The sequence below is a fragment of the Jaculus jaculus genome, chromosome 8, assembly GCF_020740685.1.
Source record: "Jaculus jaculus isolate mJacJac1 chromosome 8, mJacJac1.mat.Y.cur, whole genome shotgun sequence".
NCBI classification, from domain to species: domain Eukaryota; kingdom Metazoa; phylum Chordata; class Mammalia; order Rodentia; family Dipodidae; genus Jaculus; species Jaculus jaculus.
This window is the reverse complement of record NC_059109.1, coordinates 77,465,108-77,537,196: the sequence shown is the minus strand read 5'-3', so window position 1 is coordinate 77,537,196 and position 72,089 is coordinate 77,465,108. Positions and strand designations below refer to the sequence as shown.

The 72,089-nt window shown below is 44.6% G+C and overlaps 1 protein-coding gene across 1 annotated transcript; it reads right to left on the bottom strand.

The window, feature by feature from the left end:
* Window positions 1-40,375: 40,375 nt before the first annotated feature.
* On the bottom strand, window positions 40,376-69,991 carry Slc15a4 (solute carrier family 15 member 4). Its single transcript, XM_045157021.1, has 8 exons — window positions 69,434-69,991; window positions 60,242-60,534; window positions 56,411-56,579; window positions 55,838-55,915; window positions 55,312-55,480; window positions 47,117-47,272; window positions 45,938-46,096; window positions 40,376-41,544 (listed from the first exon to the last, which is right to left on the bottom strand). Exons 1-8 carry the CDS (start codon window positions 69,989-69,991, stop codon window positions 41,396-41,398), a joined length of 1,731 nt encoding a protein of 576 aa, XP_045012956.1. The 3' UTR covers window positions 40,376-41,395.
* Window positions 69,992-72,089: the final 2,098 nt, after the last annotated feature.

Below are 72,089 nucleotides of genomic sequence, written 5' to 3'. Positions count from 1 at the left end.
GTCATAATACAGGATCCATCTGTCTTCTGAACAGGCCAAATAGGTGAGTTAACGGGAGATATGGTGGGAACCACCACCCTTGCACCTTTCAAGTCCTTTATAGTGGCATTGATTTCTGAAATTCCTCCAGAGATGTGATAGTGGTTTTTTTGTTTTGTTTGTTTGTTTTTCGAGGTACGGTCTCACTCTAGCTCAAGCTGACCTGGAATTCACCGTGTAGTCTCACGGTGGCCTCAAACTCATGGCGATCCTCCTATCTCTGTTTCCTGAGTGCTGGGATTAAAGGCATGCACCACCACACCCACTGCAGTAGTGTTTTTGATTCACTATTTTCCCCAGTGGTGGGAGCCTCAGTGGCTTCCATTTGGCCTTTCCAACCATAATAGCTCTCACTCGACAAGTCAGGAGACCAATGTGGGGGTTCTGTCAACTCTTAAATATATCCATCCCGGTTATGCATTCTGGGACTGGAGAAATAACCACAGGGTGAGTTTGGGGACCCACTGTCTAACATTTTCCAAAACTCCATTGTCACCTGATCTCCATTAGCACCTACTTTAACTGGAGGGCCATGGTGCTGTTTGGGGTCTCCTGGAATCAATGTCAATTCAGAGCTAGTGTCTAGTAAGCCCTGAAAGGTCTGATTATTTCTTTTTCCACAGTGTACAGTTACCCTAGCAAAAGGCCACACGCCCCTCTGATGAAGGATAGGTATAAGCTTAATATTAAAACTTTTGGGGATTGTGGCAGGGTCCTTCCTCAAAGGGACCTGACCACCCCTTCAATCAAGGGGCTCAGGATCTGGAAACTGGCTCAAGTCTGGAAAGTGGTTAAGAGGCCTTGGTTCCCTGTTGCTATAATTCAAAGTGGCCTTTTGTTCCTTTGCTCTAGAACTTTACTGCTTATACAGACCAAGCAGGAACTTAGTAGGCTTTTTATCTTTTTCACTTCTGGGAACACCATGATTAAATCAGCCAGTATCAAAGGTCTACATGAGTTATGCTGTTATGAGCAGTTTTTCCTTCACTGTCAGTTAATGTAAACATGTTCACCTTGCCTTTGGTGATTCAGTGTTGATACTTGGCCCTTGTTACTCTGAGATCCATTTAGAGCCATTGCATCTAAGTCACCTAATGAAGCAACTGCGGCTCCCACTGTGATGTCTTCTTTACATAAAAGACCAATGATTGGGCACTTTAAGTATGCTGGGGCTCCTCTCACAAATATCTTTCTTAAAGTCTTAGTGAAGGGTGCATCTTCTGGACACTCCATTGTGGGGACAAAGATGCATTCACATAGTGAATCCACTCCAGCATTCCAAGTTCTCTGAGCCTTTTAATCCCTTCATCAACATTAAGCCAAGGGATATCAGGCAACTCAAGCTCATTCACAGTAGGTCATCTTTGGATCCATATTTCAGCCAACCAATCAAATAAACTCTTGACACCTCTCCCAACTGCATGAGCTGCATTGTTAAATCAAAAATCTCTGCTCAATTGGCCCATTTCAGTAAATTCAGCCTGAACTAATCTTATATTCCTTCCTCTATCATCCCACCCCCTCAAAATCCATCCGCACACATATCCCCCATGCTTCTGCCTGTACAAGTTATAAAGCTCCTGAAGATCTTTAGGAGTGTACCTCACCTCCTCTTGAGTCACACTTTCTATCTCACCTTTAGCGACCTGCTTACCTACCCTTCAGCCTTGTTATAAGCCTAGAGACAAAGATGGGTGGGTACTAAGGAGCATCAGCACCTTCTGCTGGTTCCTCAGACAAAGAAAGAGTATTCTCAGGCAAGGGTGGAGAGGGCAGTACTTCAGGGTGTGGGGGTGGGGATGTAATGTCCCCTAATGAAGGGGAGGCCACATTCTCATGCAAAACAACTTCTTTAGAATCTGAGAGTTAAATGTCCCCAGATTCTTCAGAGTCTTTCCACACATCACCATCCCAAGTCACAAGCTTCCACTCTTTTCCAATCAGTGCCCTCATCTTAACTTCTGATAGCATGTGAGGCAGAGAGTTGAGCTTATGTTGCAAATTAGCCAATGTTGCAAGCTAGCCAATCTTACAATGAGAGCTTGGGTTTGGTTTTCTCCAATTTGAGCCCTGTTCTGGCTAGAGAGGAGATTCTCCTTCATGGCTTCCTTAGAAAACTTCAGATCATGTATGTGGTTCTTGAGCTTGGAAATTTCCTTTCTGAGCTTCTGGTTTTCTCCCATCATTTTATCCAGAGATGCTAGAAGTAACCACCCAGCATCATCATTCATCTTACTTTTCCACAAATCTTCCAAAGTTCTAGATATAGAGTTACTAAATTCCTTGCTCTTCACAAGATATGACTCAGAATCACCAAATACATCTATCTCAGAGTTCTTTAAGTAGTTCACACCATGGATTATTAGTGCTCTCCTTATTACCAGTAAAAGCATTCTCCTTATTACCAGTAGAACCTGTAGTGGCACTGAACTTGTAGAACCAACTCCAGAGAGCACCAAGCCCACTAGGGAAAGCCATCCTTACAATTCTGTTTCTCTAGAATCACTCCTGGTACCAAAATCTGTGTTAGTCAGGGTTCTCTGGAGGAACAGAACCAATAGAATGATTGTATTATAAAGGAATTTGGGGCTGGAGAGATGGCTTAGCATTTAAGGTGCTTGTCTCCAATGCCAAAAGGACCTCAGTTCAATTCCCCAGGACCCACATAAGCCAGATGTACAAGGTGATGCATACATCCAGAGTTTGTTTGCAGTAGGTGGAAACCCTGGTGTGCCTTTTTTTTTTCTCTCTCTCTCTCTCTCTGTCTCTTTCCTCTCTCAAATAAATATATAAAAACAAAATAAAACAAAAAGGCAATTTATTGGATTAGTTTATGGCAGTTCAACAATAACAGATTGCAGGCCTGAGAATCAGTCCATGAGGCTGGATGCCTCAACAGTCCCAATTCAGCACTGAAGGCCTGGAGGTGTCCTGGAGAGATGCTGCTCTTCAGTCCACATTGGTCTTCAGTCCACATTGGGAAGCAGCAAGCAGGGAACAGCAAGTAGCACTGGCAGCCAGGTGGGAAGAATACTTTCCTTCCCGGAGCTTCTTTAGATAAAGCCCCCCTCTGAGAGGGGCCCAACCACTCTGGAGGAAGGGCTCATCCTGGGGGAAGAATTCCTCTTTAGTTAATCCTTCCTGGAAGCAACCTCAGAGACCCTCTTATGAGGAATATCTGTGGATTCCTACATAGGTCAAGTTGACACAAGCTTAACCATCACACTGCCCTCTAAAAAGAGAAGCTTATTTAACCAGCAATTACAGTAGCATTAATATATGGGCATAAACATAAATATTTAGAGTGAAACTTGGTGGGCATATGTATGTAGCCAGACAACAGTAGTAGTTTCCCTCCTATGGCTTATGACTTCCCCAGACATAGGGTTTTGATTATCTTTTCAGTACTATGGTGAATTACCTCCTATAGAGTGGGTCTAAGAGCCAATCAGTTGGTTTCTCCCATAACAGACATGCCACCTGTGCACCAATTGCACTAAAGTGGCCAAACATATAGCTTCCAGGGTCTACTGCTGGTTAAGACCGTTTTCTTCCTCAACAGGCTGCATAGCACTTTCTAGCACCATAGTAGCTAGTCAAAAGGAAGGAGGCTTCACCTCAGCTCCAGCCTGATTTCCCAGTGACCTGTAGCACAAGCAAGTGGAGTCTAGCAGTAGATTGTTACCACCTAGCTCCACGAGAGCATTAGAAATACCCTGTAATGTTTTGTGGGCACCAGGAGCCTCCCTGGCCAACAACTCATTAAAAGGTGTTCCACCTCTAGCACTGCAATTTTCTTGTACCAATCTGTGGCATCTGAGTGCAGCAGTACCTACCCCTTGGGTACTTCTTCCCAAATTCTGCTTTTTTTTTTAACATATATATTTTAGCTAGCAAAGAAGTAGGTTTCCATATGGCTTATTCATAACATCCCTAATTTTGGTTAACTGTTCTCCCACTCCCTCTTCTTTTCCATCCCTCCCCTGACCCACTTAGACTATTTCACCCCAAGTATTTTACCCTTCTATTTACATGTCAACCAAACATTCCCCTTAAGCTGTCCTCTCTCCAACCTCCTTTGTGGCCCCTTTCTGGCTCCCTGGTGTCTACTATTGATTTTTTGCTCCAACTCACATGCCAATCTGAAAATTTGAATCTAGGAGCTCCGTATGAAGGACAAAATGTTGTGTTTGACCTTCTGAGCCTGGGTTACCACACTTAGTATGATCTTTTCCAGATCCTGCAAATCTCAATATTTAGTTTTCTTTAGAGCTGAATAAAACTCCATTGTGTATATGTAACACATTATCATTATCCATTGATAGGCATATAGGCCAGTTTCATTTCCTAGCTATTATAAATAGAGCAGCAATAAACATGGAGGAGCAAGTATCTCTATAGTAATGTGTAGAGTCTATAGTGTATATTCTATGCTAATGAATGGTACATCCAGATCATATGCTAGATCTCTTTTTAGCTATCTCAGGAAATTCCACACTGATTTCCACACTGGCTGCACCAGATTACATTCCCACCAATGATGGAGAAGTGTTCCTCTTTCCCCTCATTCTTGCCAGCACTTATGGTCATTTGCTTTCTTGATGATAGCCATTCTGATAGGAATGAAATAGAATCTCTAAGTAGTTTTCATTTGCATTTCTTTTGATGGATACAGGTGTAGAACATTTTTTTTAAAAAAATTTTGTTGTTCATTTTTATTTATTTATTTGAGAATGACAGTCAGAGAAAGAGTCAGATAGGGAGAGAGAGAGAGGGAAAGAATAGGCACGCCAGGGCCTCTAGCCACTGCAAACGAACCCCAGATGCATATGCTCCCTTGTGCAACTGGCTAACGTGGGTCCTGGGGAATCAAGCCTCGAACCGGGGTCCTTAGGCTTCACAGGCAAGTGCTTAACCGCTAAGCCATCTCTCCAGCCCCAGGTGTAGAACATTTTAAAAAATATTTATGTTTCTTCTTTTGCGAACTTTCTATCCAGTTCTGTGACCTGTTTTTGATTAGGTTGTTTCATTTTTTTATTAGTCAGTTTTTTGAGTTCTTTGTATATCCTAGATATTAATCCTCCGTTAGATGTATAGCTGGTAAAGATTTTTTCCCATTTTGTAGACTGCCTTCTTTCTTTGTTCACAGTATCTGTCCTTTACTAAGCAAAAGCTTTTCACTGGGTCCCATTAATTGATTAGTGGTCTTGTTTGTTGAGCAATTGGGGTTCTATTCAGAAAGTCCTTGCCTATGCCTATATGTGGAAGTGTTTCCCCTACTTCTTCTTCCAGCAGTTTCAGAGTTTCAAGTCTGGTGTTAAGGTTTTTGATACATATGGAGTTGATGCTTATACATGGAGAGAGATAAAAACCTAGCTTCATTCTTTTACATATAGATATACAGTTTTCCTAGCATCATCAGTTAAAAAGAAGAGATTCTCAATTAAGTATTTTTTTTGGTATTTGCCCTTTTGGGGGGCACAACCCTGAAATTATTGCAACTAACACTTAGAGTTTTATCTAAGAGTGAGCAAACTGCTTCTAGGAGCAGAGCCTGAAAATAGGAGAACTAACCTTTAAGTTACTCAAGAGTGGGCTAGCTGCCTCTAGCATAAGCCTGGGGAACAAAAAACTGACCCTTAAAGTTTAAGCCAAGAGGTGAACCCACTGAATCTACAGTCATCACTACTCAGATCTTGTTGAGGTTGTAGCTTCCACTCACAGGCACTCATTGGTATTTTTGTTGAATAGCCAAAAAACAGTAATGCTTAAAAAGTAGAACATTGCATGAGCAAAGGGTAGGAAACTTTTGACTTTGAAAAATCCTTAAACATTTGTTAAAGGAAGGGAGTTAGAGTTATGATGTTGTACTCTGCTGGTCCTGGACACACATACACTCTGTTCACAAATGTAATCAAATTAAGCCCACCTGTTATCCTAAACGTATCTGAGGCAACTCTGTGGGCACTTTGTTACTAACCTCATTGTCTTATGCATGTGTGTTTGTTCTGGGTCAAGAGTCCAACTAGGCCACAGGGGAAATTGGGCAAAGAGCATAGCTTAAGATCAGTCAGCATCTCTGCACTGTTTGTCAATATTGGTCCTCTCTGCTGTTCAGGCCACAGGTACACCAAGGCAGAAGAAACCTCATTACATTGCTTTAAATTGGTGGATTATGTGGTTGTAACAGTAATTTCAGGGCAAGTTACAAGTCAGGAAGTTAGTAGAAAAGAATCTCACAACACTATTCTCAGAAAAGTTATTTGTAAAGGTCATAAGAAATATCCTTATATGAATGTTCCCATGCTTAATTCTTATAGTTCATTTCCACCATTTATTCTTATAGGTCATTCCGACAAGCATTTTTGTCAAAACTCAGATAGTTAGCTGGGTGTGGTGATGCACACCTTTAATCCCAGCACTCTGGAGGCAGAGGTAAAAGGATTGTGGTGTGTTCAAGGTCACCCTGAGACTACAGAGTGAATTCCAGATCAGTCTGAGCTAGACTGAGACCCTACCTCGAAAAGCAAGACAAAACAAAACAAAACAAAAAAGGAATAAAGAAACAGAGGGAAAAAGATCAGCTAGCTAAAGCTGCCCAGTCCTCTATTTTGTTACCTTGATCAACATGTCTGTGTTTGTGCCAGTACCATGCTGTTGTTACTATGGCTTTGTAGTACACTTTTAAAATCAGGTTTGCTGAACCTCCAGCCTTATTTTTTCTGCTCAAAATTATTTTGTCTATCTAAAGATTTTCTGCTTCCAAATGATTTTTAGGATTGATATTTTTTTTTTCCATTTTAGGGAAGAATGATGCCATTGGAATTTTGATGGATTGCTTTTGGTAAGATATCCATTTTCACAATATTGATTCTTACAATCCATTAACATGGGATGGTATATTTCCTAATGCCTTCATCAATTTCTCTCTTGAGCATTCTAAAGTTTTCATTGTAGAGGTCTTTTGCATCTTTGGTTAGGTTTATTCCAAGTTATGCTGTTTATTGAAGCAGTCGTGAAGGGATTGTTTCCCTGATTTCATCCTCATCACATCTGTTATTGATATATAGGCAGGTTACTGATTCCTGTGTGTTAACTTTGTATCCTGCTACTTTGGTGAAAGTATTTATCAGATCTCACAGTTTTCTGCTATTCTTTAGGATCCCTTAGATATAGAATCATATAATCTGTAAATAACAATTATGTGACTTCTTTATTTCATATCTGTATCCCTTTTATTTGTGACTCTTGTTTGATTGCTGTTGCTAAGACTTATAACTATTAAACAAAAGTACAGAAAGTGGATACTCTTGTTCCTCAGTTTAGGAGAAATGTTTTCCCCCATTTAATATCATGTTGGCTATAAATTTGTTGCATATAGCCTTTGTTGTGTTGAGATATGTTCCTTCTATTCCCAGTTTATTCAGAACATTTTTTTCTGCATTGGTTTTTTGAGGTAGGGATCACTCTAGCTCAGGTTGACCTGGAATTTACTGTGTAGTCTCAGAGAGGCCTCGAACTCACAGTGATCCTCCTACCTCTGAATCCCAAGTGCTGGGATTAAATGCGTATGCCACCACACCCAGCTATTCAGAACTTTTATTATGAAGGGATGTTGTATTTTGTCCATTGCATTTTCTACATCTATTGAGAATATGTGATTTTTTTCCTAGAGTCCATTTACATTGTGTATTAAATTTACAGATTTGTTGAACCATCCCTATATCTCTAGACTAAAATCATCTGTATCAGAGAGGATGATTTTTTTATATGTTCCTGTATTCTTTTTGCAAGCATTTTGTTGAGAATTTTTGCATGTGTTCATGAAGGAGATTGATCTATAATTTTATTCTTTGTTGTATCATTATCTGGTTTTGTTATTAGGGTAATACTGGCTTCATTAAAAAAGACTTTGGTAGTGTTCCTTCCTTTCCTATTTTATGGAATACTTTTAGAAGTGCTGGTGTTTGATTTGCAAAATCAAAACACAAGTTATATACTTGTAACATACAATGGCACAGTGTAAACATTCCCATTCCATAAAGGAGGAATGGGGACATAGCAAAGAAAGCAACAGGGAAACAACAAATCCTGAAACTGTATATACACTATCTTGTGCTCATGACTTATCTGAGCTCCAAAAAGCTTGAGTAGCCCTCCTCCCCCATCCCTCAGTGAGCTCTGGTGTCCGTAGCCCTCTTGTGGGCCAGATCCTGCCTAAGCTGGCAGCTTTCTTTGTTGTTCATCCTATGCTTCTGGTACCTTCAACATTCTGGGGTCTCCTTTGCAACTTGAGGTTCATCTTCATAAGTTCACACTTCTCTGGACCTCCTTGTAGGGACTTCAAATCAGTCTCACACTGCTTAGCTTCAGTGGCTCTGCAGAACTGCAATTTATATTCTATCATGAATCTTTCATTTCTCCACATGGATGGCACTGCCAACCCCTATGGCCAGATCAGGATTAAGCCTGACCTTAGAGTTCAGTTGTAGCAGCCTCTGTATGCTGACCTTGCATAACCTCTGTCTGCTGACCTGTATGAACTCTGTATGTTGACCCTGAAGAACAGAAATCTCTTTCAGCATTCTTCTTTCATGCCATTTCCTTTCAAAGGAATTTGCATCCTTCCTATGTTGAGCCTCCAGTGGGTTGGGTCTTGTCCTCAGAGTATCTTTCCTGGTGTCCCAGAACAAAGCAGTCAGCTTATCCTTGTGGTGATAATCTCTTTTATATCTTCCATTGAGATGGCTGTAGTCTCTAGGCCTAGGACTTTAAATTTGCTTACATTCCTTTCCATGCCAAACTCTACATTTTTTATATCTTTCTTCTCTGTATTTCTTTTACTGTATATCTGAATAAGAGCACCAAAGTGAAGCCAAACCACAGGCTCAAGGTTTTTCTGTCTTGAAATTTCTTCCACCAAACACATTAATCAATTACTTGTAAATTCAATTTTGTTCAAGTTCTCAGGACATAGGCAGAAGGCACCCAGATTCTTTGCCAGAATATCCCATGAGTTGTCTCTTCCCACTTCTCTATGGAGCCATTGTTCCCCCAACCCTCATAAGTCAAGCCTCCACAGTCCAAACTTCTCTTAGCTTTCTGGTCTTTCAAACTTTTTCCACCAGAATGACCCAGAAAGCTCTCATTGAAGCATTGTAAAGCTTATCTAGACCAAATCTCAAAATTCCTTCACATTCTTCCTGCAAGCAAGTTCTAAAAGACCACCAAACACATGGTCAGACATCTTGCAACAACAACCTCACTCTGGGTACTAATTTTCTGGACCATTTATTTCTCATTGTTGGGACAAAATTACTCAACAAGCAGCAGCTTAAGAAAGGAACAGGTTTATTTTGGCTTGCAGTTTCAAGGGGAAGTTTCATCATGATGGGGAAACATGGTAAGAGCAGGAGTATGATGTCACATAGTCTCAATTGCAGGAGGAAATAGAGAGAGCAGCAAGCAGGTCTGGGCTGTAACACCCCAGTGACATACTTCCTCCAGCAAGACTCCACTTCCTAAAGGTTCTACAATCTTCTCAAACTGTGTCACCACCTGAGATTAAGGGCTAAAACAATTGAGAGCAAAGGGGTCCCTTTATATCCAAGCCACCACAGGAAGTCTTTGTGCCTGGCTTCTTTTGCTTAGCAGTATTTTTCAATATCATAATTGCGTCTTCAATGTAGCATGAATGAATATTCATCCTTTTTGCCACTACAGGTATCCCATGACATAATGTCTTACATTTAAGAAGAACTTAACTGTTAAGATGAAGGCTACTACCTTATGGAGGGGCCTAAAATCCATCATGTTAAGAGTACAGATACAAAAGGACTAAGGCTAATTTTGCAAACCAGATACCAGGCAGTGCACACTAATTTATCTCTTTCTGCTTATATTGATCCTATACAGGTGACAACATGCCCAGCCCAGGGAGTGAACCAAAAGTTCAAACCAGGCCCAGCAATCCTCTTACTGGTACCCACAACTGTCTTTGGGTGAGGTGGGTGACAGTTCTGGCATAACATGATGGCATAACATGAAAGGGTCTACTGACTGGTGTGTCTGAGTTTCTCTCTTCTTAACAGACTTGCTCATAGAGGTCTGTTGCCTCTTCCAAAAGTCACATTCACTATGCATGGTTTTTGCTTCCTGCATTGTCTATGACTATGTAGGCTGATATTCATATTCAACTGGAATCCCAGAACACAAACTGAGAAGAGGCTCTTTCCAGATATTCTCACACCAGATGAGTTCATACTTGACTAGGTGAACCCTATCTAACCTGTGGCTGATGTCCTGAGAACAGAGACATACAGACTCAGAGAGATGCAGCAGAACACAAAAGCAGAAGCAGAGACTTGAGTTATATGTCCACAAGCCAGAGACATGGGCTGAATCTTGACTTCCAACTTGCAGCCTCCAGAATATGAGAGTGTGGTTCTATTTTACACCATGACTCTTTCTTACACCATATTTCATTGTTCAAAACATAGATCCTTATAAAGGGAAGACAAAGGAAGGGAGGAGGGTACTTAATAGGTTGGTATTGTACATATGTAAGTACAACGATTGTGATGGGGAGGTAATATGATGGAGAATGGAATTTCAAAGGGGAGAGTGTGGGGGGGAGAGAGGGTATTACCATGGGATTTTTTTTTATAATCATGGAAAATGTTAATAAAAATTAAAAAAAAATTAATTTAAACAAAAAAACCCACATAGATCCTTTACATCAAACACATTGCCAGTCTCTAGGGAAGAAAACAGCTCCTTGGCCTACCTGGGGACCAAAGTGGAAAGAAACAAAGATTGTGGGGAGAAAGGGGACAGTTGTGAAAGACAATGCAGTGATCCAGGCTACACTACAAAGTGGAACTAGGAGATTTCCACTTATTTTAGCCCAGAAGGTCCCTATGGACTTGAGTGAATACCTGAAGTCAGCATTTTCCAGCTGGAGCACCCTAACCAACTAGCCAATCAAAATGAGTTGGTAATTCATGTAAAATATTTCTCCTGCACCTGCCTTCAGGGACACCATCAGGACCACCTAGGGCCAGAGTGCAGTTCTTAGATCCCCAAATAGTCTTTTTCCTCTCACTCCTGGATTCCATATTATTTGGATTAACACAGGTAAAAGATGAAAGGCCACATACAGGCTTTGGAAAAGTTTCTGGTCTAACACCCCAATTTTTCTGACCCTTCTTGTTCCCAGGTTCTGCCTATCCCCAGCTCCCCTCTTTCTATAGGGCCATATGCCCTTTCACAAGTGGGAAAGTGACCTTCACTGTGATGACTAAAGGAAACTAGCCAGCTCAGTCTTTTCACAGAACTGAGCCTTTTTATCATGGGAAGGAAAATATATGATTTCTCATTTTAAGGGACTATGGGCCATTGATGCCTGCTTTCCATACATTAAGAGCACATAAAATTTTTTGAAGGATGGAAGTGAATAACTTGCAGTCGGCATACAATAAAGTAATTTTCTTTTTTATTATGAAGCAATTTGGTCTGAGATGACAAAAAGATGTTGTTAATATCGGGGGAGGGATTATCCTTTTGGTCAAGGACAATGTAGTCTTTGATTGCAGGGCAATCACTCACCACAGCTATGGCTTTCAGGGGCTCTTTAAGGAGGTGTATTAGATAGAAAGTAATGACTGTGCCCTCAGATTTTGTCCCCACAAATGCTACTTAGTCAATTCAGGCACACATACAATACCCAGCTCTGGCCTGGCTCTTTTTACATAATGCGTGTTCTGGGGAAAGATAATCATGGTATAAGGAAACCCAGAGTGGAGACAGCCCATGCAGAGAATACAGAAAGATCGATCTTCATGGAGAGTGGTCATGAGGGTAGACCACACAGAAATCTACATGGAGAGGTCATATGTGGGGACCCCATAGAGAGATCACACAGGAAGACTACACATGGAGACCACTAGTGGATACTCGATAGAGAAAGCCCACGGAAGGACCACACAAGGAGACCACAGAGGTCCACATGTAGAGATCATATAAGGAGATCACATGGAGACAGAGCCCATGATGAAACCATGCAGAGAAACCACATAGAGTTTAAGACAGCAATGGAGGGACCACATGTGGAGGCTCCACGGAGAGGTCACACCACATAGAAACCTACGTGGTAGCACTCACAGAGAGACCACATGTAGGGGCCCCACATGTGGCTCTGAGGCCCATAGCCACCAGTTACCTCTAGCCTTCAGATATGTAAGCAAGGAAGCTACAGAGCCCTTTAGTCCCCAGATCCGAATTATCCCCTTAAGACTTCATCACTGCACCCACTTTGTTTTGTGTAAGTTTCTGACTTACAAAGCTGTGAACATAACTGCTGGTTGTTTGGTGCCACTTTTGATGGCAGACTGTTAACAGCCACAGTGACTTCTTCACCAAACTGCCCAGTAAGCACTTCTCTTAATGTTCATACCCATATATTAATGCTACTCTCACTTTTGGTTAGAGAAGCTTCTCTTTTCAGATGGCAGTGGCCTTGGAATGACTCAGAAGGCACCATAGTGTTGAGAAGTGACAGAGGATTGCTCTGAAATATCTCTATCATACCTTCCAAGGCTTAAGGTCCATTGCAGAAGAGTTGGCAGAAAGAATGTAAGAACCAAAGGAAGGGTAGGACTCCTTACAACATATTCCTCCAGACACAAAATGGCCTTGATATCCATGACCTCACAGTGACTGGCACTACCTACACAAGACCACCATGATAGGAGTAAAAGATGATGACATCAAAATAAAAGAGAGTCTGAGAGGCGGAAGGGGTATGATGGAGAGCGGAGTTGCAAAGGGGAGAGGAGGGGGAGGGAGGGAATCACCATGGATTGTCTATAATTATGGAGTTGTCTAAAAAAATTAAAACAAACAGACAAAAAATACCTGAGCAAAACAACTTAAGGGCTGTGTATGGTAGCACACAGCTTTAATCCCAGCACTTGGAGGCAGGGATAAGAGGATCCCTGTGAGTTTGAGGCCAGCCTGTGACTACCTAGTGAATTCCAGGACTGGCTGGGCTAGAGTGAAACCCTACCTTGAAAACAAACAAAACAACTTCAGGGAGAGAAGACTTAGGTTGGCTCATGGTTTCAGCCTATGGTTGGCTAGATCTTGTTGCTATGGTCTTGTGGTGAGGCAGAGCAACCTGGTAGCATGAATATGCAACAGAGGAAATTGCTCATCTCATGGTATACAGGAGGCAAAGATCCAGAGACAAGGCAAGAAAGTGGCCTACTTTCTCCAACAAGTACTATTTTCTAATAGCCCATTGGACTATGAACTCATTCTTTTTGTTTGTTTGTTTTTTTGAGGTAGGCTCTCACTATAGCTCAGGCTATCCCAGAATTGACTATGTGGTCTCAGGGTGGCCTCAAACTCATGGTGATTCTCCTACCTCTGCCTCCTGAGTGCTGGGATTATAGGTGTGCACCACCACACCCAGTGGACTTTCTTGATGAGGTAGCTTGGTATTCTCATGATGCAATAATCACCTCTCAACAGCTCCATATGTAGGGAGCCAAACCTTCAGCACTTGAGTTTCTAGGTACCACTCCAGAGTTGAACCTTAATGCCCAGAGAGGAGTCTAGAGTGGGCATTTTACTATGTTTCTGAGGCAGTCCTGCTAGTCCTGAGAGGTAAGTGTGTGCAGGGCAGGTGACACCATCTCAGGGGGTTAAGACTCTCACAAAGTAAACCCAGGAGAGCTAGGTGATGGTCAGCTCTGCTTAGGTTTCTTAAAGCTACACCTCCTAATCCTTCCTTTCCAACTCATGACTCCAATTGCTTTTCCTGACATCTAAAAATATTTGGCTATCATCAGCATTTTGTCACTTTATTCAGATGTCTATAGGCTTCATCATTGCTTAGCTTATATATCCAAATGGTGACACTTTATGTATTTGAGTCCCTAGCGGGAATGGGGAGGATGTGAAGCAGATGGAATTTTCCATCAGCTGCAACCAGCTCCCAGGGAGAGAAATCAATGGAAAGATAATTAAGAATCATGTAGTATTAGGGGAAATAATTAGGATGGGGAGGAGGACCTCAAACAATAGTTCCCAGCAGTGGGGATGGCCAGGTAATTTATCAGCCAATGAAAGCCTGGAGATTCCTTCACAGGAAGGAGAAAGAGAGATATTGATATGGTGATCAGTAAGATTGATATTAGAAAGGAGCTGTGATTATCACAGGGAAGAGATTGAGCTTCATGCCCAAGCAAGAACCGACATCTCGGGGCTGCCTTGCTGTAAGTAGGGCAAAATAAGGGAAGTAGGAAGGTTATAGTTAGACATAACTACTTGTACCAACCATGCAATCCAGAAACAGCTATGTCCTTCAGTACTTTGGACAGTAGATTCAATCTGAGCTTACTCTTCTTTTCTAGCTGCAGTTGTTAAAAAAATTTTTTTTTTTATCTATTTGAGAGAGAGAGAGAGAGGCAGATAGAGAATGGGCATGTCAGGACCTCTAGCCACTGCAAAAGAACTCCAGATGTATACACTACCTTGTGTACTCAGTTTTACGTGGGTACTGGGGAATCAAACCTGTGTCCTTTAGCTTTGCTGGCAAGTGCCTTAACCACTAACCATCTTTCCAGCCCCTAACTGCAATTTTTTTGTAGTTATTTCTCTATTATACACACACACACACACACACACACACACACACACACACACACTCACTCACATGTACATGGGTTTATGGAGGTCAGAGGACAATCCTGGGATGCTGGTACTTTCCCTCCACCTTAAGACAGAGTATTCTTGTTTTTTGTTTCTGCACAGGACAGACTAACTGGTCTGAGAGCTCTGGGAATCTCCTGATACTGCCTCCATTGCCATTGGCATGCTGGCATTACAGAATCATGCAACACTGCACATCTGACTTGACAAAGATGTTGCTGGTCCAAACTCTGGTTGGCAGGCTTGCTCACCAAACACTTTACTGAGATATCTCCAGGGCCCTAACTTTTATCCATTAGTTTATGCAAAGTTTGTGTCTTTACAAATACCCTTAGACATTTGTGACTCTGTACTCCAAGTGAGCCTCTTGGTCTTAATAAATGTCACTCAGCATAAAAGATCACTTCTAGAGCACAGCATGAAATACTGCTGTGGGCAATCCCTCAAATCTTGGTGGCTAAGTACAGCCTAGATGAGTTTCCCACTCACATCCTTACTCAGTGTGGGGCAAGCAGTGTCCCTCACAGCTGGATTATATGAACCATGTGACATAGTTGATCATCACTGCACAACATACAGGTGGTCTTCTCAGTAACAGCCCTTTAAGACTATCAGCTGAAGCTCAGGATCTATATCTACAGCACCACCCATGGTGAAAGGGGCTTTTGCTCTGCCCATGCTACCCTAGGGGTCTCTGTCTTCCCTAAAACATCCCAGTAGAAGTTGTGTGTTTACATACTATGTGTGTTGTGATATGATAGGTGTTGTGGTTTGATTTAAGTGTCCCCCATAAACTTAGGTATTCTGTGCTCATGCCATTGTTTTCCCTGCTATCATGGAGCTTCCCCTTGAATGTATAAGCCAAGATAAACCCCTTTTTCCCCACAAGTTATTCTTAGTTAGATGACTTCTGCCAGCAATGAGAACCTTACTGCAACAGTATAATTGGTATTAAAGGAGTAGGTAGGATTGCTGCTAGAAACCTGACTGTGTGGTATAACTTGATGGACTATTCTAGTCAGAGTTGAAAGACTTGAATGCAGTAAGAATAACAGACTGTGAGGTTTGGCTTATGATGATGAGAAAGAGCTTTGCCTGGTTTGGGCTATTAGCAGTTTGTGTGATAGGCTTACCATTATGTTTGTAACCTGAGAAGTTGTGCAGTGTTGCATTGTGTGGAATGGACTGGTGTGAGCAGAGGGATATGGCACAGGAAAAAAATGAAATCTTTGGGCCAAAACTTCTGCCATCCAACTACAATTGTATGAGAGGGTAAAATCATTGAGATTTAAATGAAATGTTTCCAATACACTCACATGACTTGCATATGTGGCCCCCGGCTTGTGGCAATTTGGCAGTTGTGGGGCCTTTGAGAGGTAGAGCCTTGCTTGACGAGGAAGGGAGCTGGAATGGGCTTTAGGGTAATACAGCCTGGCTCCAAGCCCAGTGCTCAGACTGCTCAGACGACTTCCTTCTTGCTGCTGTGAAGATGTGATGCTGAAGAACCCACTCTTTCTGCTTTCTCCCAGTGATGTGAAGATGTCATGCCAGCTGTCTGCTCTGCCATGCTTTCCGCATCACAATAAAATTTCCCTTTGAAACTATAAACCAAAATTAACTTTTTCCTCCCATAACCTACTTCTGTTCAGGTGTTTTCTCCAGGCAATGAGAAGGTATTTTGATCACATATACTCCATATTACCCTCCCATAGCTCCTTAAGTCTCATTATTCTCCTTATCACTTATTATTGGCTGTGCCACAGAAAAGAGGAGACTATCATTTGCTCATCAGAGAGGAGAGTGGCCTCCCAAGGCCCTCCCTTCTCTAAGACAGAATGTTGGCTGGCCTCATCATGTGCAGGTCTTGGCAAGTGACCACACCTGCAGGAGTCCATGAGTGCTGTGGCTTCTCCTGAGTAGATGCCAGAGTTCCAAGTGCTCCTCCCCATCCTCCAGCTCTCACATGCCATCCCACTTTACACAACTTTCCTTGAGTAGATGATGTGTGTGTCTCATTGAGGGCTGAGCATTTATCACTCACTTATTTTCAGCACTTGGCCAGTTAAGATTTTCTGTACTGACTACCTCCCACTGCTCTCCTCACACAAAATAGTAGCTTTTCTATAGGAAGCAGAATTGATCTGTGGACATAAACATTTAGGACATATTTTAACAACATATCCCCTTAGTAGTACACAACAGTAGGTTCTTTCCTAGGGCCTACATTCTCTTCCTAAGTCATGGGCATGTATTACCACCTATGAAATAGGCTGAAAATCTAATCATAGAGCCATTGGCCTATTGCATGGGAAGGTACATCTTGCTTGGTGGGTCAATATTTTAGAAAGCAGGATTCATTTCTGTATTGTAATGTTGATGAGTTTTCTCTGTCAGCAGCCTGCATAGCACCTTCTGAAACTGAACCTCAGCTCCAACTTAATTGCTCTATGTTCTATACCCATCAGGTGTCCATTTTTCAAAAAGAAGGTACATTTTGGAAATGGATACAGGAAGTCACTGGAGTTGCCCACTGAATAAATGTGATTGTACAAAGCTAACCTAAGGGCTATCATCACAAAATACCAGGAAAGACACACAGAGCCAAAGCCTACCTCATCTTGACATTTTTGCCACATTGGTCTGCAAGCTATAGTCCATAAGCCAAGTGGACAGACTGCTTGTCTTTATAAATAAAGTTTTATTGGGACCTAGACCACTCATTAATTGGCACATTGTTGCTCTTTTATGCTGTCATGATGATGCTGAGCTTATGACACAGAGAACATGTGGCTCACAAACCCTCTTTATTTCCCATTGTGTACACCATCCCATCCCCAACCCACCCCTGGCACAGTGCATGCAGCAGAAATAATTTGCTAATCCTTGACCTAATTGCACAGTAATCCCAGGAGGGCAGATGTTTTCTGCATTCATTTCACTGACTGAAATCTCAGACTCAGAGCTGTTCAGAATCCAACCTTTTAGGCCCTCTGCTTGAGACACACTTTCCTGCTAATGTTGGCAAGAGGCCAAAAGAACTAAAAACCCAGGAGCACGTCTGGGAGGATGGTGCAGCCTGGCTGGTCCCATTCCTTCCACTGACCCGCAAGGCTGCCCTTCCCCACTCTAGCACCTCTTGTCAAGGCAACTTATTCCAGAGTGACTTCAGCTAACAGCTTTCAGAAAGTACATAATTTGGCCAACTATCTGGTATTTGAAAAGCCTTTAGGATTATTAAATCTGATATGTGGGATATTCTGGGAGATTTTTCTTGTTGTGGGAACTCCTGGATCATTTTCTTCATCACCACTTTCCAAAGTCTCTGAATAGAGAATCTAGACACAGGCTCCGATACCCAGCCCAGCCCAGCTCAGTTGCTGGACATGGCCCATCTGCCTCCTAAAATGGGCAGATGTTCAGACAGAGCTGTATGTGGGAGAAATCTCTCTGAATGAAATGTGTCGCTTAACCTCAGGAGATGGTGAGGGCTGAGTTGGTCCTTGGTGCCTCAATATATCCTGATGGAAAATGTGTATAACAGGACTTACCTCTCAGGCTGCATTCAGTATGTTAACACATAGCAAAGAGCTCAGATGGATTCCAGTGCCCAAAGAACACACCAGCAGTGAGAGCCATTTCCAGGTGGTCCATCATCCATAGCACCTGTGCCCACTGCTGAGGTAGATATGGGGTGGGAGGAACAGATGAGGGTGGAACACAGATTCTCATTCACTCAGGTAGGAAGAGCATCTCCAGTACATGACACATATGACTCGCTTGGTCTGAGGCCAATAGTGCTCACACATGGACGATTCTGTAGAAACATAAGCCCCACCCGAGGGAAGCAAATGGGTGGTTCCCAGGCCAGGCTAAGGCTCCACTTAAAGCCTGAGTGATTGCTTCAGTCATTTCTTGCTTTAGCTAAGCTCATTTTTCCAGTCTTGGGTGTGCAGCTCAGCTGCAGTAGACAATTTGAAAAGCATCTCCATCTCAGAGACTTTGGGATTCTCTCTCCAAGCCCATGAGGCACAGGATGGACTGACTGAGTATGCCAAGAGACCACATGGTGACTGATCACTGAGCTGCAAGAGATAGAGGTAAGGAAGACAGGGCACAGGTGACCTACCAGCATGCCTAACTGCAGAGTCCACATCTGCTTTTCCCACTAATATTGTACTTGTATACAAGCTACTTAAACCCCAGAGAATCCATTTCCCTTTCTGTGGAGTGGGTCAGCTGGCTGGGCTACTCCACACAGCTGCATGGAGTGTACTCTACTCTACAGAGCAGCACAGGCATCCAAGGAAGGGCCCAGGGAGTGATTCAGAAGCAGACACAAGCCTATGTACCCAGTGGGAGAAGTGATTGGAGTGATAGTGGGACCACATAATGTGAAGCCCAGTATCATGGGATTCCTTGATCTAGGTAAACTAAGGGGCCTCTGATGAACTTGTTACGAGTCTCCCTCTTCATTCTGAGCCACAGATAAGGCCCCTTGGCCAAGAAACCTCCTTATCTTGGGGGCCAAGCACAATGTTTGCATGTCCCTGGGCACTAGCCCACCATATTCTCTATGGGAATCAAGACCATGTGACCTGTCTCTCCAAAGCCTGCTATTAACAGCCTTGCTGGCTCACTTTCTCCCCAGGGTAGTTTCTGCATGGTCTTGGGTAGTACACAGAATCCCTGAGCTGTGAGTGTCCATCTCATCTGACAGTGTCAGGGGTTGGCATGTCCCATCTTCACAGAGGGACTCTCTTGGGAGCAGAGGAGCAAGTGATTTAAGAGACATGAGTGGGTGGTAGCTTCAGACAAACCTTGTTTCAGTCTCAGCTCTGCTTTTAGTTAAGCATCCTTGAGCCTTGGCTTCTGACTGCTCAAAACCACAGGCTTCCATTGTGTGTGATGTGGTTATATGAGGAAAACAACTACTGCTGTCTTTATTAGAAGCAGCTATGACCATGCATGAGAGACTTCCAAGACTGGGCCTGTTGATGTTCCCCCACAGAAAGTGAGGGTAAGGGAAGTCATGAGAGCCTCACCTGAGATTTCAGACACCTCCTTCATCTGCTATATGTAATGACACAAGAGGTCTTATAGTTCAGAGAGGTACAGTATATGGAGGGTGGAAGATCCAGGGACAGAGAACACCATTTAAACAGCTATGGAGAAGTCATCATTAATGCTGGGAAGACACCATTTAATTCCATGGCTGCTTTAAGGTCATTCACATTCCTGTGAGTAAACTCTTGCCCACATTCTGTAAAGAAATCTTATAAACTCATTGGTTTGACAGTTGAACTAAGGTGGAATCTTAATTAGTCTTGCATTGGTGCCTTGCTTGGGACAAGGAACACACAATTGTTGGTGTCTTCAGGAAAGAGATCAAGATACAATATATTGACCAGGCTTATGACTGAACATTTTCATTGTTCCACACACAACTGTAGAGAAGTGCTGGCAGGTGTATGTGTGTACACAATTATTTCACTGGTATACATGTGTGCATGATTGCCACACTAGTGAATGAGTACACGATCCTCAGAATGGTGTGTGTATACATGAACCTTACACTGGTGAGTGCGCACAATCCCCATACTGTTGAATGTGTACATGATCTTCACACTGGTATGTGTATATGATCCCCATATTGGTGTGTGTACATGATCATCACACTGGAATATGTACATAGTCCTCACACTGGTGATTGTGTACACAATCCTGACACCTGTGAGTATGTGACCCCAACACTGTGTGTATGTACATGATCTTCACACTGCTATATGCACACAATCCTCACAATAGTGCATGTGCACATGATCCCCACACTGGTGAATATACACAGACACCATACTAGTATGTGTACATGAACCCAACACTGGTATATATACAGTCAGCACATTGGTGTGTATACATGATACCCACACTAGTGAAGATACACAGTCACCTCAGTGGTGTGTATACATCATTGCACAATGGGGTATATACACAGTCACCACACTGGTGTGTGTACATGACCCCCACACTGGTGAATATACACAGTCACCACACTGGTGTGTGTACAAGATCTCCACACTGAAGTGTGTATGTGATCCTCATACTGGTGCCTGTGTACACAATCCTGACATTGGTACATATGTGTACCTTACATTGGACAAAGAGGTGCATATCACGTCTCAGGAGGAACTGATACCATCTCACAGAGATGAGGGATAATATCAGTTGGCTGCTGTTTGTTAATTTGTTGATTTCAAAGTCATCTGGTTTCTGTTGGTGTTCATTTGTTGACTTAGCAGTCATGTTCCAGATTCCTTCTCAATGCATGTGCGAAGAAGACAGGAAAGAGTGATTCATAGAGACAAGCACTGGCCAAGCCCTGTCAGCAAGGCAGCAGGGAGGGCCAGGCAGAAGTTAAACATGGGGATGTAAGAGAGAGGAAGGAAGGAGGAAAGGGACAAGGGGGTAAAGGAAGAAAGACAAGGAAGGGAGGGAGGGAGGGAGGGAGGGAGGGAGGGAGGGAGGGAGGGAAGGAAAGGAAGAAGATGCAAAGAACAAGGAGGAGTAAGAGGAAGGGAACAGATGACTTTATAACAGAGCCACAGTCTTCCATGAAGTTTGGAGTGAGGTTCAGGAGAGCATGCAGATAGCACACACTCACAGGGGAGCCAGGTTGTAAGCCTCAATTCCTCCTCCAAGGAGACTCCCTTGTCTCCAGGCGGAAGCCATGGAAACTGTAGTCATCATAGCTGGCATGTGCAAACCTGTCCATGCCATCCCAGAGCAGGGGCTCTGCCCATGTTGGTTGTCCCTGTGAACCATAGCAGACGTAAGCCTGTGAGGGACCCTTGCAGTCTCCTCCACGTCACTGACTCTCCATCCTTAGGCCTCAGCAGCATCTCAAGTAACTCAAAGCCCACATCCCTCCAGCTGTCTCATCAAGGCATAGCTAACACCTGTGCTCCCCACACAGCTCCCTCAAGTGGAAAACAAAGCTGACTACAAAGCTGCTTACCTGCAGCAAGAGCGTCAAGAAGCAACCTGGCCAGGAATGCACCAGAAACCGACTGAGAAAGGTAAGGCTGTGCAGGGACCATGAAGTACGAGTCTGAACACAAAAGAAATAACACTTCTTGCTGTTTGTTTAATATTTCTTCCAATCTGTCAAATACATATATCCCAGCTTTTGAAAGGCAGGCTGTTTGCTTCATCTTTCTGAGCTTCTCCTGGGCTTCTAGAGCAGGAATATTTATCTCTGAGGCATCAAGCAAGGAAGGAATTCACCATTGTGCCCTCTCCTTCCTTGGATTACCTCAGGACCACATGGGTCAGTGGATCTGTGTTGCAGAACTGAATCCTTCCCAAAAAGGCTTTTTCCCCCTGGGAAACAGACTTGAAAGGAAGGCCCTCTGGCCATGGATCACATTCCCAAGTTCAAGCATCCATGGCCAACAGTGGAAGGAGAGCACTGACAAAGTAGAAAACTGCTTAACGTGTATAAGGTAGTATGTTCAAAATGCTACAGGGAAAATGTCCACAAAAGGAGAGCCACTCCACACTTGGACAAGTGTAATAACTTGACATATAATCTTAGGGAAAGCCACCCTGGGAAGATGACTCCAGCAATGCCTGGAAGAATGTGAGCAAGGCATGAAGACCTCTGAGATGGAAGCATGCAGCCCAGAAGAAATAGCAATAAATGCAAAGGTCCCAAGGCAGGTCCATACCTGATGTGGTCTAGGGATCTCCAAAGCCAGTATGATGGGAGCAGAGTAAGTGAGGGAGGATGAAGTCTAAAAAGTGACAGGGTGTATCATATGGGCCTCTAGGAGGATTGCATCTATAGCTCACAGACATGGAGGGCTCTGAGCAGAGTTCTCCTTCTGTGACACTTCCTGCCATGTGCCAGAGGTGTCCCTCAGAAACTAAGAGTTCCTCACTTCAACAGTGACCATGTCAATATGTGTGTGTTGCCAACTGTGGAACACAACACACTTTCTGTTCTGGGGGCCTTGTAACTCAAAGAGGAGGGTAGTTCCAGAGATGACTACCATCCATACATGTGTTCTCCACTCCATACTGGTAGCTTAATGTCAGCTAAGGTGGGAGTGTTTACACTACAGACACTGGCAATGGCCATACATGGGGCTTCCCACCACTCAGGAGCTGCTGATTAAACTGCCAAGAGAGTATTGTCACAGGGATTCCTGCATTCTTGTCCTATCCATGGTACAGGGAGAGTGGGGGGTCAAGCAGAGCCCAACGACCTCCACTGCTACTGATGCTCCCTTCTCCCTTGAGTCAGCTGATGCTGCATAACAAATCACCCCAAATGACAGGGCCTCAAACCACCACTTACTATCACTATGCCTCATGTCTGTGGTGTTTCCAATAAAGCAGAGCTGAGCTGGCTGAGGTAGTGAGCTGAGCATGTCTCTCTCCCTCAGCTTCCTTATCACATGGTGACTCCAAAGCAGTGGGACTCTTTCTTGACAGTTAAGGGCACTGACAAGACCTTGGTGGAAACTGCCCTTCCAGTCCCATGCTGAACAGTGTAGCGACTTGCTCCACAGAGGACCTTTGGTTAAATAAATATAGAGAAGCCAAGATTCCAGGTGACAGATTGATCCTTGAAGGTAAGTGTCAAAATATTCTCCACCATCTTCAACCCAAAACATGGACACAGGAACTGCATATGTGGATCCCTAGCACTGAAGTGTGGTCATGAGATTCAGTTTCTCACTAAAGTAATGTGGGACATAAAGACTGCAGAATTCTGGTAGCTGGAAAGGAACTGTGAGAACCCAAGGAATGGAGGCATGGGGCAGAAGCATCTGGGTCCCCAGTACTGCAAAGACCTCATGTGCAACAGCCCACAGGGGATGGTGGCATGAGCACTGGGCTTTATTGGATATAGCCACTGACAGTCTAAGGTTTATTGGTATCTGCTGGGATGGTTTCAGATCATGTGCACAAACACTTAAACACCTCCCCCATCAAAAGGTGAAATCTACTTTCTGTTCCTCTCCATCTCCAGTGTGGGCCAGTGTTACTCACTTCTGTTAAGCATGCTAAGTCAGAAGGACACTGCCTGGGTTCTAAACAAGGCTAGAGAAGGCAATGCAGCTTCTGAATGGCTCTCTCCTGATGCCCTGACACCCATCACCAAGCGGGGATAAAGGGAACCTGAGCTCTGTGGGAGCAACAGTTGGGGATTAGGCCCCATCCCAGCAGAGGTTGTACCCTCAGCCAGCATCATTCAGAATGGAGTGAGCGAGCCTCCCAGGCAAACACCCTCAGGCTTGTCTCTCCAGAACTGCCCAGGTTACACATTTAGGAATCCAGTAGACACTGCTCTTCCCAATATCCTAGGTGTGCTATGAGTCACTAGTCCAGCCAGGAGCCCCTCTGCCTGGTGCTACCTCACCTCTTCACCTGGAAGGATGGCTCTCAAATAGGGTGATATAAAGGGCAGTGTGGGATCATTGCAGTGGGCACTCTACAACATGTGGGCAAGTATAAAGAGAGAAGTTACCCAGCCCCAAGCTGTCAAGGCTGCCCCATCAAAAGAACCTAGTTTTTTGATGGAGTTTCATAGCTTCCTGCACCCCCACCCGCTTAAGGGCTTCCTTTCCCTGCAGCCTCACCAGAATTTATTGTGTTTTCTCGATGATGGCTGGTCTGACTAGGGTGAGGTGGAATTTCAATATGGTTTGAACTTGCATTTCCATCAGTTGATGGTTGGTTAGAATTAGAAGAGACCTCAAAAAGCACATCTGGTAGCTGTAGCAGTCCCTTTGCTACCTGCCCTCCTCTCTGTCCATACCACTGCCTTATCCCTTTTCTCTCTGAGCTCCATTCACTTGCTATCTTTCAAACTCTTCCCATAAGAAAGGTAACTAGCCAACATTCTGTGGGTCCTACTCAATCCTCAGGCCTTAGCTCACATGTTCCTTTTTACCTAAAGCTGGCCCATTAACCTCACCATCTTGTCTACTTGAGTTTTCAATTTCCCAGGTGGCACTAACCACCCTGACATTGACCTTGGTTTTTTATTTTTTTTTTTTTGCAGGACCACTAACCCCTCCCTAAGCCCTTGACTATATTTTACTATATTTTTAATCAAGTAATTTATTTATTTGAGAAAGAGAGAGAGAATGGGTGCACCAGGGCCTCTAGCCACTGCAAATGAACTCCAGATGCATGCACCACTTTGTGCATCTGGCTTATGTGGGTACTGGGGAATGGAACATGGGTCCTTAAGCTTCCCAGGCAAGTGTTTTAACCACTAAGCAATCTCTCCAGCCTCCTTGCCTATATTTTAAGGTCCATGACAACAGGTTTGGGGCTGCATTCTCTCCTATACACCCCATGGCAGCTGCCACATGTTAAGACCTGAATAAGTATTAAACCAATAAAAGGCATGTGTATAATTAGCTTTCCTCACCACTGTCAACAAATCCCTGAAGAAATAACTTAGGGGAGTAAAGATTTGTTTTGGTTCATGGTTCAAGAGATAGTCTAAATCTATGCAGCCTTTCTGTCTCAGCCTTGGGGTTCCCTGGGAGCAGCCAGGCAAATATTCACTCATGCTCAACAGAATACTGCTTTCCTTCTGGGGCTTCCTTAGGCTGAAGTGATTGTAAAACAAATAAACAAACCACTGAAGGCTATTCAAGAGTCTTCTACTTCCAGAGTCAATATTTAAATAGCACAGACAAGAAACACAAACATGCCAAGACAGGCATCCTCTGTGGTTCCTGGTCACCCTGGGCCCAGGGGCACTGAGGCAACTGCAGAACAAGGTCTTGAGCAGCCATGAGTGCAAGAGGAAGAAACTCCTGGGAGACTATGCCAGAGGACAGCTCTTTTATTTGTTGGGGGGGGGTGGGCTTACAAGCATTCATGTACTGGTGGGAAAAAATATGGGGTACAGGTCACAAGGGGATTGGCTGTGTGAAGGCTGCTGGCTGATACCTCATTAACATATAGGAACCTTCCAGATGAGTGGTAAAAGGTCACATGGCCATGGGGAAACTGAAACCTAAGTCTAGGTACCCCCAGGGGTCGGAGGTAGAGGACCCACTCCTGCCAGTCTCAAGGCCAGATTATCCGGGTCCAGGCCTGCTGCAACCTCCTGCGGCTTGGGACCCTTAGCCATACCTAACAGCTCAGGCTTACTTTAGCCTCCAGTGGCCTGGAGCCTGTAACTGTGCCCAACAATCCTCTACAGGGATGGGCAGCGAAGCTGGTCTTGCTGGCCTGGAGAAGGCTGGCTGGAGACACCAGTCCTTGGTAGGACCTTCAAGCTCAGAGATAGCACAGAATCCTGCCAAAAAGTGTGAGTGGCAAAACTTGCCCTCAGAGGACAGTGGCAGCACACAGAAAATAATGGGATTCTATGTCTTGCTTTCCCATCATCTTGTTCCCATAAAAGATACTTTAAAAAAAAAAAAAAGAAACTATTAGAAAGAGAATGGGTGTGCTATAGCCACTGCAAATGAACTCCAGACACATGCGCCAACTTGTGTATCTGATTTATGTGGGTACTGGGGAATCAAATCTGGGTCCTTTGGCTTTGCAGTTAAGTGCCTTAACCACTAAGCCATCTCTCCAGCTCAAAAGATATTTTTGTTTGCAGACCTCAGCCTAGGTGGGCACCTCCCTTTCCAGGATGGATCATGGGGTTCCACTGGCTCAAGCCAGGCAGCACAGGTGATGCCCTCACTGGGTTTGGCTGAAGGAAGCAGGTGATGTGTGGCTCTTTCCCAAACTTTTCTTGTGGGGTAAATGTAAATGTTCACACAGTTATGTACTTGAACATGGTCCCTAGTTGGTGGCACTGTTAGAAAGGTTGTGAGACCTTTATGAGGTTGAGCCTTGCTGGAGGAAATGGGTCATTGGGTATGGGCCTTGAAGTTTTTTTTAGCCCAGCTCCACTTCCTGATTATGAACACAGTGTGACCAGCTATGCTTCACACTCCTGCCACCTTTCCTTCCCTGCCATGATACAAACTTCCCCTCGAATAAGCCCTTTCCTTTAAGTTGCTGCTGGTCAAGAATTTTGTTACAGCAACAAGAAAGTAACTAGTACAGGGATTTATCAGGAGCTTCTCAAAGAAATACATTTCTCCTTTTCTGCTTAACATGGGGCAAGAGAATGTAAGAAACTAAGAGTGTTGGCCAGTTTTCTGCCCCTGTGACAAGTACCTGGGAAAATCAGGAAAAATGGTTTATTTGGGCTCAAGGTTTGAATCCATGGTCACTTGGTTCTGTTCCTTTGGGCCAATACTGAGGCAGAACATGGTGGAAGGAGTGTGTGGCAGAGGAAAGTGCTCACCTCATGGCTTCTGAGAAGCAAAGACAGAGAAAGGCACTCAGGATTACAATATCCTCTTCAAAGGCAGACCCCAGTGACCTAACTTTTTCCTGCTGGCCCCACCTCCAAAAGTTTTCATTGCCTCTCCAGAACACTGTAGGGAACATCTGAGCCTTTTGATATGCATCTTTAGGAAACAGTCTAGATCCAAACCATAGCACCAAGGAGTCATCCTGCCAACTCTTAGAGCCTGAAAAAGACTCCCTTAGAGTACACTGGCTACAGGGTGACAAAAGTAAGGAAGTGAAAACGTCACCAAAGAAGTATTGAGTCGGCCAGTGACAGCAGGTGAACAGTGCTTGTGGGACAAGAACTATGCAGCCACAGAGGACAAACTGAGATTAACTGAGAGGTACATATTACACAGTCACAATATGGGGCTTGTCTGGATTGTGACTCAAACAAGCACATGCAGAAATTATATATATATTACACACACACACATATATATAATTTCTCTCTATATAAATATATATGTAATATATATATATAATTTCTGCATGTGTATATGTTATATATATATATATTCTATCACACTGTCTCACTATTTCTATTTATCCAACTCTCTCTTTCATGACAAATAAAATATATTAGTATGTATATTTTTTCTAAAAATAAAGAAACAAAAAAAACCCTTTTAACAATTGTCTGCATACTTGGGTGAGAATTTCATACCTAGATCTATGCCAGGTGCTTTTTTTTTTTTATGTGAGAGTGAGAGAGAGAGGTATGCCAGAGCCTCTAACCACTGAAGTCAAACTCCAGACACATGGCTACCTTGTGTGCATAGGTAATGTTGTGAGCATGCATTGCCTTGTGGATCTGGCTTATGTGGGTTCTGGGGAGTCAAACCTGGATCCTTAGGCTTTACAAGCAAGCACGTTAATTGTTAAGCCATCTGTCCAGCCTCAAAGTAGGTCACTCCCCATGGAAAATAGACATGGTGGCCAGTTCCCAACAACAGCTGGCTAGATCACCAGATAAACTCTCTATGATCTCTAGCATCTTCCACATCTGCTGGGGCAGAACCACACACAGCTGCAGGGAGGTGCAAGCGTCACACGAGGGACCAATTAAAATCTCATGAGAAGTCATGTGATTCTCTTCACCTACCTTTGATGAGGGAGCATCAACAGGTCTAACCTCAAGGGGCTTTTGCGAGAAGTTGCAGCTGCTTTGATGGTAATGACTGTTATGCCTAGGCTCTCTACAAAGGGCAGCAGGAGTCATCAATACAGACAAAACGATATCTGAAGGATGGGAAGAGTGACTTCTGGTAACATACCAGAAATCCACATATGGGCTTTCCACTGATTTAAACCAGTTTTGTATTGTGCTGAAGCCACTGGGCTGGATTTCTGTTGCTCACAGCCAGTGACTACAGACATTCCTCCAGGGCACTTAATCATAGGAAATAGGACTCACAGCCCTTGTTACTGCAGGCAAGAGAAGATGACAGAAAACCTGTCACTTGGATGAAGGCCCCTCCATGAAGTAAGAGCCACTGGGGCTAACAGGTATAGGATAATTGATCTGCTTAATTGGAATGATATAAATTGCTGCAATGTGAATTGTCTGCATATGACAGAGAAATTCATAGAGCTGCTATGCTCTAACTAACCTATGACCTCCCATCATGCAAGCTCTGAAGAAAGGCAGGTGAAGTTCTTGCCCTGCTACTGGGTTTTTCAGTCAGACAACTTCACATTCTGAATACCTACCTGTAAGGAAGCAGCTGCTGACTCAGCACTCTGCCAACCACCGGCACCAGCAGGTAATGAGGGCACGAACCAGCCAGGCAGACAAGCATGTCCCCTCTACAGTGTTGGAACCATGAAAACTCAGAAAAGATGCTCCTCTTCAAGGAGGGGGGTCACTATCTAACTGGCTCACTTTTGTACCCAGGGGCTGGAATAAATATTAACCAATTTCCTAAGGTCTCCAGAAGTCTGGAATTTTAAATACGTATATGTATGTGTGTATGTATGTGTATAGGTATATATGTGTGTGTGTGTCTATAAACATACACACACTCTCCTGACTTCACTATGTTGGGTATGGTAGCTCTAAGTGTTCCTTCAAAAGTTCAAGTTCACATTGAACTTGTGAATGAGTAGACCTGGAAATACAGAATTTGCATAGTCGTAAGGTAGGAAGGAGTTTTGGTTATCCAGGAGTAGGTGGGTTCTAAATTCAGCAAGGGTGTCCCAAGAAGAAATGGAAAAGGGAACATGCACACACACACATGCAGAGGGCCACGGGAAGATGAAGGTGGAAGACCGGTGGGAAGCTGCCAGAGCTGGAGACAGAGGGGAATGTTCTGAGAGCCCTGGAGGGCACCCGACCCACCCTAATTTCAGAATTCTGGCCAGTGAGGGATAAATCCTGGCTGATTCTAGCAACCAAGTGTGGGAATTCGAAGACTTAGCAGAACGTGCAGAATGACACCTGAAGTCAGCTGAAAAAATACTGCCTGTGTTGGACATGTTCTTGCAGCCAGATAAAGCTAGCAGGTGGCTGGTAGTGACATTAGCCTGCTGTTTGCAGGCCAGGCTCTCCACCCACTGCAATGGCCCAATGCTCAGGAGGACAATCCCTGACCTTGATAAGCCAGCTCACAGAAGGGGAAATGGCAGCTGGATTCCTGAGCCCAAAGGGGAAATGTTGACGCCTGAAGAGCAGCATCCTGGGAGTGACCTGGAGCTGGGAGAGGGGTTATCCATGTAGTGCTCAGGGACATGCAGCTGTGGTTACTGTTCCTCCTTGGCCATATGCAGGCATACATGCAAGTACCTCTGCAATGGCAGGTGCTCTGCAAGGTTCCTCCCTCTTGGGGATGACTGTGGTCCTGGGAGATGTTTCTCTGAGACTCGGGTCAGTTAGTGTAGCTCTGTAGCTCATTGGGGCACTCCGCTGGGAAGGGACACCTGAGGACCTAGGGGTGGTCAATTAATGCTCCAGGCACCAAGCATGCTGCACAAACAAGGGGCTGGGAGTGATGGTAAATTCTCCCTTCTGTTCCCAGATGATTCTGAGGTATGCTCTTCAATGCTCAGGATCCAGAACCCTAGACCCACCTGTGAATGCCACCTGCTGTTCTGTATGCTTGCCTTATCTCTGCTCTTGCATCACACCTCAGGCTGTCATCCAGTGGGGTGCAAGCTCAGCACTACTATGCTGTAAGAACCAGACTTGACATCCAGGGGCCTGGCATCACATCCTAGGTCTATAAGGTCATCTGCAATGAGGTATATCTATCATCTCATAAACGATGTGCAAAAAAAAACTAAGCACAGTTTAAGTGCAACATATTGGTTTGGTTCTAGCAAATATTAAGTAATTTTCTATTAAGTAATATTCACCAATCATTGATTCTGAATCTAAGATTTGACAAAATGACTTGAGTGATCAGGTTCTGCACAAATTTTTGGTGGGATCTATTTTTCTTTCCTACACAACTTTCCTATTAGAGATATTGTGAGAAATTCTTTAGCAGTTTGTAAGTAGGCCACTAGAAGTCACTGCAAAGACAACTGAATTTCTCACATGCTGCTTGGCCAAAGGTAAGGAGGCCTGTGCTTGGTGCTCTGCTCTGCAATCCGGCTGGGCATCCAGTCACCCCAACATGCACTCTGGGCCTTCTTGATGCCCTTTCAGGTGCAGAGCTTGTCTCTGACTTCTGGCTTTTATTGTAGCTCTTCTTGCCCAGGCCTCTACCCTTCAAAACACCTATAAGCTATCCCTGGTGTGTCTGGGTGTCAGCTCAATGACCATCATCTCAAGTGTTCCTGGACAACACTTTTCCACTGCAATGCATCTCCTGTCCCTAACCTCACACTTACCATGCATGACAGTGCCAATGTGTTTACTGTCTATCACCCTCATAAACTGGGAGCTCCAGGAAACTGCTTGTTCCTACTGTCCATATTCCTGTCTAGCACCTACACAGCAGCTAAGGGTACTTGTTGAATGAATGAATGAATGAATGAATGAATGCATGCATGCATAACAAGCAGGCTGAATCTCCACCTCTAACTTTTCTTGTTTCCAATAGCATGAGCACTCCTTGTGAATGAGTTGAGCTCAGCATGGTGTCCAAGGCATTAGAAAAATGCTGAACTATAGTATTTGGTTTATATTTGTGAAATATCAGCCCTAAAGAGCTATAAGCAAGAAGTCCCCTGTGTCCACTGAGTGTGGTGGCATGAACTTAAAATTTAAAATGCAGACTGTAAAACTCAGAGAGGCTTCTGGGATCATTTCTGAAGTACACCTTTTCCTTTACACTCAGAAAAGACAAATGACTTTAGACAGACATGCAGCTGTAAATCCCACTCACTGAGGCAAGTCAGTGAAGGTAAGTCAATTGTCAGCAATTACTCAAGTGCTTATGCAACATGCTGGGCAGGAGGGGTGGGTCTGGGTTGTCACACATTAGAAAGCACACTTGAAAGTGAGGTGCACCTGTCAGGTTGGGGTGAGACAGACTCTGCCGCTTCTTAAATTTGCCTATTTCATCCATCGTTTCTTTGCATTAATGTTACTCCTGTAAAGTACATTAAAATAGCACTTTTCTTGACAGCTGTAATTTTTTGCACTTTCCTAAGTTTTGTATCCACCCTTCCCCTGGTGATACAACAGCATTGCTGAAATGCCCATGGGGGGAGAGGGAGTAGGGAAAAGTCCATTTCCCCAATGTCAAGGCTTGAGGAAGGGATGCCAGGCCACGTGGAGTAGCAAAATATCCTTCACTCCTATAGTTCTGAAAATACTACAAGGCATGAGTGTGGCCTGGTAGTCTTACCACACTCAAATAAATAACCTCACTTACTTGGCTACAGTTGCTACAGTAAATGATCAAAATCTCTCTGATTTAAACACAATGTTCCCTTGTACTTCTGGAGGTGGTAAGTCTGAAGTGGTACTCCTAGTGCTATAGTCAGTGTGGTGTCTCACCCATCTACATCATCTGTATGTGGACGCTGTAAACCCCAGTGGAAGGGGGTTTGGAGGGGATTAGGTTGAGGGTGGAGATCCTGTGGTGGAATTACAGAAACAGCTCTTTTGGCCATGTGAGCACACAGCAGGAAGAGAATTGGTTGACTCCTTGTCCATAACATTCTGGGCCTCTGGAACTGCAAATAACAATAGCTCCTGCCTGGCTGTTCTGTCATGACAGGCCACACAGACCAAGACACTAAGCTAAAGTCAAGTAGACAGGGCAGATTCCTTCTGGAAGCTCCAGGGTACCATGCTCTCTACCTCACTGAGCTTCTAGAGGTGTGTGGGCCTTCCCCAATCTTCAGCAGTCACCTCTCAGGGCCCCACTCCCCCATCATATTTTTTCTTTTTTCTTTTTTTGAGGTAAGGTCGTACTCTGGCCCAGGCTGACCTGGCATTAGTCTCAGGGTGGCCTCAAACTCACAGCAATCCTCCTACCTCTGCCTCCTGAGTGCTGGGATTAAAGGCCTGTGCCACCATGCCCAGTCCCCTTCACATTTTCTTTCTTGGGCCTCTCTACATTGGAAAATCTAGGAAAATATCTTCATTTCAGTGGCATTAATTTAACTGCTTGTCACATAAAGCACTCCATACAGGTTCCAGAGATTAAGATGTGAACATTTAATGAGTGGAAGAGCCATTAGTTAACCTACCACAATAATAGTGGCAAAGCTAACACAGTGAATACAAAATGGACTCAGTTCAAAAGACATGTTCAGCATGGCGATTACACCAGATAATCACGTGATATTCTTGAAAACTACTTAGACTTTAAGTGTTTCCACCACAAAAATTTCGTATGTGAAATAATGCACTAGCTTAAATTCAGCCATTGTGCCATGTACATATTTCAAAATGTAGTATTTTTATTAGCTAATAAAAATTTTAGGGGCTGGAGAGATGGCTTAGTGGTTAAGACACTTGCCTGCAAAGCAAAAGGACCTTGGTTCAATTCCCCAGGACCCATGTAAGCCAGATGCACAAGGTAGTGCATGCACCTGGAGTTTGTTTGCAGTGGTTGGAAGCCCTGGTACACCCTTTCTCTCTCTCCCCCCCCCTTCCCTCTGCCAAGTAAATAAAAATAGAATATTTTTAAAAAAATTAATTAATAGGGCTGGAGAGATAGATGGCTTAGCGGTTAAATGCTTGCCTGTGAAGCCTAAGGACCCCGGTTCAAGGCTCAGTTCCCCAGGTCCCACGTTAGCCAGATGCACAAGGGGGCGCACGCGTCTGGAGTTCATTTGCAGAGGCTGGAAGCCCTGGCGCACCCATTCTCTCTCTCTCCCTCTATCTGTCTTTCTCTCGGTGTCTGTCGCTCTCAAATAAATAAAAAATTTAAAAAATTAATTAATAGCCAGGTGTGGTGGTGCACATGTTTAATCCCAGCATTCAGGAGGCAGAAGTAGGAGGATCACTGTGAGTTTGTGAGTTCGAGGCCAACCTGAGCCTACGTAATGAATTCCAGGTCATCCTGAGCTAGAGCAAGAACCTACCTCAAAAAAAGAAAAAAAAATTATTAATATAATACTGAAATACTAATTACTAAGTATTAATAAACTAAGAAACAATCTGTTACCAGCTGCATCGTGGGTGCTGGAATAGGAACATTCCAAATGGGCCCTAAGCTCAACCATCCCTCAGGATACTGGCTAGTTGCCCTGGTACCCTTCATTACTAAAAAGGAGGGGCTCCCAGTGAGTGACAAGTTCTTTGCAGGTGTACATCAACTTTATCAGGGCATCAGGGAGTTGCTGACCAGATACCAATGAGGTGAACCTGCCTTTTCAGAGCTGGCGGGCTCAGAGGCTTGAGATAAGAGCTGCTCCCACAGCGACTATTTGCAAAGGGAGACTCAAAGACATAAGTGGGCTGGAGAACTGGCTCTATGGGTAGTTTGCTCTGTGAGGACCTGAGTTCAGATCCACAGAATATATGGAAAGCTGGATGTGGTAGTACATGTCTGTAATTTCAGCGTGTTCCTACAACTGATGACAGGTAGACAGGAGGTGGTCATCGGCCACAGTACACAGAGGAACAAGAGATCTTGTCTCAAACCAGGTGGCAGCAACAAACAACCCGAGGTTGTTCACTGACCTCCATGAATGCACTTTGGCATTTGCACACCCACACTCACACCACACATACACACACAAAAACTTAAATAGTTAAAAAGGAAGTGAGTGCCACTGGACTTCCTGCCATGTAAGGTTGAAGATTTTGGTGGCTAGAAGTCCAAGGAGGCCAGGCCTGAGTGCAGCTGTGTGCATGTTTTGGGCCAGGAGCACCCAGAATCTACTGTGACAGGACTTTCACAACCCACTTCTTTGTTCTCTCATTGCCTCTCTAGCTGGCTCTGCTCAGCTTTCCAGAGAGACACTGCCACACGGAGGTGCTGACTGCAGCACTGCAGTGTGAAGGGGAATGTAGCCTGGCCGGATGGGACCTTAGTGCAATGAGGTTATAAGATGCCTTGATACACAAAGTGAATGTTTAAATTCCAGTAGGCATGAATGGCTATTACCACTTTCCTGACTTTGGGAACATATTGCTTCCGTGTTGAAGAGGTAGGAAAATTAAAAGTTCTGAAGTGAAAATGAAAAGGAAATAGGGTGACATGACGACACTTGTCTTCTAGCCAAGTTGCTGTGGCTGAGCTTGTGGATGACTTAATAGTAAGTGTTTGTGGGAGGACTCTGCATTCTTCATAATCCAGTTTCCTCCAACTAAATCTTATTTATGGCTACATCTGTGCTGGGACAAGTGAATTTATGCTGGTCATTAGCACTGCTGGTTGAAGAAGAACACTTAGTATTAACTTTGTAAGAAAGACAGTTCTTTTTGTTATGGACTTGTCAAGACCTCACACAAGTGATGACAACGACCCAAGACTGCTGCTAACTGGAAAGGCTGGCCCCTGTGCTAGTGTGGGAGACAGAATGGCAACCCCCAAGACACCAACACACAAAGCTGGGGGCAGAAGGCATGTCATCTATGATCACAAGGTCTCTTAAGGTAGGAGAGGGAAAAAGGGCAGGTCAAAAACTGGGGTGAGGGGGGTTGAAGGCTCAGCAGTTAAAGTACTGGCTTGTAAAGATTTACGGCCTGAGTTCAGTTTCCCAGTATACTCATGTAAAGCCAGATGCACAAAGTGGTCCATAAATCTGAGGTTCATATGCAGTGGTAGGAGGCCCTGATGTACCCATTCTCTTTCTCCCTCCCTCTCTCTCTCCCCTTACAAATAAATAAAAATTACATTTACATGAAAAAAGATTGGGTGTGGGGAAGACCCAGCCTCGGCTCTTAAAAGAGGAATGCAAGGGCCTCGGAAACTGCCAAAGGTCTGCTCAAGGCCTCCAGAGGCAACCCTGCCAACTCTGGGAGTGTAGTCCCCATCTTGGATTTCCCACAGAACTGAGTGAGATTTCTATTAAATCTTCATTTATGATAATTCAAATCAATCTGTATCCTCTAAATTACTTCACAAGGTATAAAATTGTTTTTCAGATTGTGCTTTGCTCTGACAGATTCCACATAAAAGCAGCTTTTAATGCTGGAGGGTAACTCTGCACCTAGGTGTACATGTGGATGGCACCATCTGTCCAGCAGGCTGATAAGTGACATTCCTAGGAGCAGAAAAGGTACCAGTCTATAAATTTATTGGGGTGAGTTGAGACTGGAAGGGCACATTAAAAATAAGGGTATATTAAAATCTTACCAGGAAAACCAGGCCTGAGAACTTACCAACACACCAGATCAAGAAAAGGGTGCAACTCCTCCCTGGACTCTGTAAAGCTCTGGACACCAACAATACTGGGTTCAATTCCACCTGTATCCAGCATGCTCCCGTTTTACCTCAACTCTAAACTACAAAACTTCTGTTTCCAAGTAAGATCAGTTGATGGAAATTTGGCAAGTGCTATGCAACCCAGTACAGTAGCAACCTCTCTGCTCTGTGTCTGCTTTAGCCATGCACTCTAAAGGTGAGTGTGTGGCTCTTCCACGGCCTTTGTTCCTTCAGGTATATGTCCCTACAACTCCCAAGCTTTTAGCACATTTAAAGACCTACAGAAGTGTCTCCCAAATGGTGACCCTTGCCAGTTAGGAGCCAATGTACAAGGTCTGCACAAACACCTGCACCCGGCAGGGCTCTCTTGGCTCAGAGGTTGAAAGCTAACCCCAGACAGCGAGAAAGCACACGAGGAATCCGACCCAGAGCCATGCTGTCTCCCACATGCACTTTACACGGAGCTGGAATTCTTTGTTTACTTTTCATTTTTCTACCTTACAAAGTGGAGATACCCTCCCAGGAGGCAACCATTTGTGATTCCCCCAGGAGCAGGGCATCTCTCCTCAGGCTGCCGCAGCCTTTGTTTAGGGTCTCGTAAGACTTGGCCTGCCAGAAGCAGAATGTGCTGGGAAGTGGTTGGAGCCATGCAGGAGTGCCACATGGATTCCTCTCTCCTGAATTCATGGAGGCCCAGGACTGGAGAATGAGTTCCCACAGTTGACTCCAGATTCACACCCACAAATGGTTATGATCACACTGGCAGAAATCTCTCTGGGCATCTCTCTGGAGACTTACTTAAGGTGTGGGCTACAGAGGGGAAACAGATAACCAATCAACAGCACCAGGGGAGAAAAGTTAATCATAGGAATGACAGTTTCTGCAAAACCAATAAATGTGAAGGTGAAGCTGGGGTCAGGTATGCAGACTTCTGTCATCAACTGCCAACCTCTACCCTGTCAGTTTTGGAGAGCCAGGGGATGCTCCTGCAGGCTGTTTGCCACTCATTATCAAACAGTATGCACAGGGAAGGGGAAGGCCTGGGTTCCCCTGGCAGTTAGTCCTGAAAGCCATAGGTTGTGCTGGTTTAGAGGGACTGGGTTACACAGACAGGTGATGATGTCCCTGGCACCAGGTTGCCTACCTTTCCAGGTGGCAAAAGTTAAGCATTGGAATAGGTGGCTAATGTGTAAACCAGCCATGCAGAGCCCCCTCCCCCCGCCAAGTTATAAAGACCATATTGTGTGTCACTTGGCCTCATCTCCCCTTCACTTTAGTTTTGTTTTTCACTTTCATGTACTTCATATACTGTTATCCAACAAACCACATTTCATGTATTATTCCCTTTACATGACCCTATTTCCAGAGGAATAAGGTGTTAAAACATTTTAAAACAGCTACTCAAGGGGCTTTGTTCTACTTGAAACTTCCCCTCAAACACTTGAGCATTCTAAGTAACTACATCACCTGCTCCACAGCGATTTCAATTACCACAGGTCCTCATTAAGGGGCCTGCATTTTCAAGTGATGGATGGGAGCACTTAACTCCAAGTGGAGCATTCTGGTAATGCGGAAGACCACCATCTTTTGCTACCTAGCAGTGATCAGAGTTTTGGGAAGACCCATGCAATTCTGAAATGAGCAGCTGTCTTGAAACTCTGCAACATGATGTGGCATTATGCCTTCCCCACCCCACCAGAAGCAGCAGCCACTGAGACGTATGGGGATGAAGCTGGCAAGAGGCTCTGCAAGTTAAAAGCAGGACACAGGACTGGCTTGTTCTATCCACCAACTTCAGACCAGGCCAACCATTTGAACCCAGAGGATGGCAAGCATCTGAGAGAGGAGATGAGTCTTTTCAAACTCCTTTTTCCTTCTGCCCTATTACCCCAAAGACACACACACACACACAAAACAAAAACAACTGCCACCTACCAATTCATATAAGAGGAAGTTGGTGTGTCTTCACAGGCTGTTTGAGTCCATCAATAGTAAGCAAACAACCAAGACTTCAGGAAACATGCAGTTTTTAACACCTCCCAAACAGCACACTAGGTTTGTACTTACTTATTCAACTGACTGTTAGGGCTGACCGCCCATTAGCTATACTCAGCTGTAAAGACTTGGGTAAAGGAAACCTCCCCCTTTCTTCCACACCAGATGTGAGGGATTCTACAAGAAGCTGGATCCCCAGCAGACACCAACCAAGAACACTGTGAGCATCTATCCCTGCAGACACAAGGACAAGCGGCAGGCTGCTAGCACTTCCAGCCAATGGTGAGACATCCAGTGCTTCTCATTGTTTGGGCCTCTCCCAGCACTCAGGGAACTATTAGACCTGTGCAAGATGGAGGGCATGTAAGAACAGCCTGGAAATCCTGGAACCAGGAAGCTCTCTGAGCTCATTCTATGGGTCTTAAGGAGACTTCTTTATAATAACGACAACTCACCACTGGCTGTTGTGATGGGTCCCACTTCCAGCTACAAAGCACCATCTACTAAGAGCATGTTTGCCACCCAGGTGGCCTCACTAGGAGGGAGGAAAGAGGTTCCTACCACCCTGGAGAGGGCTCTGGTCCAAGATAAAGCTCTGAAAGCCTGGCAGGCAGGAGCTCTGTGCGATAAACTTGGATGGAGACTATGTGTGTATTCAATGACCCCTGGACCATCTCTCAGCAACCACTCTGGCTCTAGGGACAGGGAGCTGTCACTGTGCCAAGGGTACACCACCTGGGTTGTGACTGGCACAGGTGGAAGGCACGTGAGTTTGCGGAGGCCAAGGCACCCACCACCAGGCACCCATAGCACACACAGGTGGGGTCCAGAGCTCTCACCATGACCTCTTTCACCCATACAAGGTAAATGCCCAGTAAAGAAAATCTACTTTGATGAACAGAGTACTAGGGGTGGAATGGGAGGGTTAATCAAAATCTAAGAGGGTATGAATAAGTCATATGGAAACCCATTTTTTTGGACAATGGAGCATCCAGAAGCCATAGACTGTTAATAGAAAAATTTCAGTGCCAGGAATGCGATATCTTCCAGTGAGTTGTTGGCCAGGGAGGTCCTTGATGCCTCCAAAACATTATAGGCCACTGCCAAGGCTCTTGGTTTCCATGAAGAATAGATGGTATGACCCTATTGTTGAAGACTCCATGTGCTTGGGCTGCAAGGTAACTGAGGAATCTTGCTGGAGCTGACCTGAATGAAAACCTCCTCCCTGTTGACCAGCTGACAGAAAGCTAGAAAAAAAAGCTATGCTACATGCAGCTCTAGGGGAGAGACAGAAGTCACCAGTGGAGATAAACAACAGTGGACACTGCAAGCCTTAAGTTTAGCCAGCCAGGCCAAATGAGCCAGTGGGTACAATAGTGGCATGTCTGTTATGGAGGAGACCAACTGTTCTCTAACTAAACTGGAGGCCCACTTCACAGGAGGGAATATATGCCTGATGCTGAAAACCTGTATCTGGGGAGGTCATGAGCCCAAGGGGTGTAACACCTGCTATGTCTGGCTAAATGCATGTATTATGCTCAAAACTGCCTGGTAAGCACTTCTCTTAATGTTCCTATTCATGTATCAATGCTACTCTGTCTTTTGGTTAGAGAAAGCTTCTCTTTACAGGTGGCAGTCACCTCTGGGATGACTCAAAAGTCACTACATTGTGAAGAAGTGACAGAGAAGTGTTCAACAGTGAAACATCTCTAACACACCTTCCAAGGTTCTGAGTCAATTATGGAAGAGGTGGCGCAAAGAATTTAAGAGCCAAAGGAAGGGTAGGACTGCTTACAATGCACTCTTCCACACACGAAAATGGTCCTGATATCCATGACTTCACAGTGCCTGGCACTACCTACAGAAGACTCTCATAGTAGAAGGAAAAGATGATGACATCAAAATAAAAGAGAGACTTACTGAGGGGGAGGGGTATGATGGAGAGTAGACTTGCAAAGGGGAAAGTGAGGGGGGAGGGTATTATCATGGTTTATTGTCTATAATTATGGAAGTTGTCAATAAAAAAATAAAAAGAAAATCTACTTTCTAATAGCAGGTTAATAACAGGTTAATGATCCTTGGAGACAGCAGCTTGTCCTGAAGACAAATATCTGGAGACACGTCATCCAAAGAACAGAGAGCTGCCTATGTAAAATCAAATTCACATGACCCCTGATTACAGGAGCCCCTTTTATCCTGCAGTTTTTCACACATTGTATGAAAGACAGACACAGGCAGACAGGCAGTGTGGGGTTTTGGTCCTAATATAAAAGCATATAACAGAGTAGCTTTGGCTTCATAGCCTGCAGAAAGAATGGACAGATGGCTGTGCCAGCAGCAGCCTCCACCACAGCCTCCACCACCATTTCTCAGCAGTTTCAAACCTTGAAACGTTCCCCCAGGAAATCCATGTGTAGATGCTGAATGGTCAATGAACGTGGACAAAGGACTCAAAGAACCAGTTCTCAACTCACACCGGAGAAGCTTTTATAATAAAATTATACCAAAAATACAGCAACAAACACACAGCAGTTTTGTTAACATGCTTAGAACCCCAACTACATCAGTAATAATACAAGGTCAGTGACATTGATAGTGCTCAAGGCCACATCTTCCATTTCACTGATCCTATCAGGTGATTCCTCACCAGCTTTCAGCTTGGGTTGTATGCAGAATAAAATTATAAATAAGGACTGACTAGGCACATTTAAAATCTCCTAGTTGCTATGTGGTTCTGGAGGGGCATGTGGTCTTGAGTGATTACTGATGCATTTTCCTACTTAAGAGACAGTTATGTCAGTATTTCAAGAATTGTTTTACAGGCCATGGCAATACATGCCTGTCTCTCAGCACTTGGGAAACAAAGACAGGGGACTTGCCCCAAGTTTGAGGCCAGCCTGGTTTACTCAGAGAGACCTTGTCTCAATAAAACATATTTTTTACACAGCCATTGAGAGAGATATGCACTACTGATGGCATCAAGAGGCTTGGCAAGACTTGTGGCTTAGGAACATGAACACCATCAATCTGGCCTTTGCCATAGCATTTGGCCATACTCTTATCACTAAAAAGAACCTTCCCATTCCTCAATATAAATTCTTGTTAATTTTACAGAGACACTCTACTTTGTGGGGAGGAAGTAATAGTAAGTGTTTAAGAAATCAGGATGCTAACTGACAGGTTAATGTAGTCCTCAGGACTTGGCACATGAATCCCAGCTCAGGACTAGCAGAGGACTAACGACAAGCATCGCTGGAACCTGCACTTCTCAGAGGGCTGAGAATATCAGAGGCATACCATAGTAAGGCACTTACCTAGTTCATCTGGGCAGAAGGAAGGGAGAAACCAGTTCAGGTAAAATGCAAGTTAGGGAAGTCAGACACCTCCTGACCCTGTGTTCTACCATGTTGCCTGCTCTTGGCACCTTGGAGCCCTGAGGCCTCAGGAGTCTGGAGATCTAGTGAACAACATGGGACTCAGCAGTATCATGCCCTCCCACTGGCAGACCCTGCATCTGCCCTGAAGCGCTGGCGGTCATACTTCACAGAAACAACGAGGAAGAGCAGGAGGGTAGCTCCTTGAATGGCAGCCAGGAGGAAGAAGTAGTAGTTCAGGTAACAGCCATTGATGTTTCCTAGGGGCAGGGAAGAGAGAGCCACCTGTGAACATGGTTTCTTCACTGGGGTCACATTTTGTTTTCAAGCTACCCAAAAGGGTGCCCTGCCCTGGCCAGGAAGCAAAGGCAGTGCTGGCCACGGCTACTCATACTGGGAAGATCTACCCACAGGGGCTGAGAAAAGCAGGTTGAGAAGATGGACACAGAAAGCATTCAGGCAGTCAACCCAGAAAGGAAAAAAGTGACTCATGTTAATTCTGTGCCCTCAAAACAGAAATTGAGAGAAGAGGTTTTTAAAAAGAAGAGTTCACTAGGTTCTTGCCACCAAAGCAAGCACCTTCCAGCATAGTCTTCCTTCCTATCTTTCTCATGGCTGTTCTGCGCCCAGACTTAGTTGAAAAAACATCTTACATTCACAATCAAGTTTAGCATGGAGCTGAGGCTTATGGGAATGAGATGGTCAAGCACACAAATGACTTCAGCATTAAAGGGGGGTTAATTCACCTGCACTTTCCCACATCACAGACAGCACAAGAATTCATCCATGCACTTGGAAGAATGTATGTGCACTCAAATTTTTTCCTATGTATTTTCAGATCTTAGCATCTTCAAGTAGTTATCTATCTAAACAGTCTGCATCCCTCATGTAAGTAACTACCTCACTAAATGTGCAACTTGGTGCTGGGTGCTATTACAGCTTTTACAGTATCCAATTCCCAATCATCTCAAGCAGGGTAAACAGTAGAGATCAAGACCACAGACTCGGGAGCCTTATGTCTCTTCTGGGATTAGCAGCTGTGCCCTCCGGGTTAACACCCCAGGTGAAGTACGGTGAAAGGCTGTCAACTCTCTGTCCAGCAGCAATCCCCATACTACACAAAAGACTTAAGTCTGTAATCAGTACACCCTCTCCCGAAGCACTGTCCTCCAATCCCAGCAATACCGTCACTCAGCTTAGACACAGGAACAACGTGGGTGACAGACAGGATGTTGGGTTGGCATGGCATATAAAGAGACACTCCAAGCATGTCACCTATGTTCTCCACAAAACCTGTCCTGTCCCTACACACCTTAGAACCATAACATGCACATGGCCTCATGCCTTCTACAGCCATATTCCAAACCAAGGAGGAAGCAGGCTCTGCCACAGAGTAGCATGAAGGCTGCTATGCTTTCTGGTCCACTTAAGAGCACTTTCTAATTTGTTTATTTAAAAAGAAGACTTCCCCCTCCAGGGGTCTTTCCTCAAGTTGTATTATTCTGAAATATCCTTTCATTATGTGAACATACACCCATTAACATCAGGCTTTATCTGCATGCTTATCAAATCAACACGAGAAAATATGACATACATGTTGCCATGAGAAGCATGTGGTAGACAACAACAGTTTATGCCTATTCATTTGGGAAGATGAAAAGATACTGGCTGGTAACTTTAACTTCTAACAAACCAAACCATGCCTTGCTTTACTGATTCACTCTTAATCCACTCTAGACTGTCCTGAACCCCAGGTGGTAAGAGGTACACCCATTTCCTTCCTGGAACCCGATTGCTCTGCTGCTGCTGAGAACCAGCACTTAGACCACTGTGAGCAGTAATGGCCAAAGCACCAGGATGTTGTCTTACGTGCCAAGGTTTGAATATCAATCTCCCCAAATTAAAGAGTCAATTAAGAATGCACATGTTAACTCTGGGTGGCAACATCAAAGCCCAAGAGCAGAGTGCACAATCATCCCTCACCAGGCCCAGTCTCATTTGGGATTGCATGGGGATTCAGGGAATTAAAATTTGCACCTAACACCTAACAGTCAACTATCCTAAGCCTCTACAGACAATAAGTGACTAATACATAAAGAGGGTAAAACAAAAGGGGAGTTGTGTTTCGTTAGATTTCTAGATCCCAGAGAAGTAAGTATCTACCAAAATGCTTGTACTCTAAATTGACCACACAACTTCTTCCTAACAGCCCACATGAGAAACACCACCACCATCAGCAGCAGAATTATCAGCAAGTCTCCTTCCTATGTGTTATGGAGCATGAGCAGAGAGCCCAAAGGAGCTCAGAAGTTCAAGGATAGCCAAGAGAGCACCAGGGTAAAGGCTCAGAAAATGGTATGTGTTTTCCTGGGCTGGTGGTGTAGGGTGAGATGACTGGAGGTGAGAAAAGACAACAGTCTCTACTGAGCTGGACTAAAAGTACTGGATCAGGCACTGGAAGGCATGAATGCAATCCCTACTTTAGATAACCAGTGATAAGACAGCACACAGAGCTGGGCGTGGTGGCGCACGCCTTTAATCCCAGCACTTGGGAGGCAGAGGTAGGAGGATCGCTGTGAGTTCAAGGCCACCCTGAAACTACATGGTGAATTCCAGGTCAGCCTGGGCTAGAGTGAGACCCTACCTCAAAAAAATCAAAACGCAAAAAAAAACACACACAAAAAAACAAAACAAACAAACAAAAAAAAGACAGCACAGAGAGGGTAAAAAAGAAAATGCTGTAATAGGAATCCAGGGAAAGTTCGGTAAACTTCATAGAAGGCCTTCCAATTCTTTCATGGAACAGTTCTGCCTACCTGCCTATCTAGACAGAAGCACAGATGCATAGGGGGCATGGAAGATGAAGAGACAAGGTCAGATAACCAATACCCAAGGCAGTCAGAGATTGTGGCACAGAACTATTGCCCCTGCAACAAGCAGGCATTCTTTTGGACAGGTTCACTGCAGCCTGATCTTTCCCCAGGTCATATATAGCTGCCAAGCAGCAGCCCAACAGGGAATGGACACTGAAGCCTCTACCCAACACTATGCCTACAAACTGGAAAAGCAGAACGCTGCTGGGCACTATTAGAGAGCCAGTCACAAGCATATATATATTGTATACAAACAATGAAGGGGCAGATGAATGGAAGACTCAGGATGGACCATCAGAAAAAAATGACCAGTGAGGAGTGAGAACAACCAAAGTTCGGAAAAATGTATGTCCTAAGAACTAGTCTTTATTTTCAGTTAAGATGATGAATGGAATAGGAGCCTTGCCAAAAAGAAAAGAAAAAGGACAAAAAAAAAAAAAAAAAAAGGAGGCAAAATAACACAAAAGTCATAATCTGTAAGGAACTTAAGTCAGGTGAGACCACTACAGAGGAGAGAAGGAGGAGGGAGCTATTGCTAATCGGCATGAATCTGGCTTCAGGTATGGATTAGCTCCAGCTGGCTGCCACTAGGAAGTGCTTCTCCTTGCCTTGCCCTGCCCTGCTTGAGCCAGCAGGAGACTTGGGAACTACTAGGAAAGGATTCTCCCCACTAACACCAAAACAGGATGATGGGAGAAAATTATGATTATGGTACAGGCATATGTAAAGGAGGGTTGTCAATAAACAGAAACCTAAATAAATAGAAAAGAACTTGGGCTGGAGGGATGGCTCAGAGGTTAAAGGCACTTGCTTGCAAAGCCTGACAGCCCAAGTTTGATTCTCCAGTCTCCATGTAAATCCAGGTGTATAAAGTGAAGCATGCTTCTGGAATTCAGTTAAACAGCAAGAGGCCCCAGCACACCCATTGTCTCTGTCTCTGCTTCCAAATAAATAAATATTAAAAGAGGGAGGGAGAGAGAGAGAGAGAGAGAGAGAGAGAGAGAGAGAGAGAGAGAGAAGAACTAGAGTCTTAAGCCACGAGTGGTAAAAAATACTCAGAATGAGGCAAGAGGACCACAAATTTGAAGCCAGCCTAGGCTACAGAGGAGTGTGGTTTTGTGAGCTTCGTAAGCCTAAACCGAAGAGACAGGAATTCAAGTACGATCATGGAAGTAATCTGAATAAGCTGCAATTTCTGGAGAAAAGTCCCTCAACCATTACCAAATCTTTAAAGGATTTACAGCAGAAGAGTAGACAGGTTATACTTGCCCATAGCAAGTGCTACAACTAACTATGGAGAAAGCAGTAGGTTGTTTATGGGCCACATGTTTGGTCACTGAAGAGCAGGAGGAAGCACACTGTCCTACTGAGTGTTCTTCTCAACATCCAACGTACCATTTGCTGGCACTGATGGCAAAATCCCATCATGACTGATCACAGATATTATATACTAAGTGTCAGACAAGAAGCTACCACCTACCCCTGTCATTGTAACATCTGAAAATTAAAAGATACTGATAGGAAACAAGTCTTAAGATCAAGGTTAACCAAGCAATCCAGGTTGACATCCTCACACTAGCTCTGGACACTGCAGTGCAGGCACAGCCTGAGCAAGCAGTAGTGAGTGCATCTGCCACTCTTCAGACTGTAGTTGGTGGACTGTTCAGATGGTTATTCATCATGAGACACTCAGCTAGCAAGATTACAATGGTCTTCTTAGGACAGGCTCACCACAGCAGCCTCCAGCAGCAAGACTTAAGTCCTGGGTGTTGGCTCTTACCAAAGTCTGTATGATTGCTCATCCACCCAATGGCTTTGACAGACACTAGTGCCAACAGTCCTGAGCCCACAAATGACCCGACGCCAGAGAAGAAGAAGAACAGACCCATGATGGCACTCTGCATGGACTTGGGGGCAGCTGAATATGCAAACTCTAGACCTAGAAGAAAGAAAGGGGAGGACAGTTTTGAGAAAGGAGTGTACTGACCCCAATTTTCAACACTACCTCACATAGTGGCGAACCCAAGCCCTGCAATTCTGAAAGCTCTGAGGAGACACCAGCCATTAGTCACTCCCTACCCTGCAAGCAACATGTTAAGTTAAAATATCAATGGCTACAAGTTGGCTATTCATTTTCCTACCCACCATAAATCCTAAAATACCCCAAGTAGCAATGCTCTCAAACAGGTCAGCCTGAGCTAGAGCAAGACCGACCTCAAAAGAACAACACAAAAACAAAAACTTAAATCTTCTGTATGGGAAGGTAGTCAACGAAACAGGAATTTTCCTGTTTCTCACCATAACAGTTTACCACTGTAAATTTGGGAACACACTTATGGCATGGTTTCAAAGAAGTGTGTAAGGCACATCTGTAAGTTCCGATTTTTTCTAACTTTCAGGCAGGCAGGAAGCAAAAGCCCACTTTGTTGTGAGGCCCTCACTTCCCTAGGTGACACCTATGGCCTGTCCCTCCCTTGCTGTCCCACCATCCCGCATTTCCATTATTCCCCGCAGCCAGCAGTCGACTTGCCTGAGCCCTGTGTGCTGATCCCTGGCACTGTAGAATCTCACTATTGGGGACAGAGGCCCATAAGAACAATAGTATATCCAATCTGCTTCTTTCCATCAATCTGCACTAACATCAGCATTGGAGCTGTGACCCATGTTCAGTAGCTTGGCTGCACCCTGCAGAGACCTCTGTAAGGACACACTGGTCCCCATGGAAACCAAACAATAGTGATTTTCTCACTCTTCTATTGCACCTACAGGATAAGTAATGAATTTTTTTAAAAACATTTTTTGGGACCACTGTCTTTAACCTAAGGGTGATGTCAACCCAAGAATTTCACCAACCTATGCGCTAAACCGCAGCTTCCTGCCAAACACATACAAGTCCCATGCCATTTGTCTCAACAGGCTAAGGGTGTAATGAGAACAGACTAGGACCTCTGAGCCTCACCTGCTATACTTGCAAATATCTCACTGATGCCAATCAGCACGTACTGCGGGACCTGCCACCAGATGGGCAGGTCAGCAGCATGGTACACCACACCACCAATGGTCTGGTTGATGGTTTTCTCTTTCACAAGGTCCAGTCTTTTACTCTCCAGGATGCCTGCAATTCAGAAATGAGTTAGTGCAGCACTGGCTTATGAAGACCTGCATTAAGCGAGGATGACACCTGTAACAGCTGCCAAGTCCAGTGGTACAGACCTTCAGTCATAGGCTTCATAGGCAAATAAGGTCAGGTCATGTGGCCTCTTCTTCAGTGCTTTTCACAACATCATGTACAAAACAGTTATTATGCTTAACCCTGGAGTACCAGGACAATTCACCCTTTTTTCTATTAAGAAATGAGGGATCCTCATTAGTATAGCTATGCCCAATGCCATCTTTTGCAGAAAAAAAAAGAAAGAAAGAAAGAAAAGAAATGAGGGAGAGGGCTGGATAAGATGGCTTAATAGTTAAAGAGCTAGACTGCAAAGCCTAAGGATCTAGGTTCGATTCCCCAGTACCCACATAAGCCAGATGCACATGGTGAAATGTATCTAGAGTTCTATGCAGTGACTAGAGGTGCTGGTGTGCCTGTTCTCTCTCTACCCTCCTCTCTCTTTCTCTCTCTCAAATAAGTAAAAATAAATTAAAAAAAAAAGAATGAAAGAAAGGAGAGAGGGCTGGAGAGATGGCTGAGCCATTAAGGTGCTTGCCTATGAAGCCTAAGGACCCAGGTACCATTCTCTAGTACCCATGTCAGCCAGATGCACAAGGTGGTACATGCATCTGAGGTTTGTTTATAGTGGCTAGAGGCCCTGGCATGCCCATTCTCTCTCTCTCTTTCTCTCTCTCTAATAAATTTAATTTTTTTTAAAAAGGCTGCAGACATGGCTTAGTGATTAAGGCACTTGCCTTGAAGCCAAAGGACCCACAGTCCCACATAAGCCAGATGCACAAAGTGGCAAATACAAATACAAATACAGTAAGCCTATTCAACAAATTTAATGAGGCCATTAACAAATGGCTTAATCTAGAGTTCATTTGCAGCAGATGGATGCTTTGGTATGCCCATTCCCCCACTGTCTCTCTCCATCTTTCTGTCTCTCAAATAAACAAATAAAAACTTTAAAAAATTTAAAAAAAAAATAAAAAAAAGAAACAGGATGCTTAACAGTTCTTAGAAGAGTGCTGTTCTACTCAGCTGTAGGTGGTAAGTTTAGAAGTCCTACCCAGTGACAGACTCACAACAGTCCACTGACTGACTATAACAATGCACATAATAATGTTGGCTTCTAAAGGACAAAGGTAACCTTTCAAACATAACATACTGGGATCTCACTGCAGGGTGTAGGCTAAAGTGACTGTCACATGTCAAGCCCAACATCAAGCAAGGGAAACCTAAGAGCAGAACAAATGGCTCTATCAAACTAAAAAGGCATCAAGATTAATTCTAAAACACTAATTTGTTGGACCATGGCCTTAGGCTGGGATAATACCAGGTTGTTTTTAAAGAATTCTTACTGTTTGATGCTGGGCGTGGTGGGGCACGCCTTTAATCCCAGCACTTGGGAGGCAGAGGTAGGAGGATCACCATGAGTTCAAGGCCACCCTGAGACTACATAGTGAATTCCAGGTCAGCCTGAGCTAGAGTGAGACCCTCTCGAAACCCCTGCCCCCGCAAAAAAAGAATTCTTACTGTAAATGAAATAATGTAGCCCAACATCCAACATTCACATAAAAGTGCATTTACTTTAAAAATGAGGGCCCACCTGCACCTAATATGATGGCACTCCTCAGCTGAGTAAGGTGCCCAGGGTCCAGGCGAGAGCCCTACTGGCACAATTCAGTCTTGTGGGTACAACCCTGGACCCTGCTCACCTGAGTTGGGGATCAGGCCCATTTGGCACTGACCACACTCCTTAACCAGCCTGCCTGCGGCTATTCTGAGTAGGGACACTATAGCACACCCCAGCCCCAGGCAATGAGTAGGCTATCCAGGGGTCCAGCTGAGTAGTCCCCAAGTCAATCCTATGGATATAACCTGCTGGCACAAGCTGGGATTGAGGATCAGACCCATTTGGTACTGACTTCATTCCCTGGCCTACTCGCTTGCACAGCTCTGAGTAGGGAAACCAGAGCTGGTCACACTTCCCAGTCCAGACTGTGGAGACACTGCAGAAAGACCACCATACTGCACACACTTGAATGAAAACTGACCAGGCCACTCAAGACAGACATCACAAGAGCCACTGTTGCTGCATTCTCAGCAAGACAAAAGGACGATCTCCAGATGGGCAAACCTCAATGCAAAACAACACAAGAAAAAACAAGATACCACTACCAAGTATGCCTAGTTTGGGCTGGAGAGATGGCTTAGTGATTACGTGCTTGCCTGTGAAGCCTAAGGACCCCAGTTTGAGGCACGATTCCTCAGGACCCACGTTAGCCAGATGCACAAAGGGGTGCACGTGTCTGGAGTTCGTGTGCAGTGGCTGGAGGCCCTGGCGTGCCCATTCTCTTTCTCTCTCTCAAATAAATAAATAAAAATAAAAAAAAATTAAAAAGAAGAATGCCTAGTCCCATAGTGGAAGTTTCCAATGAAAACTATGGAGAAACCCCAGACACAGAATCCCAAAATACAAATACAGTAAGCCTACTCAACAAACTTAATGAGGCCGGGCGTGGTGGCTCACGCCTTTAATCCCAGCACTCGGGAGGCAGAGGTAGGAGGATTGCCATGAGTTCAAGGCCACCCTGAGATGACAGAGTTAATTCCAGGTCAGCCTGGACCAGAGTGAGACCCTACCTCGAAAGAAAACAGAACAAAAACAAAAAAAACAAAAAACAAAAAACAAACTTAATGAGGCCATTAACAAATGGCTTAATAAAATGGAAGAAAATAAAAAAGAACATACTAGACAGCTGAATGAAATGGATGAGACAATCAACTAAAAAAAGGACTCAATGATCAGTGGAATGAACTTAATGAGGATATGCAAGGAATGCATATCAAATGCAGGAATGAATTTCAAGAGACAGTAAGAAAGTCCTATCAAAATATGAAAATGGAATTCCATAGAAACAACGATTCAGGAAAAAAAAAAAAAACCTAATGGAAAACAAAAACAAAGTAATTTATTTAAAAAGCACTCAAGGGCTGGAGAGATGGCTTAGCGGTTAAGCACTTGCCTGTGAAGCCTAAGGACCCTGGTTCGAGGCTCGATTCCCCAGGACCCACATTAGCCAGATGCACAAGGGGGCGCACGCGTCTGGAGTTCGTTTGCAGTGGCTGGAGGCCCTGGCGCGTCCATTCTCTCTCTCTTTCTCTCTGCCTCTTTCTCTCTCTATCGCTCTCAAATAAGAATAAATAAAAAAAAATTAAAAAGCACTCAAGAAAGCCTTGCCAACAAAATAGATCATGTAGAGGACAGACTCGGATTGAGGACCAGGCAGATAGACTGGGGAGCCAAAATCAATAACAAGTTCAAAAAGAGCATTGACAGAACAAGAAGACATACAAGAAGTGTAAGAACTATAGGCCAAGGGCATAGAGAATATCATCAATAAAATCATAGAAGAAAATTTTCCAAATCTTACAAAAAAGAGGTACATCCAGGTACAGGAAGTGTACAGAACACCAAATGCATAGGACTAGAGAAGAAATTCCCCTCGCATTATAGTTAAAACACTAAACACAGAAAACAAAGAGAAACAAAGCTACAAGAGAAAAACAGCTCATCACTTAAAAGAGTTAAGTCCATCAGAATTACTTCAGATTTTTCAATGGAAACTCTAAAAGACAGAAGGCAGAATTATTCTTCATAATAAAGGTGAAAGAAAAGTTTTCCAAGATAAAGGCTGGCTTTATGAATACATCAGCACTAACTCAGCCCTAGAGAAGATACTGGATAGAATACTTGGCACTGAAGAGAAGAACAAAAATATTCATGAGGCTATAGGATAGAAAAAAAAAAAAAACAATAAAAACTAGAACAGGCTGGGTGTGGTAGCATACACCTTTAACCCCAGCAGAGTAGGAGGATGGCTGTCAGTTTGAGGTCAGCCTAGGCTAAAGTGAGAGCCTAACCCCCCCCCCAAAAAAAAAACACATGTGCAAGAAGCACATGGAGGTCAACAAAACACCAAACTCCACAACTTCACAGGGATTAACTCACACCTCTCAATTATAACCCTGAACATCAATGGACTCAACTACGCAACTAAAAGACACAGGACAGGCAAACAGGCTGGATAAGAAAACTGGATCCCTCCACTTTGCTGTCTTCAAGAAACCCATATAATCATTAAAGAGAGATACTACCATAGGGTGAAAGTATGGAAAATATATTCCAGGCAAATGGAAATAGGAAACAAGCAAGAGTGGCTACACTAATATATGACTAAATAAACTTTAAACCAAAAGGAATCAAAAGAGGTTATTTAAAAAAATTTTTTTTTGTTCATTTTATTTATTGAGAGTGACAGAGAGAGAGAAAGAGAGAGAGAGAGAGAGAGAGAGAGAGAGAGAATGAGCACACCAGGGCCTCCAGCAATTGCAAACGAACTCCAAATGCATGTGCCCCCTTGTGCATCTGACTAACATGGTTCTGGGGAATCAAGCCTTGAACCAGGGTCCTTAGGCTTCACAGGCAAGCATTTAACCACTAAGCCATCTCTCCAGCCCAACAGTTTTGTTTTTGTTTTTTTAAAGGCCACTTTATACTCATTAAGGAAACAGCTCAACTAGAGGATATTAAAATTATAAATATGTATACACCATAGATGTATCAAGTCTTATAATACAAAATCTACTACACACTATATCAGAAAATCAGAAATACACCTAACACAATAATAATGAGTCACTTTAATAACACCACTATTGTCAATAGATCATTTAAACAGAAAATAAGAGAAAGAATGTAGCTAAATAATACCAAAGGTCAAATGGACTTCACAGGCATCTACAGAACACTGCAAGCAAACTCTACAAATGATGACATAAAGCAAGTCTTCACACATTCAGGAAAACTGGCATAACTCACTGTATTATATTTGACCACAATATGATAAAGCTAAAAATCAACAAAAGATACAACATAAAAAAAAATACCAAGTCCTGGAAAACAACACACTACTGGGGTAATGAAGAATCAAGAAAGAAAATGAAAAAAAAATCCTAGAACTGAATGACAGTGGAAACAAACTATACCAAAACTGATGGATACAATGAAGGCATTCCGAAGAGTAAAGTTTATAGCTCTATAAATTACCCTACAAAATCTGAAAGATCTCTAAGTAACAATCCATCTGAAGGCTTTGGATAAACAAGAACAATCCAAACCCAATGCTAAATGGAACAAATAATCAAGATCAGAGCAGATGGGAGGGAGGAGAGGGCATTGCACATATGTAAGCAGATGAACAGATTACTCCAAATGCAATGGCCTAAGTGAGGTCAGGGAAAGGAATTGAAAACAGGAAGGTGGGAGGAAGGTTAATCAAAATTTAAGATGTTATGAATAAGCCATATGGAAACCTACCTTTTTGGATAATGGCACACCCAGAATCACAGAACATAGTTCAAAAACCTATATTCCACAAAATTGGAAAATCTAGAAGAATTGGGCAAATTTCTTGACCAGTGTTACCAAAACTAAACCCAGAAGAGATAAATTATGTAAACAGAGCTGTAGCATCTAATAAGATTGAAAGAGTAATTAAAAGATTAGCAATGAGGGATAGAAATAGGGTTCAGTGGTTAAGGCACTTGCCTGCAAAGCCTAAGGACCAGGATTTGATTCCCCAGGACCCATGTAAACCAGATGTACAAAGTGGCGTATGCTTCTGGAGTTTGTTTGCAGTGGCTAGAGGCCCTGGTGTGCCCATTCTCTCTGTCACTCTTCTCTGTATCTCTCTCTGCTTGCAAATAAATATTAAAAAAAAAAAAATTAGGGCTGGAGAGATGGCTTAGCAGTTAAGCGCTTGCCTGTGAAGCCTAAGGACCCCGGTTTGAGGCTCGATTCCCCAGGACCCACGTTAGCCAGATGCACAAGGGGGTGCATGTGTTTGGAGTTTGTTTGCAGTGGCTGGAGGCCCTGGCATGCCCATTCTCTCTTTCTATGTCTATCCACCTCTTTTTCTGTCTGTTGCTCTCAAATAAATAAATAAAAATAAATGGATTTTTTAAATTTTATTTTAAAGAGACTGCTAATAAAAACATGGCCAGGCCAAGATGAATTCACTGCCAAATTCTACCAAACATTTATAGAACAATTTAAAACACTGTCTCTCTCTCTCTCTCTCTCTCTCTCTCCCTCTCTCAAATAAATATATAAGTAAATAAAATATTTTTTAAAAAACACAGAGCTGTAATAAAACAACAAAATTTCAGTACTTGAAGAAGAAAGCATAGAAACAGCCAAGCTGGTACTTCTCAAAGGATTTACTTTGAAAGACTACCTTTATCTCTACTCTACCATGGAGCCCCAGTCCAGCTCTCTGCTATTTTTTTAACTCAAGAAAACAAATGGTTTACTAGAGAAAGGAAGAAGAAAAAGAGGAGGAGGAGGAGGGGGAGGGGAAGGAGGGGATAGGGGAAGAAGTGGGAGGAGGTAGAGGAGGAGGAGGGGAAGAGGTAGAGGGGGAGGAGGAGGAGGAGGAACCCATGAAAACCGCCTCAGTAGGCCAAAGGCATCTTCCTTACCAAGGAAAAATCAAGTCTCTCTTCCAAGCATCAGCCAGAGTGGTCAAGAAGCCCAAGAACACCCACAAGGAAGAAAGGAGCTGCTGACAGCAAAGCCAATCTCTGGGCAGTAAAGACTGGTGGACAGACACACCCTCCATCCAAGGACTGTTCCCCTAGTCCCTTCTCTCCCTGAGGCTAGCTACTGTCCCTTTGTAGTTCAGTTCTCATGCACTCTGCCTTATTTCACTGAGCCCCACAGCTTGGCAAGAGAAACTCAATTCTAAAGAAAGCACATAGTAAAAGCTTCATTAGGACAAACCTCACTTTAATTATCTATCTGATTAAAAGAAAAGGCAATCACCTTCTAAAATGTTATGGATTCTAGATTATAGATTTCTTGGGCCCAGGGACTAATTCTTTAAGCCTGTTAAGCACTCCATCACTGTGGGGCTCTACTGGGGAAGGAGGTGCAGTCTGAGAACATCAGCTCCTGTGACACAGATAACAGTTACTTCCTCTGCAATTATCCAAGAATGCCAGTATCTTCTACTATAAACTATGCTATCTTATGGTTCATCAATATCCACATATTAATGAAGGTACAACTCCCAAGCTGAACAAGTCAGTAATACCTCAGCTTTATTGGGAAAGCATAAACAACTAGTACCTCAGAACATAAAAATGAAGAAAGGGCTAGGAAGATGGCTTAGTGGTTAAGGCGCTTCTCTGTGAAGCCTAAGGACCCATGTTTGATTCCCCAGTACCCACATATGGCAAATATGCAATGTGATACATACATCTGGAGTTTGTTTGCAGTAGCTAGAGGCCCTGGCACACCCATTCTCTCTGCCTTTCTATCTCTCAAATAAAATAAAATAAATAAATAATAAAAAAAAAATTTTTTAAAGAATAATGAAAGCAGAAAACATCTCTGGAAAGAACATGTCCCCTGTGATATATGGTGCAGGGATCCTAAAACTAGCTCTTCACAGGTGATGCAGGGGAAGGGAGAACTTCCAGGAGCCTCTAACAAGCTGATAACTTCTCACCAGGAAAACACAAAAAGCTTGAAAAATTCCAGAGAGTCTAGATGCCCTGAAGCCTGCAGCTGACATAAGATTCAGAAGCTGAGGATTATGGGCACTTGAATTCAGAAAAACCCACCCAGTCAGCAACCCACGACCCTAGCCTAAGTCTACTGCTGGGACAGCAGCTTTGATTTAAGTTTAACATCATTGTCAGGACAAGTTTATAGTTTTAGTTGTCACAGAGAAATGCCCAAGTGTCCTAGAAAGAAAGCAAACTTTCTATAATGAGAAATTAGAAAATGGAGACCTGGCAGCAGCATGAAGTACACCAACAGTGTGTTTTCCAGCACTCATGTGCCTGTCACCCACTCTGCATAACCCACAGCTGTGGAAGCCAAGATGCACAGAGAGAATAGGAGGATGAGAGGAACACAGGTGGCTCACCAGCGGCAAAGGCGGAACACATCACGAAGAACATGCCCACGGCAATCCTCTTGAGGGAGGATGGAAGCAGGCCATGTCTCCTAAGGACGGGGTCCACCAGCTTGTCCTTGAGTGGGATGAGCAGGAGGATGAGCACCGCGTCGAACATGGTAAGCCAGGCTGCCGGGAACTGCACACACACACAGGCAGTTAGGTCTGCAGCATGACCACCTCAACATTGCCTACACAAGGTCACTTATCTCCACCTTGTCCTATGACACCTGAGGAAAAGACCCTGGGTTCCAACATGCTTCTACTGGGGAGACACTGACTTTCCAATGGATCTGGTCTTATTTTTCTGTGTTGGAGAATTTGAAATCTGGTGAGAGTATTAGTGTTTAATGACTTTCGTCAACTTAAAATCACAAGGGTTGTACCCAAGGGAGAATACTATGGACAACAGGTAAAGCATCACTTTCCGTTATAATGCCTGAGCTCACTATCCAAGGCCACTACAAGAAATCTATCATGTCTCAATGGCTCTTACCGTGTGGTGGGCTGTGCTAATACTTGAGATTTCTGGAATCTTCAAATGAAGACTCTGTAAAACATATGTGGTCTGCATCTGGATGTAGAGATCAGGACATCACACATAAGCCAGCTGTGCTGTTCAGTGGTGGCCCATGCACCCCTCCCTCTTCTAGCTGGTGAGCCATGCAATAACTCTCAGGATCAAATGGAGGCTGCAGTCTGAGAACAGACAAGTCCATTATTGGCTGACCATAAAGGGCTCCTTAGTTTTACAAATGAGAAGCTAAGCTAAAGCAAAGTCCAAACCCATTCTTAGCTTCTTTTCAGGAAAGTTGGACAATGTTGATAAAGCAAGCCAGGTATGGTGGCTCACACCTGTAATCCCAGCACTTGGGAGGCTAAGGTAAAAGGATCTCTGTGAGTTTGAAGTCAACCTGGACTACAGACTAAGTTCAAGACCAGCCTCTGCTACAAGAAGATCCTTCTTCAAAAAAACCGTAAAATAGGAAGTAGCCTTGAAGACCTTAGAGCCTACACTTCAGCAAGGCTGGGGAGGATGAGGGAGCTAGCCTGCCGTGGTGGCACTCACTTGAAAGTACACTGTCCAGTAAGGAATCAGAGCCAAGAACACAGGCACAATCTTGACCAGGGCTTTCATGTCTTCTACTTTGTCTTCTGTGAACGGCCCTCCATGGGACATCTTACATGAATCAAACAGACTTTGTTTAGAAGATTGCTGAAAGACTCCAATGCCTTCACTTTGGGAAACAAAATGAAGGAATTAGTTTTCTTCCCCCCCGCAGCAGTCAATGTTTAGGTAACAAACTATGTTTGGGGGCAAGAATCTAGCTCTTTGCACTGAGTCTTGCTTGAACACCTACAGCTAACTGTACACCCAATACAACTCCTGAAATTAGTAAAAGTAGTAAAACAGAGCTGGAGAGATGGCTTAGTAGTGAAAGTGCTTGCCTACAAAGCCTAAGGACCCAGTTTTGATTCCCCAAAACCCATGTACGCCAGAGGCACAAGGTGGCACATGGGTCTGGAGTTCACTTGCAGTGGTTAAAGGCCCTGGTGCATCCATTCTCTTTATATATCTGCCCCTTAATCTAAATAAATAAATAAGCAGTAAAATATGGCCAAGTGGCTGACCTCATGGAGGCCTATCTCAACTCCTCATGGCCATACAGTTCAGCAGCTTTAGAGAGGCACAGAGTTGGGGGAGGCTGACAAAATGTACAGTACGTTGGCACTGAACTATGTGAACTTCTATTCAGCTCTTTTAACAACCACCAATCCCAATGCTACTCTGTCCCTCTGGTTTATCATACCAGTGGAGTGACTTGGAGAGTTTTCTGCTGGCAGGGAAAGCTACTATCTGCCTCTAAGATGAAGGGACAGCCCAGGGAGAGAGACCATTCAGGAACCAATGGCAGGAGTACACGTACTGAGGAATGTTCGGTGTACCAGAGACCAGAACACTGCCTCATTTATCCTGCCCACAAGTCTAGGAGGTATTGAAAGGCTCCTACTACCCCATTTCAAAGAGTAACTTAGGGTACAGGAAGGGAAAGAAATGCACAAAGCCACACAGTTGGGGCCCAGATTGCAATTTAGGCAGTCTTGGCTTGGAAGCTGCAACGCTAGCAACAACAGGACCCCACCGCTCCTATGCTCCCCACTATAACATCTATGGGTCACAGAACAGAGCACGGGTGCAGTTTCTTGGCTCTCAGACTGATCCTGTTCTGAGCTTTGCAAAATGAACAAGTCGCCCCCGGCAGTGCCAAGATCTTTCCTAGCTCCCCGGTGCTCTAATAGGAACCTCTTCAGGAACCTTAGGGAAATTGCACAATACTGCCTAAAGCCAGTAGGAGAAACGATCTGTCCCTGAGAAGACCCCAATTCTGGACTGGACAAGAATCACCATCTGCTTTCTAGTTATGCACTCAGGTCGTGTTTTACAAAGTTGCTACTATTTTAAACTAGTTTTATCTTATGAGGCTGATACTTTTACCCTGTACATTCCAAATGAGGAGGATCAGTAAACTCAAAACTGTAACTATGGAAGATCAATAACCTGAAGACTATAACCTCAGCCAAGTTCTGATAGAGAAAGTATCAGCTCAGGTATTCAGTGAACCTGCCCACTGAACCTGCCATGTGCCCAGGGCTGCTCTAACTGCACATGGGGACACTGGCATTTGATTTTAACGATACAGTTCTTGACCTTATAAAGCTTAGACTGTGGGGGACATAATCTTCAAAGCCCAAACACTGAGAAGTAAAACTTCAAATTCCAAAATAGTATTTGCACTTCTACTTGAAAACATTCAGTGCTTCTTTCAGTTACTTACTTGAGGGACTCACACATCACGCTAACCACGTCTCTTCTGAAAACATGTAAATGCCAAACTTCAAATTCATGCTGCATGCCACTTAACTTAGTCACCTTTAAGCAACCTCACTTTCTACATCGGTGTATAACTAAAGCCTCTTAGTCCACAGACATTGTTAGTGCTCTAATCTGCAATATAATATGGCAACATAGTCACCAAACAACACACAACAGAGAACAGCTACTGCTCCTCCCAGGCAGCTTGTGTGCACAGGATGTCATCCTCAGGGAGGAGGGCCTGTCACAGACTCCACTCAAACAGGTACATGAAGAAGCTCTTGGGCCAGTGCCACTCCAGTGTGAAGAATGGTGAACCAACAGACCTGGTATCAGTAAAAACCAGCCCCACATCTCCTTCCAAACACATCCATCTACATCAGACTAGTTTATCTAGGCTCATGACTGGGCCAGATGAAGTCAAGAATCACACACATGGAAAATGCAGGTGGTACTTCCTAGGTTCCTGAAGCCTCACTTACAGCAACCTCTGTGGCTCAGTGACCAGCTCCATGGGGTGCTAGGCATCTGCCGAGAGTCTTACACACATCTACTGAGGCCTCACAATCCAATGGTGTTCTTTTGGCAAAAAGACAAGGTGGGAAAAGCAAGGTCCCTCAACCACCAAGGTCTCACAGAGGGTCATTTGATGAGCAACTTCACAGTTCTTTGGACCAACTACCTGTAAGTTAGTCCCTTTTTTATTATTTTTGCACAACAACTTCCAAAGCCGAACATAAAGGGAAAGCAGCTTGATAAACCAAAGTCCTCCTCCTGGGTCCCCTTGTGCACCGAAGCCCCAAAATGCCCTGGAATCAATGCTATTCCCTTGTGGAAAGTCTCTCAGGTGCCAGAGGTATATCCAGATGTCAGGGTTGTCCGAAAAGTGCTAAATATGCCAATGGCTATTTGATATGGAGAAATAAATAGCTCACCTAGTCAAAGTTAGGCCCTGGCAAACTCCAATGTCTGCTACAAGCAGGGTGACTCCAAGCTTTAGAAATTCTTTGCTACGAAGGCCATAAAACCAAGAATCTTGCCAGTAGGTCCACAATAAAGGTTGGAACACAGGCAATTCCACTCAAGGGATATATAGAACTTCAGCAGAGATAAGTCACAGGAGTTATTGGGTAAAGCTGCAGACCTAACACCGAGTACGACCCAAGTAGATGAGTAAGACAAAAGAGTTGTGTGCTTGGACCTGCAGAACATCCCAGCCACCAGAGCTATCTAACATGCAGCTTACCTCTGCTCAGTGACTACTGGGAATCCCTAAGCCTGCCAAAGCATTGGGACAACACTGATCATGAAGAGCTAAGGGCTTCTCTACAGAGCCCACTATACCCTGACTGTGCCAGCGGTTTCACCATCAGTCTGTCCAGAGCCACACAGCCACAGCTCAGAAGACACATTTACTACATGAAAAAACAGCTGCAGCAAGCAACACAGAAGTACCTAAGCTCTTGGGTGAGTCCTGGACTTCAACAACTACACCAAGCAGAACTAGGGGTCACTGTTATCAGGGATCAGAGGGTTCTCAGAACACAGCACTTTCTACAACCACATTCATATGACTCAGTACTGAAGCTGGACAAGCCCTGTGCAAAAAGGGCAGTTTAGTTCCCTAAATGTACCTCAGTACCCTGCTAGTGGCCCTGGATGAGGAACCTGTGCTGACTGCAAATGAGAGGCAGCAGCTTCCTTTTGAGACAGTTATTGACAGTACATGACAGCCAGTTTCTCATTAATGCACACTGAGAATTGAAAAGTAAAGTGCCATGTATAAAGCACATAAAGCTGTCTTCTCCATACCCTTTGTAAACCCAGTCTCCATAACCTGCCATTTAGCAGCAAGACACCCCCATTCCTACTGCCCGTTACAGGAAGCTGGGGGTGGAGGTCAGAGGGTGGGCTTTGCCATCCTTATAGAAGGGCTCACCTGGAGACTAGGCTGTGCCCAGGAAGCACTATTTCAGAAAGGAAAACATCCCAACCAGTGACCTGTGAGGAGAATGGAGCACTCACCTGCTGCTCCAGCGCCGCCCACTTCTCTGGGAACAGCAGCTATAGGTCAGTATCCTGAACATATCTGTAAAGGCACTGCCATCAGGGGGCTTGGTGATGAAGACACTGTGGCCACAGAGGAAGACCAGGAAAGCAACTGCCACGCAGACTGTGGGGATCAGGTAGCCCATGAAAAAGCTCACATTCTGCTGAACATAGGCAATGCCTCCTAATGAAAGGATGGCTCCCAAGTTAATGCTCCAGTAAAACCAATTAAAAAACCTCCGAGTAGCTTCTGGACCTCGGTCTCTGACCTAAAATAACAAGAAGGAAAAACAGTTAACATGTAAAAGTGTAATTTTTATTTATCCTCTAAGCATGTGACAATCTCTAATTTTATTTATCAACGACTTTCCTCCAAACCCTAGAATGGCTGGAACTAAAAGCACCTGCCACAGCACTTGACCTAAACACCTTTATAGGCAAGAAGAGATGTAACAAGATGCTTCAAATCACTGCTCTAAGTAGCCTGGAAGGCACATGGCCAATCAAAATGCTGTTTGCAGATGCAATCAAGTGTCTCCTGATAGAAACTACCCTACACTCAATCACTGTAGATGCTTGGGGGGCGGTGGCGATGCGTCTCTGGATGCCAACAAGTCCAAAGCACATGGACCACCACCTTAGGCACACGAGGAATTATCCTTAAAACAGATTCCTGAGTTATGAACACCATTCTAGGTGACTGCCACCCAAAGATAAGTCTTGGAACTCTGGCTCCATGCCTTACTGAACTTGGCACGAATGCGGGTAGGCCTCTAGCAAGCAGGCTCTGGCTCAAAGAGCTACAGAGAAAGTAACCCTTGTTCAGAAGCCACAGTACAAATGCAACTTCACAGGCCCCAGAGGATTGTAGATGTTGATAACCATGAAACGAAGAGTCAAGTGCAGTCTACAGCTATAACAAGCTAATTTAGAGTAAAAGGTTACCAAGACCTACAGGAAGAGGAGGTGCACACCTGTAATCCCAGCAATTCAGAGGCAGGAGCACCTTGAGCTCAAGGCCAGCCTAGGCTACACAGTGAGACCTTAGTCTCAAAAGAAAAACTATCAATATATATTGAGGAGAAATTCTGATAAGGGTGGTGATTCCTGAAAGACTGAAAAATCAGCAGCTTCTTGGACCAAGATCTTAAGACCTGCTTCACAGAGCCCAGAACTGGCTGGCAGTGGAGCTGGGGCAGGCTCATCCTTAGGGCTCCTCTTCACTACTTTTTTCTTTTCTTTTCTTTTTCTTTTTAAGGTAGGGTCTCACTCTGGTCCAAGCTGACCTGGAATTAACTATGTAGTCTCAGGGTGGCCTCGAACTCATGGCAATCCTTTTACCTCTGCCTCCTGAGTGCTGGGATTAAAGGCATGTATGTGCCATCATGCCCAGCTCCACCAGACTTTAAATTTAACTGGACATTACAAGGACGAATCCTCCTGTCTTAGCCACAGACATTCTAGAAGTTTCATTCCATGATGGCTTATAGCAAACCCACCAGACACAGGCTGGCATCAATCTCATACAAGGACCGGCCTATTGCACCATCTCAGTAAATTTTGCTGTCCTGTCTTTAAGTTTCCAAGCATGAAAATATTAGAAAACACTCCATAACATATTGGCTTTCTCACCCACAGAACAATCTCCTCTACCAAATAACCAGCTTTAAGCAGGACCAAAACCACCAGTGTGACATGCAGCAAGGCCATCTGCTTAGCAGGCATATTATTTAAGCATATTTCAAGCTCTGCTATTGAGTACAGTTGCAAAACACAGTCAGAATTGAGCTTTCCTCAAAATATTAAAGGTCATATCATTAGATAACTGTTGTACTGTTAATAGTATGTTTGAATTACTCATATGGTTACAATTATCACACACTGAAAAGCCAACAACTTTTTCTTTGAGGGGGTTGGGTAGGGACTGAACCTAGGGCCTTGCAAATGCTACATCCCAACAATACATGTTCTAAATAGACCACACTTTCTTTAGAGTTGAAGATCTTCTATATATGTCTGCTTTGAACTAAAGGCAGGAGTTACTACTGAACAATTTCATGTTGACAGTTTCTTATACCTGCAATACAATACCTTAAAATGTTATCAAATAGTGGGCACTAATATTCATGTTACATTGAAGGCAGACGAGAAAAAAAAGTATGAACAGAGAAATAGACAAAATATAATTAAAAGTGTAAGAGAGTCTGGTGTGGTGAAGCACACCTTTAATCTCAGCACTTGAGAAGCAGAGGTAGGCAGGTCCCTGTTAGTGTGAGGCCAGCCTGGGACCACAGAGTGAGTGTCATGTCAGCCTGGACCAGAGTGAGACCTTGCCTTGAAAAAACAAATAAAAATAACTAAATAAATAAAAGTGTAAAAGAAAAGTGTTTTGACAACTTCAAAATCCAATAGGCCAGTAGGTAAAGCAACCTTGGAGATAGAATCTCTCACCTTGTTGCCCAGGCTGGTTTCAAACTCGTGGGCTCAAGCAATCCCCCTCATCCTCTGGAATGGCAAAGACTATAGGAATGTGTCATCATGCCCAACACATGGTACATTATCTATTAACTGAAAAATGCTGGCCCTGCTATCCTATTGCCTATGTGAACTTGGTGGTCAACTGATTTCAACTTCTAAGGATTATCAACAAAAATTACTTCATAAAGGACTATTCCCAGGTCCTTAGGAACCACACACCAACCAAGAGTACAGAAACTGCTGCTAGACTCAGCAGTCACACACCTCCTGCCCTTGGTCCGGAGCTACAGTTCCTGCTGACACTAAACACATGACATCACCATGTGCCCTGCCAAAGGTTAACAAGCTTTTCATGTGACTGCTCCAAAGACACCAAGCCAGAGGAACAAAACTGAAAGAACAGAACAGAGCATAGCCAAGCACATAGTTGGCTGACCTGGAAAAACCCTTAAAATGCACAAGAGCCCAATCTCTCCCCAATTAGGAAAAACTCCAACCAGGTGTGGTGGCACATGCTTGTAATCTTAGTACTCAAGAATGTCTAGGTAAAGCAGGAAAACTGATACACTCAAGCCCAGCCTACACAGTGAGTTCAAAGCCATCCTGGACTACATATAAAGACCGTGTTAGAAAAAAATGATAAGGGCCAGCAGGACAAACCAACATCCTGCAGATAAAACAGTGACCATGGAAGCACCAACCTCAGAAACAAGAAAGACTTTGAAATCCCATTGAAGAATAGCCAAGACCTCTACCTCCCTTCATGGATGTAAGCTGTATAACATAAAGGAACTGGGCAAACATGGGCTCAGTGACTGCCTATATTCAAAGATGTACAGCCATCACTGCCATCTAATCACTAGGCAGGGAACCCTGTCAACTCAGCAGTAGTCACTCCCATACTCCTCTGGGGCCACCACCAGCAACTTGCTGCTCTGTGCATCTGCCACTCTGGACGCTTCACAAGAATGAAGCATGAGGGAGCCCTGTCAGCTTTCCTCCAGAGTATGATGCTTTCAATGCCAATCAACACCAACCTGGGGGGGGGGGTTTACAGTTACACATGTATATAATGCATTTTGATCACATTTGCCTCATTTCCTTTGCTTGCCCCATCCCCTTCCAACTGACCTGTTCTTCCCAATTAGTCCCACTTCCACTTTCATGTCTTGTGTGATCCACTGAGTTTAATTAGGGTGACCTGCATAAGCTTGTGTGGGGAGGGGACAGTTATTTACAACAGCATGGCTAACCTGCTGAAGAAAATGTATCCCCCTCCTTCAACCAATGACAACAATTAACTGTCAGTAATTCAAGGAGGAGTTGTGGGGGGGGGGGAGTCTCATGAGCCCCTTCACCACCCATGACAAAATGTTGATGTTCCCAGGCTTGTGAAGACCCTGTGTAAATAACCAGCTGCTCTGAGTTCATGATATAACAGCCATGTCATGTCCAGAAGACAGTATTCCACAACACTCTTCCCCATCCTTTGGCTCTTACATTCTTTGTACCCTGAGTCTCAAAGGGGGTGATAGAGATGTACCATTTGAGTTTTGAGCCTCCCCATTAAGCTCCCACTACAAAAAGAAGCTTCTTTCCCTAAAGAGCAGCACTAATTTATAGGCATAAACATAAATATTTGAAAGGCTGTTTAGGAAGTACATGTTCATTTAGCAAAGTAATAGTACTAGTTTCCCCACCAGGGTGCATGACCTCCCCATCCACAGGATTCTGACTCGGCTTACAGTGCCACCTAACTTCTCTGTGTGGGTAATATGCCACTGGTAAAGTAGTCACCATTTAGCTTAACCATCCATCTTCCTGAAAATGTTTTTGAGTTACAGGAAACTTCTATACCTGTCTTTAGCTCAATGTTATCTTTAAATATATACACCCTTGGCCAAGTGTGGTGGTGCTACGTCCACGGCGACCTCGCCTGTGTAGCAAGCAGAGATGCTTCTATACTGGATGAGAGCTGAGGACAGAGGGCCAGCACTCTTCGGAGGGATGCCCCCGGTGACCCCTTGGCAGTCGGTTACTGTAAAGGTTCCTGCTGCCCATGAAGTCACGACGACCTAATTGCTGACGCCAATGTGCTGTTTTCTGCGCTCTGTTTCTTTCCTGCTCCCTTCTAGTTGTTTGTCAAAGAACAGCTAGTTTCTACGCTACGCTTACTATTAATCATGCACACAATCAAAGTAACAATTTGAGTATTGAATGTGCCCCTCCTATGATTAGGGCAATGGAGAAAATGTATAACTCTACTAGGAATAAAAAATTAACTCTAAAACAGTTTTTAGATGGTGTAGAGTAGAAACAGCTTATGATGTTTTAGAACAATACTGATCCTGAGAGAGTAGAAATGTTAATCGGTAATGTTCATTAGAAGCATGACAGTTCTACAGATAGGGAGTTGTAAAACTTAGGCTTTCCCACCAGGAAACTTCCTGGGAGGTATGTTCAGTATTTGATCAAGGGCTGATAGTAGACTCCCAGAGCTGGGAACTACCTAGATCCACTCCCCTATGAGGGAGGATATGATAAATTCGGTAATAGATAAATAAATTATAAAGGAAAAAGGAGGCTATGGCATTCTCTTTCATTTATGAAACGCTTAGCAAGGACACGTAAGCCTTGGTGCTTATACTCTAGACAAGAAAGAAAAGAATTCCTGAAAAACATTAAACCAGCCTTAAAAGTTGGTGGTCTTTTGGATAGAAACACTTTTATAATGAATATGAGGATTATATAAATAATCTAATAAGTGGAAAGAGATGGCTCTCTGCTCGGTTTATAAAAAATAAATAACCTATTGTTCACCTTACATCCCTTACCCCAAGCTTCTATTCATGTAAAGCTGTGGTCAATGATGCAAGGCGTCCTTCTTAAAAAAATGGGTACAGTTCCTGCCTGATCAACATTGCATGTATGCTTACAATAGAACAATACTTAAGATTGTTTAGATTAATGATTTCTGAGATCACTTGTTGGCTTGCTAAGTTTCCCTGTTCAATCTGTATAAAATCTTCATGAAACCTTCAGTAAATTGCAGCAGCATTTTCTACCTAGAGTGTGTCTGTCTGTCATTTCCTCGCCGAATCCCGAGTTCTCCTTGAGCCTTTGCCCTTGTTCTCCCTCGGTCCTGATCTCCCCGAGAGTCAGTCCGCAGCATGGTGGCACACACTTTTAATCCTAGAACTTGGGAAACTCCTTAGTAGAACCACAGTGAGTTGGAGGCCAGCCTGGGGCCACAGAGTAGAGTAGACTAGAGTAAGATCCTACCTCAAGAAAATATTGAAAGAAAAAGAATATTAAATATGCACAATCTTTTTGGATCTCCCCAAAACATTCTTCTATACAACCATAATGCCCACCACCACATCTAAGAAATATCACACCAATGTACTGTCATCAAACATGCAGTCCACAGTCAAATTATGCCAAGTGCCCCAAGCAATGACTTTAAAAAGGCAAGTCAGGTGTGGTGGCTCACACCTACAGCCCCAGTCCTCAAAAAAAAAAAAAAAAAAAAAAAAAAGCCCAGGCATGGTAGCAGAGGTAGGAGGTCTGAAAGACCCAGAAACTAAATTAACGCCATGAAGGGATTCAGTATGGTGCTGCCCTGGCTGGGCCTAACTTTCAGGTTTTCCATTTAGGCAGAAGGCAAACCACCCTGACATATGGTTAGGGAAGGTGCCCACCCAAAGGCCGGAGTCACCCCCTAGCCTAGACATGCCCAGGACATGCCTGAGGCCTGTCCATTTTGCTCTTTCTGCCCCAGCCAATCACAATGAAGACTACCTTATATGCCTGGGGTTCCCCTAGCTCCCACCTCCACTCTGCTCCCAACCTTGCCCGTCGAAATCCCAAGCCAAATCAGAAAAATACTGTTTAAATCAACCAATCATGTACCCATCCCCTTTTTCTATGTTCAAATCCCAATAAAAACCCTACTGTCCCCCTACTTGGGGCCCTTGTCTGGAACCACTGTAACCACTGCGTTGGTGAAGTCAAGGGACCGAGCTTAAGCCCGAATGTTAAAAAATGCTCCTTGTCCTTGCATACGTGTTTGGCTCTCCTTGGTGGTCACTGGGGGTGCTGAGAACTGGGCATAACAGGACCACCATGAGTTCGAGGCCACCCTAAGACTACACAGTGAATTCCAGGTCAGCCTGGACTAGAGTGAAACCCCACCTCGAAAAATAAAAAAAATAAAAAAAAAAAAAAAAAGCAGGAAACCTCTGGCTAGCATTGTACATGCTATAACCACCAAGGTGGAAAAAGTTTAACCTTGAAACACAGAGACTCTGGCCAGTAAAATCTCAGGCCCAGAACTGGGTTGTCCCCCTACAGTGAGCTGTTGGCCAGTAAGACCCATGAGGTTCCCAAAACAATGCAGGCCACTGCCAAAACACTCAACCTGCCAGAGATAAAAGGTAAAACCCTAGAGCTGAAGACACCAGAGGTTGCGGTAACAGGATATTGAAATACCATGCTGGAACCAAAAGTGAAACTAGCTCCCTCTTGGCTAGCCCTCATAGTGCTGATAAGTCCTATGGGAACCACAGTCACCAACAGCATGAATAAGCAGGGGACCTACACACCAAGAAATTAACCAGCCAGTCAAAAAGCACATACTTCTGCAATAATGGCACACATCAGATAACCAATTCTCTGATTAGACATGAGGCCTTACATTTTTCTAAAAAAATGTAAGAGCCAGCCTGTGAACCCTCAAAAAGGGGAAGTAAATCTGAATTGGCACCAAGTCCACTTCCAGATCACTTCCTCTCCCTTCAGAACCTCTAGAGTCTTCCCTCATCTCTTAGTCATGGTGATTTCTTCCAACATTTTTTTTGTGTGTTGTACATTGGGTTTATTATATTTTGTTTGCTTGGTTTTTCTTTTTTTCCTCCAACATTTTTGTTGGGACTTTTCCTACCAACTTCACCCAAAATTTCTTTAAAACAGATGGAAGGGGCTGGAGAGATGGCTTAGTGGTTAAGATGCTTGCCTGCAAAGCCAAAGGACCCTGGTTCAACTCCCCAGGACCCATGTAAGCCAGATGCACAAGAGGGAACAAACATCTGGAGTACGTTTGCAGTAGCTAGAGGCCCTGGTGTGCCCATTCTCTCTCCCTCCCTCTCTCTCTCTCTCTACCTGCCTATTTCTGTATCTCTCTCTCAAATAAATAAAAATATTTTTTAATGTAAAAAAAAGCAAAACAAAACAGATGGGAGATGACTCAGTGGGTAAAGCACTTGCCCTGTAACCATGAAAAACTGAGTTTAGATCCCCAGAACCCATGTGAAGCCAGACAAGGTAATACATATCCATAATCCTAGCATGTCTGCAGGGAGACTGGAGGAGAATCCATAGAAGCTTAAGGGCCAGCTAGCCTGGCACTGGCAGAAGCAAACCCTGCCTTCAACAATGGGGAAGGCACGGACCGATGCCTAAAGTTGCCCAGGAACCTACATGTGCCATGGCACCTGCACAATCACACAAACATACAAAACCAACAGAGGGCTGGAAGGAAGTGGCACATACTTCTAGAGTTAATTTGCAGTGGCTGACGGCCCCAGCGCCCCCATTCTAGCTACTTCTTTCTCTAATAAATAATAAAAATATTTTTAAAAAAAAAACAGAATGTTAAGGGAAGCTACAGGACTTTCTCCAGCTCTCTGTGTCCATCCTCCCTGTAGGGAAACCTCCCCAACAACTGGGACCCTTTCTATTAAAGGTGTCAATTCAAACGGCCCCCTCCAACAAATAGCTTTTCTTTTTACAACCAGCCCCACCATCACTTCATGTGTAAATCCCACATCACTGGGGTAGAACCCTATCTAGTTCTTTTTTAAAACATTTTTGTTTATTTTTATTTATTTATTTGAGAGTGAGAAAGAGGCAGATAGAGAATGGGCGCGCCAAGGCCTCCAGCCACTGCAAACTCCAGACGCGTGCGTCCCCTTGTGCATCTGGCTAACGTGGGTCCTGGGGAATGGAGCCTCGAACTGGGGTCCTTAGGCTTCACAGGCAAGTGCTTAACCGCTAAGCCATCTCTCCAGCCCTATCTAGTTCTTTAACATACTTGCTGCTATACTGCCTTTCTCCCCTGCTTAAATTTAGGCTTTCTCAACAAGAGAAAAGCCACCCACCCCTCTTCCCCAGGCAGAGGGCAAGGATGTTTCCCTCTTCCTCCCTTCAGTCTTGCACCAGATGCAAGGACTAGCCTGAGTGTAGGTAGGCAGGGTCAAGAGGACATTTGCTCCGAGGCGCTGACACAGCCCTATAAGGGAGCTAACCCTGGGGTGAGCGGATCCCTCTCCCATCCAGCAGAGGCTGAGCTGGGCAGGCTTCATCCTGGTCCCCTTAGTTCAAGGCTCATCTCACTTCTGTGGTCCCAGGCAAGGGGATGGACTTCGGCATCACACTACACAAAGGTAGTGCCCCAGATGAGCGAGACTCATCTCGAGGCGGTCAACGCCTCTCCAGGAGCAAAGGGAGAGACCCGAGTGCAGATGACTGGCGTGGGGAAGGTCCCCCTTTCCTTGCAGTGGCACACTGGGTGCAAGGTCAGGCTGGGTGCGACCCCTTTCCTTCCCATCAGTCGCGCTCCAAGCTCAAGGGGCGGTGTGGGTGAGTGCGCGGCTATCTGCACGTCCCGCGGCAGGTGCGGGGCCGGCTCACCTGGTCAGCACCGAAGGGAGTGATGTTGGCCTTGACCGTGGCCACGCCGAGCCCTACGAGCACCAGCCCCGCGAAGGTGGCGGGCGCGCAGCGGCGCGCGTCGGCGTCGGGGCACTCGGCACTGCCGTTGGGGTGCGGCGCCGAGCAGTTACGCACGCGCTCGGGCCGCGGGTCCCCGCACAGCGCGGCGCGCGCGCGGGGCGCGGCCAGCAGCGGGAAGGCCAGCATGCCCACCAAGTAGAGCGCCAGGCTGAGGAGGATGGCGCGCGCCCGGCCGAGCCTGGCGTCGGCCAGCCAGCCTCCGAACGGCGAGCCCAGGTAGGTGAGGCCCATGAAGAGCAGAAGCGCCTGGCTGGCCTGCGCGCCCTCCCAGCCGAACGGCGCGCCGTTCAGGAACAGCACCAGGTTCGCCGTGACGCCGTAGAACGCCGCGCGCTCCAGCAGCTCGGCCAGCAGCACCGCCCCGCACGCCGCGCGCCGGCCCGCGAACGCCCCGCCCGCCGCCGCCGCCCGCCGGGCGCCGAGCAGCGGAGCCCGCTCGCCCGCCTCGCCCTCCATTCGCCGACCGCCGCCGCCGCCACCGTCCCGGTGCTCCCAGAAGCCTCAGGCAGCTGAACTCTCGCGAGACCACCTTCTCGCGCTCGGTAGGCTTCTGGTCCCGCACCGGAAGTCGGTCCCTACGGTCCGCTCGCTTGGATGATCCGTGTTTCGGAGGCCCTGGACGCGGCTCCTTGTAGTGTGCCAGGGTGGGAACAGAAGCCCTAAGCCTCTCGCTGCAAGGCTCCTTCGCCGGGTGGTTTTGTTCTCTGGTGTCCTCAATACTGCTGCAATACAGTCCTTAGGCCGGGAGTGACGGGTTCTGACTTAGCGGCTTTCTTTGCCCCCCGCCCCTGCTACTGCATTTGCTCGCAGACGCGCCCTGCTAAACTCGCGCGCTTTCCATTTTCGGATTTCCTCCTCTCAGGGCACTGCTGAGCATGCCTGCTTTCCTGACCTATAATTCATAAACGCCTAACATATCTCCCTCCCCTGGTAGCTACCTTCCCTGTGGTTGGTTGTCCAAAAACCGACAAATCCAAGAATGGAAAGGGGGGGGGGAGGACACGTTCTTCATTGGTAAGCTGCCCATGCTTCTGTAAATAACTTCCAACCCATGCACATGTATTAAGCAAACCTAATTAGACTCAGTGATTCACACAACATGCTCATCACTAAAAGAGGGAAAAGTAGGGAAGGGGTTCAGAGGAAGGGGGCCAAGAGAAGGTAATGGAAGGTGAATTACGGTCAAAATACACTTGTACAAAAATGTCAATAAATAAACCTGAAGAAGAGAACCGGTGTCTCATCTGCTCACAGTCAAACTAGGAAAAAAGGCAGGCCTCATGACATTTCAGAGCCGTCTGAGTAGACAATCAAACTGTGACCTAACGAACTGCTGTGTTACTTATTGTTAACACCTATCAGGATCCTACTGGATTTGAGATTGAGTCTTAGACTTTGTTCCAAGACTGCTAAGTAGGCCTATTACTCTTCTGCAAACTCGAATGGAATTAACATTAAACATGAGTTGGTAGAGAGCTTGCCTACCATGTATAAAACCCTAGGTTCAATCTCCACCCTCATGAAACTGGTGTGCTGTTGCATATCTGCAATCCCAACACTAGGGAGGTGGAGGCAGGAAGATCAGAAGCTCAAGGTCATAGCTGGCTACATAGTGAGGCCCACTTGGGACTCAGTCTCAAAAAAAAATTGAAGATGAAATGAGGAAAAGCCATGCTATCCTGCCCATAGGTACAGATGTATATTTTGGATGGTAGCAGACTAAAGTGATGGGACAGCCTCATTAGAGAAATATGAAGCTAAGTTTTAAACAATGAGTGAATGGTCTGGCATGAGCGTATGATCATGCACGCCTTTAAACCCAGCATTCGGAAGGTAGAGTTAGGAGGATGGCCGTGAGTTTGAGGCTAACTTGAGACTACCAAGTGAATTCCAGGTCAGCCTGGACTAAAGTGAGACCCTACCTCGGGAGAAAAAAGAAAAAACGATGAGAGGGGATCTCCTATTTTCAATGTGTGTTTGAAGAAATTTTGAGTAGAGCCCTAAGATCTTTGTATTTGATACCTGAGGGTGGAAAACAAACCCATCATGCAGAAATGTTCTTTGCAGTGTTTGGGGACAAGAAGATAAACCAGTTGTACAACATTTTGCAAGATTTTATTTCAGCAAAATGTCTAGAAGAGGCAAATGTACAGACAGTGCAGACTCGTAGAAGTTCCCCTGATCCAGAAGATCGCTCAATTGGTAAGTGACCGCTAGAGTGCAGAATGTTGGTGAGGCATGATGAACATGGTCTAAAAGCGATTCTGCTAATGGCTGCACAGCTCTCAATGGACTAAAAACCATCGTAAACGTTAAATGGGTGAATTGTATGATATGAGGATAATATCAGTGAAGCTGTTAACAGATAAAAGAGAACCAGCAGTGAGAAATGGAGAGATATCACCTGTAAACCTGGATATTCTTAGCCCTTTAGTGAATGAACTGGAAGCTTGGACAATACAAGCCTTTGTGATTTCCTGTTGCACCACTGTTTCCCCACTCCATGCCCCAACCATTTGTCATGGCTTACAGTAGTCCTCCTAGACCTTGTTGC

Excerpts from the sequence above, each read along its gene's own strand:
- Slc15a4 (XM_045157021.1), bottom strand. The coding sequence starts at position 69,991 with ATGGAGGGCGAGGCGGGCGAGCGGGCTCCGCTGCTCGGCGCCCGGCGG. Across the intron at positions 60,535-69,433 it reads CTCCCTTCGGTGCTGACCAG|GTCAGAGACCGAGGTCCAGA; the intron begins GTGAGCCGGCCC and ends TTGTTATTTTAG. Across the intron at positions 56,580-60,241 it reads GGGCGGCGCTGGAGCAGCAG|TGAAGGCATTGGAGTCTTTC; the intron begins GTGAGTGCTCCA and ends TGTTTCCCAAAG.